This window comes from Fundulus heteroclitus, chromosome 14, assembly GCF_011125445.2.
Source record: "Fundulus heteroclitus isolate FHET01 chromosome 14, MU-UCD_Fhet_4.1, whole genome shotgun sequence".
Classification (NCBI taxonomy): domain Eukaryota; kingdom Metazoa; phylum Chordata; class Actinopteri; order Cyprinodontiformes; family Fundulidae; genus Fundulus; species Fundulus heteroclitus.
In genome coordinates, this window is record NC_046374.1 from 1,268,736 (window position 1) to 1,329,683 (window position 60,948).

General features: G+C 43.1%; 2 protein-coding genes across 2 annotated transcripts; one reads left to right on the forward strand and one right to left on the reverse strand.

Annotated features, from left to right (window-relative positions):
- The first annotated feature begins 40,432 nt into the window (after positions 1-40,432).
- Positions 40,433-41,782, forward strand: LOC118565901 (C-type mannose receptor 2-like). The gene is made up of 3 exons (XM_036146967.1): positions 40,433-40,697; positions 40,831-41,184; positions 41,436-41,782. The coding sequence occupies exons 1-3, from the start codon at positions 40,433-40,435 to the stop codon at positions 41,780-41,782; spliced, it is 966 nt and encodes a 321-aa protein (XP_036002860.1).
- A 14,402-nt stretch (positions 41,783-56,184) lies between these two features.
- Positions 56,185-60,736, reverse strand: LOC105923199 (E3 ubiquitin-protein ligase TRIM41). The gene is made up of 6 exons (XM_036146922.1): positions 60,158-60,736; positions 59,955-60,050; positions 59,647-59,880; positions 57,509-57,656; positions 57,395-57,421; positions 56,185-57,315 (listed from the first exon to the last, which is right to left on the reverse strand). The coding sequence occupies exons 1-6, from the start codon at positions 60,734-60,736 to the stop codon at positions 56,732-56,734; spliced, it is 1,668 nt and encodes a 555-aa protein (XP_036002815.1). The 3' UTR covers positions 56,185-56,731.
- Between the last annotated feature and the right edge of the window lie 212 nt (positions 60,737-60,948).

Consider the following 60,948-nt stretch of genomic DNA (forward strand, 5'->3'; position numbering starts at 1 on the left):
TCATCATTTGACCATTGGATATTGTAGAAGACCTGATGATGATCAATCACAGAAAGTTTGGTGCCTCTGTGTGTTTCTGTGTAGGAGATATAGCAGTTTTTCCTGTTGTCAGGGGGCGTGGCGTAAGTGACGTCATCATTTGACCATTGGATATTGTAGAAGACCTGATGATGATCAATCACAGAAAGTTTGGTGCCTCTGTGTGTTTCTGTGTAGGAGATATAACAGTTTTTCCTGTTTTCAGGGGGCGTGGCCTAAGTGATGTCATCATTTGACCATTGGATATTGTAGAAGACCTGATGATGATCAATCACAGAAAGTTTGGTGCCTCTGTGTGTTTCTGTGTAGGAGATATAGCAGTTTTTCCTGTTGTCAGGGGGCGTGGCCTAAGTGACGTCATCATTTGACCATTGGATATTGTAGAAGACCCGATGATGATCAATCACAGAAAGTTTGGTGCCTCTGTGTGTTTCTGTGTAGGAGATATAACAGTTTTTCCTGTTGTCAGGGGGCGTGGCCTAAGTGATGTCATCATTTGACCATTGGATATTGTAGAAGACCCGATGATGAACAATCACAGAAAGTTTGGTGCCTCTGTGTGTTTCTGTGTGGGAGATATAACAGTTTTATGTTTTGTGGCGAGTAGGTGAACTTTGACCCATGCTAACGCCCCTTCAAAATGCTCAAAAACTCACCGTTTTGATAACTTTTAATTGGCCATGCCTTATGATCAGACTGACGGAGTTTTAAGCCGCTCGCTCGAAATCCCTAGGACGAGTTCGATCAAATACCAATGCTGTAAACGTCAAAAATGAGGTCAAATTACGACTTTCAATCTAAAATGGCCGACTTCCTGTGATATTTGCACTATGACGTTAATTGTAAATTCTGAGCGTCTTGCTTAGATCTACAACTGTACAAAATTTCATTACTCTACGATGAAGTAAGTGAATAGCAAAGGGTCCTTTGAAAATTTCTAGGTGGCGCCGTTGAGGCATTTTTCTTTTGATTTTTGTGACGACCTTAAAATCCAAAATTTTTAAACAGTCTTCTTGCATCCGCCAAGTTTGGTGAGTTTTTGAAAATGGTAAGGCCCCCAAAAAGGCCCCTCTTTAGGGGGGCAGAATAATAATAATAAGAAACAACACAGATACAATAGGCCTTCGCAGCGCTTAGCTGCTCGGGCCTAATAATAATAATAATAATAATAATAATAATAAAATCTGCAGTTACAATAGGCCTTCGCAGCGCTTAGCTGCTCGGGCCTAATAATAATAAAATCTGCAGTTACAATAGGCCTTCGCAGCGCTTAGCTGCTCGGGCCTAATAACAAGCGGTGATGAGCGGCCCTCGCAGCAAAGCGCCGCTCCGGCCTTGGCCACCGCTGGGATTTGCGCACCGCCGGCCGCCCGCCACCGCAGATGCTGTCACGCATTTTGCCCGCCCGTCCACTGGGCGATTTACACGAACGTGTTCGGCAGCGCTCCCCCACGACTCACAAAAAATCTGGTGCAGATTCACCACAACGGACCGGTATAGCGCCCGCTTCACAGCAGACGCCGCACCAATCCGCCTGTCGATCTCCCGCTCCATCTTCCCCTCATTCGTGAACAAGACCCCAAGATACTTGAACTTCTCCACTAGAAGCTGGCCCTTGGAACTTTCCTTTTTTAAAAAGCTTATAGTTAGAGTGGCTCATGTTACCCTGAGCTACCTCTATAGTTATGCTGCTATAGGTTTAGGCTACTGCAGGACATCAGGGTCTATTGTTCTTCAATTTTGAATGACTGTTGTAATTTCAGCTTTTAACTTTTTGATTTTTCTTTTTTCTTTATAGTAGGCACACCTGGTCTGGCGTTCTGTTAGCTGTGGCTTCATCCAGGGAAGACAGATCACCCGCTACTACCATCTAATGTAGAACTTCTGTGCTTTTTTGTCTGTCTTGTTGTGTCTCTGCTCTGTCTTCTGTTACCCCCAGTCTGTCGAGGCAGATGACCGTTCATACTGAGCCCGGTTCTGCTGGAGGTTTTTCCTTCCCGTTAATGGGGAGTTTTTTTTCCTGCTGTCGCTTCATGCTTGCTCAGTATGAGGGATTGCTGCAAAGCCATGTACAATGCAGACGACTCTCCCTGTGGCTCTACGCTTCTTCAAGAGAGAATGCTACTTGTCAAGACTTTGATGCAATGAACTGGTTCCCTTATATAGGAATTTTTTGACCAATGTGTATAATCTGACCCAATCTGTATAATCTGATTGATTTTGACGTTGTAAAGTGCCTTGAGATGACATATTTCATGAATTGTCGCTATATAAATAACATTGAATTGCATCATCTCTTCAGACCAAATAAACTATCACATTTTTTGAGACAGTTATCTCATTTTAAAGATATAATCATCTAACGTTATTACTCTTAGCAGGTTAAAGCTCCATAATAATTTTAGACCAGGTTTTAGTTCCACTCTTTTATTATGCACATCTAGGCTACCTATAAATATAAAGTATGGCATGCCAAAAAACATTTTCAACAAAAGGCAATTTTAGTAATGGCCTTGCGATTTTATATCTAAGCATTAAAAATGATAATATTTCACCAATTTTCACAGCAAGATGGAAATAACGACTATCCAACATTTTAAGATTTTGTAAAAACTTTTTTCCTTTTTTACCTACCTTTTGAAATTAATACTTGTTTCTACTTCTCCAAAATTAAACTTCAAGAAAACTATTGTGCTGTCCTGGGGCCATATGCAGCTAGACAGCTAGGACAAAAGTTCCCCACACAAAGCTTCCTTTTCTTGCATTCTCTGAATAACCTTTGTTCCCAAATCTGGCTTTAAACATTCTTTTTGTAAAAAGACGAATATTTTTCCAAGGCAGAAGTGTGTAGAACAAATTCAACTTCAACATTAGCAGTTTCCCTAGCTTCATCGCTGAAAAGCAGCTTTTAACCGGAGCAAAATACGTCAAAGATCTTTTTTTAAGGTGAGAGCACTCACTATCTCACGTAATTCACATAGAGATCTAACAAAGTTGTGATGTCTCACTCTGATTAAATATGAACCCAAAACTTTTCTAACTGTTTTTGCCTTGGATTTCCTCTGACTAAGAATTATTATCTTATTTATGTAATGTATTCACGACATGAATTCCTTGCTGTCTTAACAAAAGGCAGAACAACTATAATGTTACTTTCTATAATTATTACAGGCTCTGCTGAGATGTCAAATTCTGGAGAATGCTTAGACACCCTGACACACAAATATGGATTAACTTCATTTCATGTGCGCTCGTGAACTTGTTTTAGTTGATTTAGTTTTCTTGATGTACTGTAGAGCGTGATGAGGTCTGTTGTGGTATTGTGTGCACTGGATTGAGGGGACAGTTGGTGTTGTTTGTCAAACCCAATCTTCTTAAGCTGCAAATTCAGTAAAGTTACCATATATATATATATATATATATATATATATATATATATATATATATATATATATATATATATATATAACGGTATATATATAAATCTGAGTCTGACGCACAATTTCAAATACAAACACGAAGCAGTTTGATTTTTGTCCGATGACGAGCGAGCGAGCGAGAGAGAGAGAACTGGTAAAGCAGCACATAGTAACAATAAAGATGAGCGCCATAAAGATGTTATTAATCAGGGAAATCTTTCTGATTGTTTCACAGCGGTTACCTGCAGCGGGTAAACACGCCCACGACAACACACTTAGGCTCCCCGCAGCCCGTTTCTATCGGAATATGCGCCAAAACTGCCTCTTTAAAATGAACTGCACGGTTCAGTCTGCGCCTGTCTGAATTGCAATGTGAAGTTTTACACATCTATGCGTGAGCATAATCAAAAATTCCCCCCAGGAGCAGCGTTTTTTTTTCCCCAGGACCCGCGGTAACGACAGCGGTGTTCTTACGATGGAGTATTAGTGCCACACATGAAGAGAAAAAATAATTTTGCCATGACGAGATTAAACTGGTGCAGATCAGTTGATGCAGCGATGCATTTGGCCACCGGAGGCAGTGGCGACCCACCAGCTTAAAATCTATGTATTGACATCTTAAAAATGGTCTTATAGCTTAAAAGCTCATCCTGTTTTGGTTGGTTTTGTAGCCGAATAGAAGAGATGTTCTCAAAGCATTAAATAAGCCTTTTGACTTTTAAAAATGTTGTCCTTTTAAGGTAATTTTAAGTTACTTTTTATTAAATTTATCAATATCCTATGGAAGTCTGGACATATGGCAGCGGCGTTTCAGGTGACTTTGCCACGCCACTACGCCGCCCTGCTCCATCGAATCCAGTTGATTTTGTAGCCGAATAGAAGAGATGTTCTCAAAGCATCAAATAAGCCTTTTGACTTTTAAAAATGTTGTCCTTTTAAGGTAATTTTAAGTTACTTTTTAATAAATTTGTCAATACCCTATGGAAGTCTGGACATATGGCAGCGGCGTTTCAGGTGACTTCGCCACGCCACCATGCTACATGGAATCCAGTTGGGCCTGGAATCCACAACACAGCTACATGTCTGTGGACACAGTTTCATGTTGATTAGCTCAGAGGGGTAACATAGCGACTGCTAACAATAAAACATGACACTTCCTGTTGTTAGGGGGCGTGGCCTAAGTGATGTCATCATTTGACCATTGGATATTGTAGAAGACCCGATGATGATCAATCACATAAAGTTTGGTGCCTCTGTGTGTTTCTGTGTAGGAGATATAGCAGTTTTTCCTGTTGTCAGGGGGCGTGGCCTAAGTGATGTCATCATTTGACCATTGGATATTGTAGAAGACCCGATGATGATCAATCACAGAAAGTTTGGTGCCTCTGTGTGTTTCTGTGTAGGAGATATAGCAGTTTTTCCTGTTGTCAGGGGGCGTGGCCTAAGTGATGTCATCATTTGTCCATTGGATATTGTAGAAGACTCGATGATGATCAATCACAGAAAGTTTGGTGCCTCTGTGTGTTTCTCTGTAGGAGATATAACAGTTTTTCCTGTTGTCAGGGGGCGTGGCCTAAGTGATGTCATCATTTGACCATTGGATACTGTAGAAGACCCGATGATGATCAATCACAGAAAGTTTGGTGCCTCTGTGTGTTTCTGTGTAGGAGATAAAACAGTTTTTCCTGTTGTCAGGGGGCGTGGCCTAAGTGATGTCATCATTTGACTATTGGATATTGTAGAAGACCCGATGATGATCAATCACAGAAAGTTTGGTGCCTCTGTGTGTTTGTGTGTAGGAGATATAACAGTTTTATTTTTTGTGGCGAGTAGGTGAACTTTGACCCCTGCTAATGCCCCTTCAGCATGCTCAAAAACTCACCGTTTTGATAACTTTTAATTGGCCATGCCTTATGATCAGACTGACCGAGTTTCAAGCCGCTCGCTCAAAATCTCTAGGAGGAGTTCGATCAAATACCAATGCTGTAAACGTCAAAAATCGGGTCAAAATCAGACCTTCAATCTAAAATGGCCGACTTCCTGTGATATTTGCACTATGACATTAATTGTAAATTCTGAGCGTCTTGGTGAGCTCTACCACTGTACCAAATCTCATGTCTCTACGATGAAGTAAGTGAATAGCAAAGGGTCCTTTGAAAATTGCTAGGTGGCGCCGTTGAGGCATTTTTCTTTTGATTTTTGTGACGACCTTAAAATACAAAATTTTTAAACAGTCTTAATGCATCCGCCAAGTTTGGTGAGTTTTTGAATATGATAAAGCCCTCAAAAAGGCCCCTCTTTGGGGTGGCAGATTAATAATAATAATAATTAAAGCCGCAAGCGGCATCGAGCGGCCCTCGCAGCCAAGCGCCGCTCCGGCCTTGGCCACCGCTGGGATTTGCGCACCGCTGGCCGCCCGCCAGGATCTCGTTCATGTTGATTAGCTCAGAGGGGTAACATAGCGACTGCTAACAATAAAACATGACACTTCCTGTTGTCAGGGGGCGTGGTCTAAGTGATGTCATCATTTGACCATTGGATATTGTAGAAGACCCGATGATGATCAATCAGAAAGTTTGGTGCCTCTGTGTGTTTCTGTGTAGGAGATATAGCAGTTTTTCCTGTTGTCAGGGGGCGTGGCCTAAGTGATGTCATCATTTGACCATTGGATATTGTAGAAGACCCGATGATGATCAATCACAGAAAGTTTGGTGCCTCTGTGTGTTTCTGTGTAGGAGATATAACAGTTTTTCCTGTTTTCAGGGGGCGTGGCCTAAGTGATGTCATCATTTGACCATTGGATATTGTAGAAGACCTGATGATGATCAATCACAGAACGTTTGGTGCCTCTGTGTGTTTCTGTGTATGAGATATAGCAGTTTTTCCTGTTGTCAGGGGGCGTGGCCTAAGTGACGTCATCATTTGACCATTGGATATTGTAGAAGACCCGATGATGATCAATCACAGAAAGTTTGGTGCCTCTGTGTGTTTCTGTGTAGGAGATATAACAGTTTTTCCTGTTGTCAGGGGGCGTGGCCTAAGTGATGTCATCATTTGACCATTGGATATTGTAGAAGACCCGATGATGATCAATCACAGAAAGTTTGGTGCCTCTGTGTGTTTCTGTGTAGGAGATATAACAGTTTTTCCTGTTGTCAGGGGGCGTGGCCTAAGTGATGTCATCATTTGACCATTGGATATTGTAGAAGACCCGATGATGAACAATCACAGAAAGTTTGGTGCCTCTGTGTGTTTCTGTGTGGGAGATATAACAGTTTTATGTTTTGTGGCGAGTAGGTGAACTTTGACCCCTGCTAACGCCCCTTCAAAATGCTCAAAAACTCACCGTTTTGATAACTTTTAATTGGCCATGCCTTATGATCAGACTGACGGAGTTTTAAGCCGCTCGCTCGAAATCCCTAGGACGAGTTCGATCAAATACCAATGCTGTAAACGTCAAAAATGAGGTCAAATTACGACTTTCAATCTAAAATGGCCGACTTCCTGTGATATTTGCACTATGACGTTAATTGTAAATTCTGAGCGTCTTGCTTAGATCTACAACTGTACAAAATTTCATTACTCTACGATGAAGTAAGTGAATAGCAAAGGGTCCTTTGAAAATTTCTAGGTGGCGCCGTTGAGGCATTTTTCTTTTGATTTTTGTGACGACCTTAAAATCCAAAATTTTTAAACAGTCTTCTTGCATCCGCCAAGTTTGGTGAGTTTTTGAAAATGGTAAGGCCCCCAAAAAGGCCCCTCTTTAGGGGGGCAGAATAATAATAATAAGAAACAACACAGATACAATAGGCCTTCGCAGCGCTTAGCTGCTCGGGCCTAATTAAACACTACAGATACAATAGGCCTTCGCAGCGCTTAGCTGCTCGGGCCTAATTAAAGCCGCAAGCGGCGATGAGCGGCCCTCGCAGCCAAGCACCGCTGGGGTACGCGCACCGCCTGCCGCCAGCCACCGCAGAAAATGTCACACATTTTACGCGCACGTCCACCGGGCAATTCACACGAACCCGTTCGGCAGTGAAATCAGGTGCAGATCGATTGATGCAGCAAGGAGATACAGCCGTTGAATAATGATATTGCATTTGGCCACCGGGCCGGACCAAATCGTTTGGCGGGCCGTACGTTTGACACCCCTGGTTTAAACATTACTTTACTGGTTGAAATGCAGTTCAAAGTCTTCAGCTGATCCAAAATGCTGCAGCAAGAGTTATGGAGATAGTTTCCTGCCAAAAGGTTGTAAACAGAAAAGGTGTTGCACACAAATAAAACTTGTTTTGCACACAAAAAGATGTGTTTCACACAAAAGAAATTGTTTTGCAAACTGTCCGCCAACCTTGCACTCAAAATATCATTTATAAGTTTTCCTCCAGTACAAAATGGTCTCTGCACACACAAAACAGCCTCTGCTCGACTAAGAAACAATCCCACCCACGCTGCGGTAAATTTGTGCCAAAAGTCACGTGATGCATTAAGAGTTGTTGTTCAGACTTCCCGACATTGAGAAGAATTCAGTTATCTCTAAACTATTGGGCTAATTTACTAAATGATTGCATTATTAGGTGCTGTAGAATGGATTGAGGAGGTGAGACCATTAAGAGCTGTCATATGTTCAGATTCAAGTTCATCATTGATCAGTTTAAAAAGAAATCATTCAGAAAGCCGTCCAGATATCTTATTAGTAATTCAACAAATATTATATCATATTCAGATGATGGGGTTATCAGCTGTGTTACTTTGGGTTCCTGCACATATAGGAGTGAAAGGTAATTAAATGGCTGATAAGAAAGCTAAAGAGTCGATAAATAAAAGTAAGAGTGATTAAGAATAGACATGGGTAAATCAGAGGTTCAAAGTATTATGCTGCCATCTTGTGGTCAAAAATAATACCCGTTTTTATGACAAAATGACATCTTTGATGAAAATTAATTGACTTTTACATTCCTGCAGTGAAAAAGAAGGTTCATAATAAGTCATTTGGTTGGACAATTATTCAGAAAGCAAGAGAATTAGGATTAAATCATTGAAATATTAGTCCAACAGTACCATTATCAATAACACCACCATGGATCTTACCTGAATCAATAGTAGATTTAACAATATTGGAAAAGAAAAATAGAGATAAAATGTATATATGTAATTCTTTAATAGTGGAGGAATATATAGAACAGTTTTATAATTATGTAAAAATGTATACGGATGAATCAAAAAAATCAATTAGGACAAACTGGAGTAGGTGTAATAATTCCAGAGTTTAAACTGCATATAGGGAAGAAATTAAATGAAGGAATATCTGTTTACACGGCAGAAATGATTGCATTATTAGGTGCTGTAGAATGGATTGAGGAAGTGAGACCATTAAGAGCTGTCATATGTTCAGATTCAAGTTCATCATTGATCAGTTTAAAAAGAAATCATTCAGAAAGCCGTCCAGATATCTTATTAGTAATTCAACAAATATTATATCATATTCAGATGATGGGGTTATCAGCTGTGTTTCTTTGGGTTCCTGCACATATAGGAATGAAAGGTAATTAAATGGCTGATAAGAAAGCTAAAGAGTCGATAAATAAAAGTAAGAGTGATTAAGAATAGACATGGGTAAATCAGAGGTTCAAAGTATTATGCTGCCATCTTGTGGTCAAAAATATTACCCGTTTTTATGACAAAATGACATCTTTGATGAAAATTAATTGGCTTTCTTTAGGGTTTACACAATTGGTCCAAGAGACTTTTTTGTAGGGACTGAGAAGTTACATCTGCTTACCAAGTTTCATAATTCTCAGACAAAGCATGGCTTGGGGCTTACTGATTTAATGTGTTTTTAATGGTTTTCCACAAACCTGATTTTTGCAATGTGACAGCTCAGGCAAATATGCATATTTCATAAAACCTTTGATAACTTTTAACCCTCAAGGTCTCATCTCCACGCTGAAAAAATTTGAAAGTGATAGCTTAAAATGCCTAGGACTAGTTCGTTAAAGTTTGAGGCAAAAACCGTCAATATTTTACCCTTTGACCCAAAATGGCAGGCTTCCTGTGGGTTTTAGAGCATACCCACAATAGACTTTTTTTCATAACTTTAAGAAAGCTACCTAGGTAAAAAATTTCAGCTTTCTACGTGTTACGGTTTGGCCCAACTCACTCTAGTTGGCGCTGTTGAGCGGGTTTGCCACGCCCGCTTTCAATTACACTAAAATCATGCGATTTCTCACGGGGGACAATTTTGGGCAAAGTTTGGTGAGTTTTCATGCATGTTTAGGCCTCCAAAAAGCCGTTTCAAAAGTCCCAAGAATAAATAATAATAATAATTAAAGCCGCAAGCGGCGATGAGCGGCCCTCGCAGCCAAGCACCGCTGGGGTACGCGCACCGCCTGCCGCCAGCCACCGCAGAAAATGTCACGCATTTTACGCGCACGTCCACCGGGCAATTCACACGAACCCGTTCGGCAGTGAAATCAGGTGCAGATCGGTTGATGCAGCAAGGAGATACAGCCGTTGAATAATGATATTGCATTTGGCCACCGGGCCGGACCAAATCGTTTGGCGGGCCGTACGTTTGACACCCCTGGTTTAAACATTACTTTACTGGTTGAAATGCAGTTCAAAGTCTTCAGCTGATCCAAAATGCTGCAGCAAGAGTTATGGAGATAGCTTCCTGCCAAAAGGTTGTAAACAGAAAAGGTGTTGCACACAAATAAAACTTGTTTTGCACACAAAAAGATGTGTTTCACACAAAAGAAATTGTTTTGCAAACTGTCCGCCAACCTTGCACTCAAAATATCATTTATAAGTTTTCCTCCAGTACAAAATGGTCTCTGCACACACAAAACAGCCTCTGCTCGACTAAGAAACAATCCCACCCACGCTGCGGTAAATTTGTGCCAAAAGTCACGTGATGCATTAAGAGTTGTTGTTCAGACTTCCCGACATTGAGAAGAATTCAGTTATCTCTAAACTATTAGGCTAATTTACTAAATGATTGCATTATTAGGTGCTGTAGAATGGATTGAGGAGGTGAGACCATTAAGAGCTGTCATATGTTCAGATTCAAGTTCATCATTGATCAGTTTAAAAAGAAATCATTCAGAAAGCCGTCCAGATATCTTATTAGTAATTCAACAAATATTATATCATATTCAGATGATGGGGTTATCAGCTGTGTTTCTTTGGGTTCCTGCACATATAGGAGTGAAAGGTAATTAAATGGCTGATAAGAAAGCTAAAGAGTCGATAAATAAAAGTAAGAGTGATTAAGAATAGACATGGGTAAATCAGAGGTTCAAAGTATTATGCTGCCATCTTGTGGTCAAAAATAATACCCGTTTTTATGACAAAATGACATCTTTGATGAAAATTAATTGACTTTTACATTCCTGCAGTGAAAAAGAAGGTTCATAATAAGTCATTTGGTTGGACAATTATTCAGAAAGCAAGAGAATTAGGATTAAATCATTGAAATATTAGTCCAACAGTACCATTATCAATAACACCACCATGGATCTTACCTGAATCAATAGTAGATTTAACAATATTGGAAAAGAAAAATAGAGATAAAATGTATATATGTAATTCTTTAATAGTGGAGGAATATATAGAACAGTTTTATAATTATGTAAAAATGTATACGGATGAATCAAAAAAATCAATTAGGACAAACTGGAGTAGGTGTAATAATTCCAGAGTTTAAACTGCATATAGGGAAGAAATTAAATGAAGGAATATCTGTTTATACGGCAGAAATGATTGCATTATTAGGTGCTGTAGAATGGATTGAGGAAGTGAGACCATTAAGAGCTGTCATATGTTCAGATTCAAGTTCATCATTGATCAGTTTAAAAAGAAATCATTTAGAAAGCCGTCCAGATATCTTATTAGTAATTCAACAAATATTATATCATATTCAGATGATGGGGTTATCAGCTGTGTTTCTTTGGGTTCCTGCACATATAGGAATGAAAGGTAATTAAATGGCTGACAAGAAAGCTAAAGAGTCGATAAATAAAAGTAAGAGTGATTAAGAATAGACATGGGTAAATCAGAGGTTCAAAGTATTATGCTGCCATCTTGTGGTCAAAAATAATACCCGTTTTTATGACAAAATGACATCTTTGATGAAAATTAATTGACTTTTACATTCCTGCAGTGAAAAAGAAGGTTCATAATAAGTCATTTGGTTGGACAATTATTCAGAAAGCAAGAGAATTAGGATTAAATCATTGAAATATTAGTCCAACAGTACCATTATCAATAACACCACCATGGATCTTACCTGAATCAATAGTAGATTTAACAATATTGGAAAAGAAAAATAGAGATAAAATGTATATATGTAATTCTTTAATAGTGGAGGAATATATATAAAACGGTTTTATAATTATGTAAAAATGTATACGGATGAATCAAAAAAATCAATTAGGACAAACTGGAGTAGGTGTAATAATTCCAGAGTTTAAACTGCATATAGGGAAGAAATTAAATGAAGGAATATCTGTTTATACGGCAGAAATGATTGCATTATTAGGTGCTGTAGAATGGATTGAGGAAGTGAGACCATTAAGAGCTGTCATATGTTCAGATTCAAGTTCATCATTGATCAGTTTAAAAAGAAATCATTCAGAAAGCCGTCCAGATATCTTATTAGTAATTCAACAAATATTATATCATATTCAGATGATGGGGTTATCAGCTGTGTTTCTTTGGGTTCCTGCACATATAGGAATGAAAGGTAATTAAATGGCTGATAAGAAAGCTAAAGAGTCGATAAATAAAAGTAAGAGTGATTAAGAATAGACATGGGTAAATCAGAGGTTCAAAGTATTATGCTGCCATCTTGTGGTCAAAAATAATACCCGTTTTTATGACAAAATGACATCTTTGATGAAAATTAATTGACTTTCTTTAGGGTTTACACAATTGGTCCAAGAGACTTTTTTGTAGGGACTGAGAAGTTACATCTGCTTACCAAGTTTCATAATTCTCAGACAAAGCATGGCTTGGGGCTTACTGATTTAATGCGTTTTTAATGGTTTTCCACAAACCTGATTTTTGCAATGTGACAGCTCAGGCAAATATGCATATTTCATAAAACCTTTGATAACTTTTAACCCTCAAGGTCTCATCTCCACGCTGAAAAAATTTGAAAGTGATAGCTTAAAATGCCTAGGACTAGTTTGTTAAAGTTTGAGGCAAAAACCGTCAATATTTTACCCTTTGACCCAAAATGGCAGGCTTCCTGTGGGTTTTAGAGCATACCCACAATAGACTTTTTTTCATAACTTTAAGAAAGCTACCTAGGTAAAAAATTTCAGCTTTCTACGTGTTACGGTTTGGCCCAACTCACTCTAGTTGGCGCTGTTGAGCGGGTTTGCCACGCCCGCTTTCAATTACACTAAAATCATGCGATTTCTCACGGGGGACAATTTTGGGCAAAGTTTGGTGAGTTTTCATGCATGTTTAGGCCTCCAAAAAGCCGTTTCAAAAGTCCCAAGAATAAATAATAATAATAATAATAATAATAATAATAAAATCTGCAGTTACAATAGGCCTTCGCAGCGCTTAGCTGCTCGGGCCTAATAATAATAATAATAATAATAATAAAATCTGCAGTTACAATAGGCCTTCGCAGCGCTTAGCTGCTCGGGCCTAATAATAAAATCTGCAGTTACAATAGGCCTTCGCAGCGCTTAGCTGCTCGGGCCTAATTAAACAACACAGATACAATAGGCCTTCGCAGCGCTTCGCTGCTCGGGCCTAATAATCAGATTTACACCCAAGCAATGTCAGTTGTGACTATGGCTTAGTTTCATCAAGCCTCCCTGTGCTCACACATTTTCCCCTCAGCTGCACCTAGGACCTTTGTGGAACACAGGGGTTGTTACGCTGCATCAATACTTTGTCCATGGGCTCCAAATGGAGTTTGGAGACCCGTCACTTCTACGGTCAGTCTTCTGCGTAGTCAGATGCCAGAGTAAGGAACCAGCTTCTACTGAAACCAGCGTTTGTGAATATTCTCAGCTGTTGAAGGAAAACTGAGCCGAAACTGTATGAAGCGATTTCCTGGGCTAGACCTCCTTGAACAGTTTTCCCATCCAAGAAGCTTTCACTATTCAAAATGTCTGGAGTAGTGTGGAGTTTCAAGCTTTATAGACCTGCTGGCAGGCCTTTTTAGAGCTTAGATTTACATTTACGTTTTGCTTCTTGGATGGGCAGCGAAACGTCTTCAGCTTCAGAATAGAAGTCCAGTTGTTGTTGTTTTTTTTTAACCTTTTTTTGGTTGATCATGACCTGGATGACTGAGAATCTTCCCCAACATCACGGCAGCACACAAGAAGGAAAGAACAGAACCTACAGACTTATAGATAACACTAAAAGGTTAAAAACACTGACAAGAATCCCCAGGAACCTAAAAATAGTCAAACACTTGGGAATTTTGACAGATGGGGATAAATTAGAGGTAAGGATGAAATAACACACCGTGTGTAAAGCTTAATTCTCACTGGTAACATGTAAAACAGAGTAAAGTCCGTCACAGTTTTTTAAGGAAAATGCTGAAACAGATTACACTTTATTCCAGCGCATAGAGGTTGCTTTATCTCATCATTCTACTTCCTCTGGGTGGATAATAAAGTAATTGTGTTCAAGTCATTCGTGACATCCTTGATTTGAATATTCAAATACTAAAATTCAGATTTAGCTGCTGTTCAAGATCTGAGCAGGAAACACATCAACTCTTGACTGAGGACAGTGTTCAGAACAAACCTGTTCAGTGGTGATTCTGATATATGTTTCAGCTCACTGCCTGCTCTGTGATTATTAATATTAACTTACATGTTTTACTTTTGAAATGTATAGATTTTTATAGTACCCATGTGGAAAATGTTCAATCAATACTTGACTAACGCAAGTGCTAGTTTATGGTCACTCAAAGGGGTTTTGCTGTTCAATGAAAGAAAAAGGTTACATGTGGTCATTCATATTGAGTGTTTGCATGTTTGCGGGGGCACTAGGATGGTAATGTGACTGTGTACGTGGTTTTCTATTGGTTTATTTATCAAGTTGGATTGCCTCTCCTGGGACATCTCAGGTTTCCACTAAGTGTGGAGCCCTGCTCTCCTCCGTCGGCTGGCACCTTGGCCCACTGGTGCAGTGGTGGTCATCGATGTCCGGGGCTTGTATTGCTCTCTCCACTTTCACTTTTTCTCTCTTTAAGCATTTTGTCTCATCTGTTTCTCCTCTTCTTTTCTCTTCTTCTACCTTCCAATTTCAGTATCCATTGAATGAGAAATAGTCCCAGCATACAATCTAATAAAGCTTCTTGCATATATAAATCAAGCAGAGCACCATGGCGAAAGCAGTAAGGCTCCACATGTGAAAGTAATACATTTTATTATTACATTAAACTGTTTTCTCACATTATTTGGTAGAAATCTGTCTGGTAGCTATCAAATAACTCCTGGCCTGTTCTCCCTCCACTGGCTTTCTGTCTGTTTTAGAATACATTTTAAACTTTATTGTTTGTTTTTAAAGTTTTCAAAGGTCTGGCTCCGTCCTACATTTCTGATTCACTGAGTTTATGTGTGCCTGGTGGATCCCTGAGGTCATCAACTCAGTTCTTCTCACAAACACTGGAGGATCGGGCCTCCTCAGTCATGTCACCTGGACTCTAGAACCAGCTCCCTCTGGATCTCCAATCGGTTTCTGACTTGAGCCTTTTAAAACCAAAACTAAGTATGATTTTACTTCAGGTCCTCAGATGCACTGTTCTTTTTTATGTCAATTCTACTCATAGAAGTCATCAAGTCATTCAAAGACAATCACATTTACATTTCTGTAACTGTAAGGGCATCTAATTGTACTATTAAAAATGGAGCTAAAGCAGAAATTCAGACTAAAGAAACTCATTGCTTACCTCCATCCATCAGCGACTAATTCGCCTCCGACGCAAGCCAATCAGCTTTGAACTGCGCCTCCTCGAAGCCAATCAGCGTCCTGGATCTGTCTTAAAAGAACTTTAAATCCAGCTCAGCCTTCTACCCAGCAAGCAAGCAGTTGCTGCGCGATGTCTGATCTGGACTCTGATGACTGGATTCAATCCACCTCCATCCCCTTCTCCACCATCATAGCAGCTCCATCTGGCTTTCCTATGTGCTCCTACAACCTTGTTCCTATTAGAGTGTAATTCCTCCTGGACTCTACAGAATTCGCTGTCATATCTCAATCGGTCCGGCAGAAGACCGCCATGTTGAGCCTGGTTCTGCCAGAGGTTTCTTCCCAAAGGGGAGTTTTTCCTATCCACAGTCGCTTCATGCTTGCTCATCATGGACAGTTCATGCAAACATGTGTTTATCCAAGTTGGACATCTAGCTCAAACAGATCATCATATGGACTGAACAAACTTCTTCTATCTCCACTCCACCACCAGTTTCAGGCCTGGGGGGAAATATCCCTATTCTCATACGCCTGCTTATACATATTGAAGTATAATTCAGCGTGAATTTTTCCTGCTGAGGTCTGAGCGCCAAAGTCTTAAAATATTGTATCAATAAATTCTTCTAATTGTCTCTCCTTTCCGTGTGAGTTTTTCAGATTGAAATGCGGTTGCAATTCGAATTATAGGCTGTTTACTTTGTTACTGGTGAAAATATGAAATTTGTGGAAAAATTATTTTAACAGTTTGAAGCTTTATTTATTATCTATCAAATATATGTAATATGTTTTATTGTTAGTTACAGTTATGGTATGTGTTTTTCTTACTATTCTGGCATGAAAGTGTAATTTTTTTACAGAGTTCACCATTGTTAGATGTGGCCTTAAATGTCATCCAAACACACACTTTCACAGTTACTATTGTCCAGCAACATTGGTCAGACAAGACCAAATCATAAAAAATCTTTCTGATCAAAATGCACTGAACAGTGCACCTGAAACAGCCCAACAAGACCAATTCAAGATGGAGATATTGCACTGATCAGTCCATCAGCTCAGGCCCTTGGAGAATGCAAGAAGCAGTCACTGCTGGAACTTGGTGTTTCTCCACAGCATGCGGCGCAACAGCAAGCAAACAAAGAAATACAAGCCACAGAGTTTGCTGCCAACCAACCCCTCATCTGCTTGAAAGAAATTCCACAGACATTCAAAACAAAAGAGACACGGTGACTTGTGACGAATGTAATTTGCAAACGAGGAAGAATTAAAAAAACTAAATCACATACAAAGAAAAAAACAGACGTTTTTGACCAAATTTCTGGAGACCATTATCTTAGATCACAATATGTGAATGCCAAAAGAGGAATCTTTGCTGTGGTGAAAACCTTCTTTGGCCACACCGCACCGATCCATGTTATCAACAATACGTGGTCACAAACAGAAGTCAGCTTGTAAAGTCAACCAGTGCAGCTTAAATGCAGATTTTGTATTCCATAGTGGTATTCTACCAATTCTGCCATCATATTTTTTCTTTGTCCTTCTGTCCTCCTTTCAATGAGCCAACTGTTGTTTTGACTCAAGAGGAACTGGATGTAATGGTCCAAAATCATTGGTTTGAAGAAAACTGCAAAAAATAACTTTTGAAGGAACAAGAAGATGCAAAAAAGGACTGTGCACCCCTCTCAGTTCATCTTCACATTGGAGGGAGCCCACAGATACAGCTGTATGTCTCAGTTTATGAACCATCAGTGTCATATTGCACCAGGCTTAGTAGAGTAATTGTGGCATATGACAGTATAAGACACACGGAACTGCCCTTGTACGGTATCCAAAAAAGAATGCATTCACAAGTCTGTAGCCAAATGGCATTTCTTTGCACAAACAAAAGGGTTTGTTCAGCAGAGTTAAAAATACTGAAGATAACCCTTTTCCAGATCAAAACCAAAGTAAAGTAATGCAAACAACAAGGAGCCAGTCAATGACAAAGTTATTGAAAGGATGTTGAAATATTTCATGTCCCACAAAAAATGCCATCTGAACTCCCCAAAACATTGGTTGCACACTGCAAAAGTACAAAGGATTCATTTGGGTTTCCAAAAGCATCCAGTTCCTTCTGAGTTGACTTGCAAGTGTGGGGAAGAGAGTGACTTGCCGCTCGGCCAATGAGAGAAGACGTCAGGTTTGGAGGGAAAACAGGGAGGCGGGGAATGAGGAGAAGAAAAGAGAGAATGAAAAACATGGCAGCGGGTACCGGCAACCAGAGGAGTTTGGCGCAGTAAAGTTCCATGTTTGACAGGCAACCTTGTCCTAAGCAAGTTCGGATGTTGAAACCGTGCGAGTGGTGACAGCTGGCGAGTCTCGGCGAGAAGACGGCGCCGGGGTCCATGAACATTGGTCTGCTCCGATCCGAACAGGTCGAACATTTCCTCCTCCCTCCTCCCCTCTCCCCTCTTCACCGGACTGTGAGTATACCCTGCCACCTGACTTCACGGAAGGCAGCATTGCGTTAAGGAGTTTTTTAACACCTTAAAGACAGAACTTTTGTGCGCCTACTGAGCAGAGCCTCACAGAACGGAGGAAGGATATTTGATTTAAAGGAACTGTGCTTACTGTTGCGTTAATGGACAGTCGGGACACCGTGACGTTATTGCCTGTATTGTTTTATTGTATGGTGGTGATGCATGTGTATGCCTAGACTAATGGTAACATTCATGTTATTTCATTTATGTGGTGGGTAGTTTCCTCTTTGGTAGTTCTAGTGAGTAAATTGGGGTTGGCTTACCAAGGTTTACACATTTCCAACCGGGGTGAACTGTTAAATGATTCATCATTTCAGTTAGTACGGTTGCAGGACATATTTGATGGCTTGGAGTTTCTAATGTTGATTTCAAAATAAGAGTTTGGTTCACCCGGAACAGGGTGTGTTCAGGTGCCTCTGAACGCTATTTGGTAACATAATTTTATGTTAATTACTGGAGACAATTTTCTTTATTTTTATTTTTTTTACTGTCCTATTGTTTCAATGAAAACAAACTATTTTATTATTTCATTTACATTTACCAGTCTCTGAGCTTAGAGCTCTAATAAAACATAATTGTTTATTTAAACTGTTTTTTTTATTCTAAGTCGTGGGGTGGGAACATACACATCACACTACCACACACACTCCCATAATCACATACCTCGATTAACTCCTTCTCCCCTTGGCAGTATTAAGTAATACAAGATAGTGATTCTCATGTAAGTTCAGGCTCTTACACAAGGAATGTAATGACCAAAGTGTGCTTGGTGCAACCCGACTTATCATGAGTAAAGTGAGGATTTTAACATGCTCTAGAATAGTTGCAGGTAGTGATGCTGTGTGAAAGCTATTGCTTACATGAATTCTATCATTAAAAAAAAATGTTGTTTTTTATATCACTGTAACACTATTTACGTGATGCATTTGTTTATAAAGTTTCACAATTGCATTTAGGGATATCAACATACCAAAATACATGCTTCAGTTGCTGTATGGTGTACCGCTATCAGGAGTGGTAAGATGGTACCCACAATTTTGACAACCATATCCTGCTTTCACTACATCTGTGCCCAACTTTAAGAAAAGCAATACATTTTAGTTTTAACTGGAATGTACTGTAAATGGATAATTCAAAAATATATATTCTGTTTGGTCAAAGCAAAAAAGAAATTTGAGGTTCATCTGCAGAATTCATCTTTAACCCCTTCATTTTTGAATTAATTTATTGTTGTATAAGGAATTTTATTTTATTTTTACTGTCAATCAGATGCTAAATTAATTACAAATTATTAATTTGAACATTGCACCTACTCCTTTAGTTTACATTTCAACCACTAGAACTTAAAACAGCATCTTTAGTATGAGAGATACATGTATCAACCAGCATCTGTAGTATTCATACACCACCTTGACTGTATTCACAATGAAACAGTTATAACACTAATTATCTTCACTAAGGGTTTCATGACTTTGCACATTATTGCAATCCGCTGCTCCATCAAAGCTGCTCTGCTTGCTGGCCTCGCCTCGCTCCCCAGCCTCGCCTCTGTCCGCATGCTGTTGAGTGGGCTGACGTCTTCGCAGAGGGGGATAGGAATCCAGATCCGGGTCAACCACCTGGAGGGCCTGCAGCACCACCTGTAGTGGAGCATACAGACAGGAGGGTGAAGCACCTCTAGATCTGTATGTAGTTGAAAACATGAGCAGCACAACTAGCATTGTCACACCTGTTAACCATGTCCCCAGATAAATATTTACCCCCAGCCATCTGTTTCAGTTGAGACTTCCTTGTAGCTTCTGTAAGCCATTAATTCCAAAACTTTACCCATATTTCCCTCTGATCTAAATCCTCTTTGTTAATCTTTCTTCTACTTTTCTTTTTCTCCCAGTCTCCATCCATCAACTCTTTCACCTTCTTTAACTGATTTATACTCAAAGTTCCACCCGTGGAAAACCAAACTTATCTTACCAAATTAAAGTACATTCAACACAATCATCTCCACCTTTCCCTCTCATAATTTTATAAATTGTAGAGTCTGGAGGAGGGGGAGGCACCCCCGAGGCCTTTGAGGTGTCAGAACCCATTTTTTCTCTACAGGCGTCACGTCTGTGGAGGACCAGTTCTACCATATTTAAAAATAAATACAGAAATAAATAAATGCTCAATAAATAAATATGCATACAATTAATTGTCACCAAAATACAATAAACAAATAAATGTAGATAGAAATTAAATAATACAGCGAGACATAAATGTATATATCTCTTTTAAATAGCTACTTTATTTATTAATTGCTTATTTTTTAAGTATTTATTTATGTGCATGTTGTAATATTTTTGTCTGTTCTATTCTTTCTTTGTATTTTTTTTGCCCTGTTTATTTCTTCAATGATATTTATTTCTGCCTGTCCTTTTTACATTTCTGTCTGTTGTTTTCACATTTCTGTCTCTAAGCAACAGTTAAACCTTGTAGTGTGTAAATGGAGAGTACAAAGGCAACGCAAACCTGTTTTCACCGTGTAAACAGAGCCACAGACGGTACTACAGTGATGCAAGTGTATCCAGAGCATATTGTTAACTATAAATAATAACTGCCGAATTTAACAAATTTCAAGTAGGGGATTTGCTGTATATGCATGACTTACCTTGTCACTCCTCAGAGCAGAAATACATTCCTCTGACAAATGATGACTTCTTAAAAAGAAAGAAAGGGTGTCCCTCTGTCTTCATCTTCTCCATGATACTCAAATATCCCGCGAGCTGATGCCGGATTATGTTGCGTTGTTAGGAGGAGAATATTATCTAGTTTTAACAAAATAAGTCTCTCATTAAAACGAAAACCTTTGCCACTAAAAGGAGAAAGTTATCTAGTTATAACAAGTTGCCTTGTCAGCCTTCTGTTAGCAAAACGCTTTGGTAAGATCCTTGAAAGTCATGTGACCTCCAGCAGCCGGAAGAGGCAGCCTGTGAGCCTGTGCTCAGGGCCGGCTCAAGAAATTACACATACAAATCCTTTTACGCATCTGTGCATCTCACGCGGCAGAAGTGTATCAAAAATCCCGTGTGTAAAGAGAGCCAACCGTCAAACCGCTTGACTTGTAACCAATGATTTTTCTGTATTTCTGAGTCTTGAAGCAAAAATACTTCAGACACAAGTGTCTCTGTGTGTGCTTACAGATTGATCTACACATTTGCAAATCTTAGTACACATTTGTAGATCTGTATACAGATTAGTGGATTTTTTACACATTTGCAAAACGGATTACACACAAGAAGTTGTTTTACACATTTGCAGATTGTTGTACAGACACATAAATCTCCCCACACATTTACAGATTTATTTACACATTTTCAAATCCCACTGCATAAACACAAATCAAGATACAGACACACAACTCTCCACACACATTTGCAAATGATAAAGCAACAATAATAGCCCCATAATTATAAATGAAACAGCTAAACTTACATTTAGAGCAGGTGAAGACAAGGACCAGGAATAAAACAAGGAGCTGACCTTTTCAAGATGGCGCTGCGCGGACAGCTGCCAGTCACCTCGGCAGCGTCTTCTATTTCCCTACTTTCTCTTCTTTATAGTGTTTTTTGGAGTGTTTTAATATTAGTGAATGCCGTATCTGTCATTCCGGGATTATGTGCACCGAAGAGGCATACTTTTGGGACTCTAGTGCTGAGTTTTTTGCTACTTTTGACACTCTTTGAAGCGGTAAAGGGAGACCCCTTTGTCTGCGACTGCGAGCCCATTGTTTACACGCGGACTCAGCTACTTAGTCTACGTGACTCTACGCGCTGCGGCCCTGCTCATCAACATACTGAGAAACCTGTGATACCTACTGAAATACGGAGGAAACGCAGAGGCTGCAGGGGCGGCAGGACATAGCGGAGGAAGAGTTATCTACCATCGGCTATCACAGGGAAGGTAAGATCTCTCCGTCCCAAGACCGAGGAGTTTGCAGCACTAACCCATTTCCAAAGGAGGTACAGAGACGTTAGTATTTTCTGTTTCAGGGGAATGTGGCTAAATGAAACTGTAACGGACTCGGCGATCTCACAAGACGGCTTTAAACTCATCTGCACAGACAGAACTTTGGCGGAGAGCGGAAAAAAGAGAGGAGGGGGGCTGGCGGTATTTGTGAACGAGAGATGGTGTAACGCAGCTCATGCTCACGTGAAACAGCAGATATGCTGCTCGGATGTTGAAATTCTCGCAGTGATTTTGAGACCTTATTACTTGCCTTAGTTTGGCCACATGATCGTGTTCTGTGTTTATATACCTCCCTCCGCGAACGCTGTCGCTGCGTGTGAGCGGATTCACGGCGCAGGAAAACAAACTGCACCCCCATGCTCTCCTGCTGATCACGGGGGATTTCAACCATGCCTCCCTCTGTTCCACCCTCCCCACGCTCACCCAGTACGTCACGTGTACTACAAGGGACAATAAAACGCTGGACCTCTTCTATGCAAATGTTAAAGACGCCTACATCTCCGCCCCCCACTCGGACGCTCAGATCACAACCTCGTCTACCTGCTCCCCCATTACATTCCACTGGTGAGGAGGAAAATTGCACATAAGAAGTCAGTGAAAGTTTGGTCAGATGAGGCCACTGAAAGAATGAGAGATTGTTTCAGATCCACAAACTGGAGCATGTTCTAAAGCTGTCATGGTGATGACATCAACAGCCTGACTGAATGCATCACTGGCTACATGAACTTCTGTGTGGAGAGCATTGTGCCTATACGACGGCTACGATGCTTTGCAAACAACCACCCCTGGGTGACCCCTGAGCTGAACGTCCTCCTGAACCAGAAGAAGAGGGCTTTCTACTCAGGGGACAGAGAGGAGCAGCGTGGAGTTCAGCGGGAGCTCCAGTGGAAGATCAGGGCGGCAAAGAAGGACTATAGGAAGAAGATGGAGGAGCAGCTGGCGCAGAACAACGTCAGGGATGTGTGGAGAGGTCTGAAGAACATGTCCAGCTTCGGGCAGAGGACCAGCAGGGCTGCAGACGGTGACACCAAGTTTGCAGATGAGCTCAACAGGTTCTTCACCCGGTTTGACTCCCCCCACACTGGCCCCCTCCCTGCCGTCAACGCCTCCAACCACCAGCCCTCCAGAGACCTATTATCCCCCCTGCCGCCACTCTCATCAACCCCCGACCCATCCACACCTTCGGCTCTACCTTCCTCCCTCCTCACAGTCACACCAATGCAGGTGAGAGGGCAGCTGATGAAGATGAAACAGAGGAAAGCCTCAGGACTGGACAGCATCCCCCCCAGGCTGCTGAGGAGCTGTGCAGATGAGCTCTGTGAGGTCCTCAGCTACATCTACAGCCTGAGCCTCAGCCTGGGGGTGGTGCCCACCCTGTGGAAGACCTCCTGTGTGGTACCGGTTCCCAAAACACCGCACGCCAGGAAAGCGGCCCACTTCAGACCAGTCACCTTGATGAAGACCATGAAGTGCCTCATCCTAGCCCACCTGCACACCGTGGTGAGCCCCAATCTGGGCCCGTTGCAGTTTGCCTACCGGCTCAACATTGGAGTAGAGGATGCCATCATCTACCTGCCGCAGCGGGCGCTCACCCACCTGGAGACCACCGGGAGCTCTGTGAGAGTCATATTCTTTGACTTCTCCAGCGCTTTCAACACCATCAGACCGGTGCTCCTGAGGGATCAGCTGGAGGATGCTGGGGTGGACAAACATCTAGCTGACTGGACAATCGACCACCTCACTGACCGCCCTCAGCACGTGCGGCTGCACGGCTGTCAGTCAGAGGTGGCACTCTGCAGCACCGGGGCCCCCCAGGGCACCGTTCTGTCTTCGTTTCTTATCACCCTCTACACCTCGGACTTTACTTACAACATGGACAGCTGCCACCTTCAGAAGTTCTCTGATGACTCGGTCCACTCTCCTGGATTTTCTTAAAGCAAAGTCATCTACAACATCATCATATGACAACTGATTTGAGACCAATTCAATTCAATTCAATTCAATTTTATTTATATAGCGCCAAATCATGAAACATGTCATCTCAAGGCACTTTACAAAATCAAGTTCAATCATATTATACAGATTGGGTCAGATTATACAGATTGTCAAAAATGTCCTATATAAGGAAACCAGTTGATTGCATCAAAGTCCCGACAAGCAGCATTCACTCCTGGGGAACCGTAGAGCCACAGGGAGAGTCGTCTGCATTGTACATGGCTTTGCTGCAATCCCTCATACTGAGCAAGCATGAAGCGACAGTGGGAAGAAAAACCACCCATTAGCGGGAAGGAACCGGGCTCAGTATGAACGGTCATCTGCCTCGACCGACTGGGGTTACAGAAGACAGAGCAGAGACACAACAACAGAGACAAAAAAGCACAGAAGCACACATTGATCTAGTAATCTGTTCTACATTAGATGGTAGTAGCGGGTGAGCCGTCTTCCCTGGATGATGTCACAGTTAACAGAACACCAGACCAGGTGTACCTACTATGAAGAAAAAGAGAGAGAGCAAAAAGTTAAAAGCTGAAATGACGACAGTCATTTCAATGTAATACAATGCAAAACTGGAGAACAGTAGACTGAAGAACAGTAGAAATCAGTAGAGTGAGAAAATTAGACCCTGATGTCCTCCAGCAGCCTAGGCCTATCACAGCACAACTATAGAGATAGCTCAGGGTATGAGCCACTCTAACTATAAGCTTTGTCAAAAAGGAAAGTTTTAACATTAGTCTTAAAAATAGATAGGGTGTCTGCCTCACGGACCAAAACTGGGAGTTGGTTCCACAGGAGAGGAGCCTGATAGCTAAAGGATCTGCCTCCCATTCTACTTTTAGAGACTCTAGGAACCACCAGCAGACCTGCAGTCTGAGAGCGAAGTGCTCTGTTAGGAACATACGGGGTAATCAGAGCTCTGATATATGATGGAGCTTGATTATTAAGGGCTTTATACGTTAGAAGGAGAATTTTAAATTCTATTCTTGATTTAACAGGAAGCCAATGAAGGGAAGCTAAAATTGGAGAAATATCATCCCTCTTGTTGATTTTCATCAGAACTCTTGCCGCAGCATTTTGAATCAGCTGAAGACTTCAAACTGCATTTTGTGGACTTCCTGATAGTAAAGAATTACAATAGTCCAGCCTTGAAGTAACAAATGCATGGACTAGTTTTTCAGCATCACTCCTGGACAGAATGTTTCTAATTTTGGCGATATTCCGGAGGTGAAAAAAGGAAACTCTGGAAACCTGTTTAATATGGGATTTAAATGACATGTCTTGGTCGAAAACAACACCAAGATTTTTAACTTTATTACCAGAGGCCAAGTTAATGCCATCCAGATTAAGGGATTGATTAAGAACTTTATTTTTTGAAGACTCTGGCCCAAAGATTACAACTTCTGTCTTGTCAGAATTTAAATGCAGGAAATTTAAAGTCATCCACCTTTTGATGTCATCAAGACATGACTGCAGTCGAAGTAACTGATTGGATTCATCAGGATTTATGGATAAATATAGCTGAGTGTCATCAGCATAACAGTGGAAGTTAATCCCATGCTGTCTGATAATTTTGCCAATCGGAAGCATATATATAGTAAATAGAATTGGTCCAAGGACTGAACCCTGTGGTACTCCACAAGTGACCCTAGAGTTTGAGGAAGATTTATTATTAACATGAACAAACTGGAATCTATCCAACAGATAAGATTTAAACCAGCCTAATGCTTTTCCCTTAATCCCTACAGTATGCTCAAGTCTTTGTAGGAGAATATTGTGATCAACTGTATCAAATGCAGCACTGAGATCTAACAGGACAAGTATAGACACAAGTCCATTATCTGAGGCCATGAGAATATCATTGGTGACCTTCACCAGAGCTGTTTCAGTGCTATGATGAGCTCTGAAGCCTGACTGAAACTCCTCAAGTAGGTCATTACTTTGTAAATGTTCACATAGTTGATTAGCAACTACTTTCTCAAGAATTTTAGATAAGAAAAGAAGATTAGATATAGGTCTGTAATTTACTAACTCATCTTGATCAAGAGATGGTTTCTTAAGTAAAGGTTTAATAACAGCTACTTTAAAAGCCTGTGGTACATATCCATTTACCAAGGATAGATTAATCATGTCTAAAATAGGACCACTGATCAGAGGGAATATCTCCTTAAACAACTTGGTTGGGATTGGGTCTAACATACAGGTAGAAGGTTTAGATGAAGCTAAAATTTTAGATAGCTCAGATAAGCTCTACTGCTTTTAAACAGTTCAGACACTGCGCAGGTTCTAAGGATTCCTCCAAAGCTGCCTCACTTACTGAGGACGAGGTAATCATGTTTGGGAGGATGCCAATTATTTTATTTTTAATGGAATCAATTTTATTTATGAAGAATCCCATAAAATCATTACTGCTAAGAGCTAAGGGAATGGATGGATCAACAGAGCTGTGGCTCTGGGTAAGTCTGGCAACTGTACTGAAGAGAAATCTAGGATTATTCTTATTCTCCTCAATTAATGATGAAAAATATGCTGCTCTAACTCTGCGAAGGGTCTTGTTATACAACAATAGACTGTTCTTCCAGATTAGGTAGGATTCCTCTTGGTGTGTAGAGCGGCATTTTCTCTCCAATTTCCTAACATTGTGCTTCAAGGAACGCAGCTCTGAATTAAACCAAGGAGCTAGCTTCCTGTGAATAATCACCTTCTTTTTCAAGGGAGCTACATTGTCTAATGCAGAACGCAATGACGAAGTCATACCGTTTACAAAGACATCTATTTGTGAATTGTAAGAAACAACATTGCTGCCATCTACAGGGCATTTCTGCAATACGGAGGATATTAAAAAGGGGACAGACTCTTTAAGTTTTGATACAGCATTATCCGATAAAGATCTACTATAATGGAACCCTCTTTTGGGGGTGGAGAACTCAGTTAGATTAAACTCAAATGTTATTAAAAAATGATCAGATAGGACAGGGTTGTGAGGAAATACTGTTAATTCTTCACAATCAATGCCATATGTCAGCACAAGGTCTAAAGTATGGAGCCAAGAGTGCGTCGGTTTATGCACATTTTGAGCAAAACCAATTGAATCTAGGATAGTTTTAAAGGCTACACTAAGGTTATCACATTCTGTGTCAACATGGATGTTAAAATCACCCACTATAATAGCCTTATCAGTATTTAACACCAAATCAGATAAGAAATCTGACAACTCATCCAAAAACTGAGTGTAAGGGCCTGGTGGACGATACAAAACAACAAACAGAAGAGGTTTTATTGCTTTGCAGTTTGGATGAGGGAAACTGAGGGTTAAATGTTCAAAAGAACTGTAGTTATTAATTGGCCTGGGACTAATTAATAAATCAGACTGAAAGATGGTTGCCACTCCTCCTCCTCTTCCCACAGATCTGGGAATGTGGAAATTTGAATAATTGGAGGGAGTTGACTCATTCAAACTAACGTAGTCCTCTTGTAGCCAGGTTTCTGTGAGACAAAACAAATCAATCTGTTTATCAGAAATCAATTCGTTAACTAACAAAGTCTTTGGAGGGAGAGACCTTATATTTAATAGACCACATTTAATTGTTTTATTTTTAGGTTCAAGGTGAACCGTATTTATTTTTATTAGGTTTTTATGATTTGTTCCTTTTAGATAAGTTTTTGATCTGTTAAGTTTTGGCCGTGGGAAAGACACCGTCTCAATAGGATAATGGATGGGTAACAGTACAGAAGCTGCAGAGAGGTGTGTTAAACTACGGCTCTGCTTCCTGGTCTGGACCCTGGGTTGTCAGCATTTAGGAGGACTAATAAATCCGGCCAGATTTCTAGAAAGAAGAGCTGCACCATCCAAAGTAGGATGGATGCCGTCTCTCCGGATCAGACCAGGTTTTCCCCAGAAAGTTCTCCAGTTATCAATGTAGCCCACGTCGTTTTCAGGACACCACCTAGACAACCAGCGGTTGAATGATGACATGCGGCTAAACATGTCATCACTGGTCAAATCAGGCAGGGGACCAGAGAAAATTACGGAGTCCGACATTGCTTTAGCAAACTCACACACCGAAGCAACACCAACTTTAGTGACCTCCGATCGGCGTGATCGGGTGTCATTACCGCCAGCATGAATAACAATCTTACTGTATTTACGCTTATCCTTAGCCAGCAGTTTTAGGTAAGATTCTATGTCGCCCGTTCTGGCCCCTGGCAGGCATTTAACTATGGTCCCTGGTGTCTCTAGTGCCACGTTTCTGACTATTGAGCTCCCAATAACCAGAATCGGCTTCTCAGCGGGTTGTGTCGCTGAGTGGGGAAAATTTGTTTGAAACGCAGACGGGTTGGTGGTGAACTGGGGGCTGAAATCTAGAGCTATGCTTCCTACGAACTGTCACCCAGCCGGCCTGCTTACCCGGCTGCTCGGGTGCTTCTGGAGGACCACTAAGTGAACTAACGCTAGGTCTATGTGGCTCCGCGCTAGCAGAGGGGCGGCTATCAGCTGGTCTTTCCATAGCACGGAGCCGGAACTCTAATTCTGACACCCTCGCCTCCAAAGCTACAAAAACACTACATTTATTACAAGTACCATTATCACTAAAGGAGGCAGAGGAATAGCTAAACATCTGACACAGAGAGCAGGAGATAAGGGGAGACTTAGTCAGAGACGGAGAAGCTGAAGTAATAGTAGGAGAGGAAGCCATTGTGGAGCTAAAGCTAGGCTAGGCTAAAGCTAGGCTAGCGCCCTTCTACCACGCCAAGAGAGCAAACCGTGAAACACGAGGAGTTCCCAAGCGTGATGTGCAGCAACAGAAAATGTTTTAAAAGTGCTTATGTGTTAGAAACAGATGTTACAGCAAAGAGATTAAAGATAAAAGCGAGAGAATCTGGAGCAACAAACCGTTGCTCACGCAGTGAAAACAGGAAGTGATACAATACGCCTTACCGCAAACAGGAAGTGACGTCAGCCAAACGGAGTCACCACATGATTAATGCTTATGATGGAAAGTCGACTGAGACGTTCTTGCATCATAGTAGATCTCAGGTAAGTTTTAATCAGTTTAAGCTTGGAGAAGCTTCCACCGTAACAGGAAGAGTGGCAGAGATTCTTAAAACAACCCACATGTTGGGGTAAATTTCTGCTAGCTTCTTCTCATGCAGGAAGGCTAAAAGTTCTAAGTTTGTCATAATGGTGGGAAATTTTGCATTTCCCTTGTAAGTTCTGCGCCATCAATGTCCTGCTGGCTGTCCTGGGTCAGAGCAGTACTTAGGGTTTGACACTTCTGTAGCAGCTCTTTTCTTCTAAGTTGGGGAAAATCGAGGAGCACACCAAACATGTTATTCACGTCTCCAAGATTGGGCTCATCTGGAGACTCATAGCCAAAGTGAGTTTTTGGGGTTCTCAATCGCTTTTTTGTAGTTCAGCCTCCACATTCATGTCTTCACACATCTCCTTGGCTATTGTCTGTGCATCAGAAAATCCAGTGTTTCTGTAACTGGTGAGGGAATCTCTTGTTTTCTTCAGCAAGTGGACAGCTACATCAAGCTGCATGGAGGGTGATTGCATCATTTTACTGACATGCTGGATTCTGCAGAGAACATCATACCATACCATTTAAAGAAAATGCTGGAAAATAACTCTCTTACTGTCTCACGAAAAGAAAAGGTTCGAATCTGATCCCGCGCCGACGCTCCAGAGCCGCCCCGAGACCAGGAGCCTCTCCTCGTCCCTTGAAAATCCGTTTGGGGTAACAGAGGCCAGATAACCTTCTCCGGGCTGGCCAAAGCTGCTCCTGGCCCCGGACCCCCCTGGTCCGCCGGTCGGAGATCTTGTTCGTTGACACCAAAATGTTATGGGAATTCTGAACAGATAATTGACTTCCCTGAGTTGCTAAAGAAGGAGACGGTGGAGTGATAAACTTCCAGCACTTTATTGAGAAACAGAGCAGAGATTATATGAATGGAGTATTCGCACCCCGCGGCTGCAGCCTAGCGTCTGCCCCTGTCTCTGCCCGACCTCGCTTTCGGCTCTCCCTAATACTGCACAGTGGCCTTGGCAGGAGACAAAACAAAGACAGTCTATCCTAGAAAATCATCATCCGTACAGTATTTACGCAGCCTTCGGCCTTGCACTCAGTAATAGTGGATTACATACACGACATGCCGGTTGCCTCTCTGGCCCTGCGGCCGAGAGGCAACCGGCCACTTTGACATCGGCATCGATATTGTGGGAAGCTGGAAAAGCAGTGATGAGAGGTAAAATAATTTCTTTCTCATCTCATAAAAAGAAAAAAGAAAACAAAAAGATTCAGCAATTAGAAGAAAAACTTAAGTTACTAGAATCCTCTCAAGAAGAAGGAAAGTTAGGTAAAATCCGTGAAGTAAAATTAGAACTAAACCACTATATTGAAAAGCAAAATAGATTTCTAATACAAAGACTTCGAATAGAAATTTTTGAACATGGCAATACGTCAGGAAGCTTCCTAGCTAATCAGCTTAAAATAAATAAGGAGAAAACTACTATATTTGCAGTTACAGATTCAACTGGTAATACAGTAAGTGAACCGGAGTGTATAAATAATACCTTCCGCGATTTCTACAAATCTTTATACATGCCACAGATAAATCCATCAGAGAATGATATCAAGCAATTTCTGGATAAAATTACACTTCCTAAATTATCAGATAACCTTCCCCGCTGACAACAGTTGAAACCCAGGAAGCTCTTAAAAGTATGCCTAATAAAAAAGCTCCAGGTCCAGATGGATTCCCTACTGAGTTTTACAAAGAGTTCTGAAATATTCTAGCCCCAACGTTCCACAGAATGTTGCAGGAAATACAGGAAAAAGGCAGATTTCCAGCTAATATGAATTCTGCCACCATCAGCCTTCTGCTCAAGCCAGACAAAGATCCTATGTTGCCCACCAGTTATCGTCCCATATCCTTAATTATTGTGGATATTAAGATAATCTGTAAAGCTTTTGCAAAAAGATTAGACAAAGTAACTCCTCGGTTATTTAATTGATTATTACTACAGTAAAAACATTAAAACCAATATATTGTCTTTAGACGCAGAAAAAGCATTTGATAGAGTAAACTGAAAATTTTTATTCGCTACTCTACATAAATTCGGTTTTGGCAATTTTTTCATAAATTGGTTACAAATTTTATACAGTTCTCCAACAGCCTGTGTCAGGACAAATAATCAAACATCTTCCAGTTTTTGTCTACAGAGGGGCACCAGGCAAGGATGCCCTCTTTCTCCATCACTTTTTGCCATCTTTATAGAACCTCTAGCAGCAACAATCAGACAAACAAAAGCTGTAAAAGGTATAAAATGCATGAAAATAGAGCATAAGATTAGTCTATACGCGGATGATGTATTACTTTATCTCCAGCATGCAAATAATTCTCTTTCACAAGTAATTAGAATACTAGAATCTTTCTCTAAAGTATCAGATTACTCTTTAAACTACTTTAATACTACGGTACTGTCAATTAATTGCTCTCTCGAAAACTCCCTAGATTTACAAATGCAATCAGGAAATATTGAATATTTAGGTATTACTGTGTCGTTAAATGAACAGATTTACTTAAACTTAACCACGCCCCACTTTATACAGGATAGAAGAGGACCTTAAAAGATGGAAATCGCTTCCAATTTCACTTATGGGTAGGGTAGCTTCAATAAAAATTATGGTCCTACCTAGAATTAATTATTTATTTTCAATGATCCCCAATACACCATCATCCAACTGGTTTAAATCTCTAGACTCTGCCATTTCTAAATTTCTTTGGAAAGATAAACCCCCACGTATTAGCTTAAAGACAATACAGAAGACTAAAGACAGAGGAGGATTAGATTTGCCTAACTTCCATAATTATTACTTAGCAAATAGGCTACAATACATCTCTAAATGGATAAAAATAGTCATCTAGATGAGCCTTGGTTAGATATAGAAAAGGAAATGTGCAATAATATCATGATTTCAGATTTGCCGTTTATTAGCTCAAATATAAAACGGCATACATGCTTCAAAAAATATCAACATTAGTTTTACTCTGACAGCATGGTGGGAGTTCCTTAAAATGACAAAGTCATCCCTTATCCGATGCAGTCGTACACCTATGTGGAATAACCCTGATATCCTACAAAATAATAAAATGATAAATAAAACTTTACATACTGGTAGAATAAAGGTATTAAATATCTGCAACATCTACTTGACGGAACCGAGTTCATCAATTTTGCTAAACTAAATATGCAATATGGCTTTAGTAAAAATTAATTCTTAGAATATCAACAACTTAAATCTATAATTAGAAATAAATATAAGCATATTAATGGTGGTTTACAAATCCCAACTAATATATTAGAGTTCCTAGATTTAACCCCCCCCCCCCCCCCCCAAACTACTGTCTAAATCATACAGGACACTGACTAAAATAGATGATTCAATATCTCTTCCTATTATGAAATGGGAAAAGGATTTATCAGTCACCTTTGAACAAAACTTCTGGGCTCAAATATGTCTAAGAACTTTCAAATTGACTAGAAACACCAACTTACAACTAATACAATACAAAATCCTCCACAGAGTACACTACACAGGACAAAGATTATTCAAGGTGGGTTTGGCACAATCTAATATCTGTCCACACTGCATAGGCAATCATCCTGATAATTATATTCATGCGTTATGGTTATGCACACCAGTCCAGAGGTTCTGGACACAGATATGTAAGGACTTATCAAAGTGCCTGAGCTGTAAAATTACACCTTCCCCATCAGTTTGCTTGCTTGGTAATTTTGAGGAAAGTCCTCTGGAAAAAGAAATAGTTTACATGGTTTTCACTGCATTATGTATCGCAAAGAAAACTATCCTCATGAATTGGAAAAGTAAAGAAAATCTCAGTATCAATCAGTATAGAGATCTTTTGTTGGATTATATTAATCTTGAGACAGCATCTGCATCCACATCTGATTGGTCTCTTTGGTCTCCTCTGATCAACACCATCACTTAGTGGAATAGGGGGCGGTGGGTTGCTTCCTGCAGGGCGCAGTGGCTGTATGGAGGGGTTCCTGGGGCTCTGGGGGCACTCGGAGTGGGGCGCCTGGTGGATCTGACTCCAGGGTCTGTTGCCCCCATCTGGGAAGGGCTTGGGAGGCCTACGGGCGGCCTATGGGCGGCCTACAGCAACCGCTTGCGGCGCTCTTGGGGAGCTGCGTGGTGACGGACGTGCGTTACTGACCTGGTAGCTGTGCTGCCGCTGGGTGGGGCCGGGGTGGGTCTGGGGGCGTGGGGTCCCTGGGGCGCAGTGCCCTCGGGGGGCGGCGGGGCCTCGGGGGTTCCGGTTCCGGGGGGTGGGCCGCTTTTGGTGTGGGCCGGCGCGTGCCCGGGTGTCCGCCCCTGCACGGGGCCTCTGGTGCACTGGGGGGCCTCGGGGCCTGTTGAGCTGGTAGGGGGGCATGGTCATTAACATGTCAGGGCAGATGCTCTTCTCCTTCATTGGATAGGCACTCTGCTAGTGGGGGGAGGGGGAAGGAGGGGGAGTAGGGACTTACCCAGCCTGGATGTCTACTGTCGAATGTATGGTGAGTTGTTTGAATGTTAGTGTTGGGGAGGGATTAAATCTACGGGTGGGGGGGGGTTGACGTTCTGGTGGGCTTGTGTCCGGCCCCCTGTCCTGGTCCGTGTCTCCTGGTGCGGGTTTCGCTTGGGGGGTGGGTTTTGGGATGGCTCGTGAAGGGCTGGCTGGCCAGGGTCCCCCCCTCTTATTTATTAACTTTTTTTTGGGGGGGGGGGGAGTAAAGCCAGTAGGCTTGGTGGGTGGGCTGGGGGGGTTGAGGTGTTGGTCCTGGTGGGTGGTTGGCTGGCGGGCCCTGTGGCCTCTCCCTGGCCCCCGGGCTACAGCGGTGCCGCTGGCAAGGCCCCCTTCTCTGGGTGGGGCTTTCGGGGAGCGGGGGTGCCTGTTGGAGTCAGTAGGGGAGCTGGCTCCCTGGGATGGCTTCCCAGTCCTTTGCTCCCCATCCCCGGACTCCTCCCTCTGCCTGCTCCATCACACCGCCACACATGTAGGTCCTTGGGGAGGGGGCGTTACTGGAGGTTGCCACTTTCTGGTGACGTCCCTCTCCCCAATTTTATCATGCATCTTAGACACTTTCACTCCAAACAATTTCACAACCCACACTCATGTAGGCCATGGTATGGGGGGGTGGGGGGAAGACGTCTGGGGGGGGCGCTTATGTTGTATGAGCCTCACCTCGGACGACGCCCTTCACCACCTCTCGCACTTAGACATTGAGGGTTCTGGGCAGTTGCCTGGAGAGGGTGCGCTGACACCAGCTTCCTTCCGGAGGGGGGGTGGGCTGTGCCGTGCACCCCCTTCGGCGCTCCCAGTTTTTAAACACACTTGAGAACAACATGCAACAACACAACATCTGAGCGGGCGTAGGGAGGATCGGGGTCTTCTGCACACACCCGTTCTCCGATGGCGGCAAGGAGTCTGGGGCCTGGAGGAGGTGCGGGCCACTGTGTCCGGAGTTTTGGCGGGGGGCTGCAATGGGTAGTCAGCGGCTTGCCAGGTCTGGGGCTGACGCCTCCGCTCCCCCCAAGAGGGGTGGGGGGCAGGGGTGGCTAGGGTAAGGTGGGGGAGGGAGTGGGTTTATTAGGTATTTAGGGGGTGAGGGGGGCTCTGGCTGGGTGGCTCGTATGGGTCGTGTTGGCCCCCCCTCTTTGGGGGGCCCGGTCCGGGGGGCGTCGGGCAGGGAGGGCGGGGCCGGGGGTCGGGCACAAGCAGTCGTATAGTCGATTTGGGGTGACCCCCCCTCTGGTCAGTGTTGGATGTGAGTGTTATGTGGGAATGTGTGTACAGCATCTTTTTTTTTATTATTATCTGTGTGTGAGTGGGGCACAAGGGAGGGATGGTGTGAATGAGTTTTCCTTTTTTTTTTCCCAGGTATGGGTGTGGTCCGCTCCCTCTCCCAAGAACATCTCAAGTCTCCGCTAGGTGCGGATCCCATCCCCCCACGTCCTGGCCTCCTTTGCTGCGCTGTCGGGCGCCTTGGCCCTCTGGCGCATTGGTGGGCCTCGGGTTTGGGGCGTGTTCCCGGGCGTGCGCCGGCCCACTCCCGGCGGCTGCTTTGCGAGGCCTGGCCCCCCGCCGCGGGGGTGGGTCGCCCATGGGGTCTCTGGCCCCCGGGGCCCATGGCCGGGACCACTTTAGCGGGGCTGGCTGCCGGCAGAGCCCACGGGCTCGTCCCCGCGGCTCTTGGGGGCGTCGGCATTGCGGTCGTCTCTCCTCTTTCCTTGGGGGAGGGGGGTTGCAGATATCCTGTGTCGGCTCCTCCTGTGCGCCCTGCTTTAGGGGCCCCTTTGGGAGTCCGGGGTTATGGGTCCCCTGACTCCTGCCTCTGTGCTCGGGGAAGGCGGGCCTTTGGTTCTCCACAACCACTATCAAGCTATTTCCTTCTGGATATAGCTTGATAGCTATATCAAGCTATATCCACAGGTGCTGGATCCCAGGTATTAAATTTTCACTTATATACAGTAAGCTTATAATTTATTTATAATTTATTTATTTATTTATGTTCTTTCACTTTCTTTTTTCAGGTATCACATTACACGTGTCAGCTTAAATAATAATACATATGATTTAGCAATGGCATCTAGGTGTTATTCGATTGTATCTGTTGCTTTATGTCTGTTGATTGTGCTGTTCTTTTTTGCATCTCTCTTTCCAGGTGATGGAGCAGACGGAGAAGGTTTTATCACTCTCTCCCTTTTATCTCTTCTTTCTTTCACTTCTACTCTTTTTTTCTCTCTCACTTCTTGTTCTTCCTTTACTCTCCCATTGTAGTGTCCATATAATTTGAAATTCTCCCTGCAGGAATCACAATAAAGCTATTTACAAGCATAAATCAAGCAGAGCACTATGGCGAAAGCTGTTCGCTCCACTTGTAAAAGCAAAATCTGTCGAGCTCTATCTGGCATTGAGACATCAATTCCTATTGCCACATTGCTAGACAGGACACTGGGGGGGGGGGGGAATGGCAGATGAAAAAGCTTCTGGAATAAAACAAAAAGGCAAATAATAATAATAATCTTCAATGCTCACACAACAGCTAATGTGTGCATATTATTGGGACAATGAGGGGGAACCATGAACAGAGCATGAGTGCCTAACAAGCCTCCAGCTTCTCCAGAACCTGGCTTAAGATTAGCTTTTGTTCACACAAACATTAGCTCACTGGCGACAATGACTAATTACATAAGAGATTATTTTAAAATTAAAATAAAGATTTACCGTCATTCAGGAACCCCACCACACAGTGGCTGAGTCGGGTGAATCTCCCTGCCATCTCCCTGCCATTGCTCATCGGTTGGCTCCTGTATTTTGAATCCATTTCGTCAAACCACTTCAATATTTTTCGGGTTGTGTCGCTCCTATCCATTCATCTAAATTTTCTCTTCCACCAAACGTGTACACCTCCATGGTGAGCCATGAATAAGAATAGGGTCACTCAAGCCTCTATTCTTGCCCCCCTCCTCTACTCTCTTTAGCCCCTCCCGTTGGAGTCAGTTTAGCCTTACATTTTTATGCAAAACGACAGTCGAATTTTTATGGTACTAAAAAACAAAATAGTTACAAATAAACTACAAGAATTCATTGCATGGGGGCGTGCTCTGATGACTCAGGGGTAGTGTGCAAGACCCGTATACGGAGGCCCTAGTCCTTGACGTGGCTGACCCGGGTTTGATTCTGTTCTGAGGTCCTTTGCCACGTCTCCCCCGTCTCTCTCAAACCACCTTTCCTGCCAGTCTACTGTGTGAAAAACGAGTCACTAAGTGCTGGAAAAACCCAGAAAAAAAAGACTTCATTGCATTAATCAAGTCATGGATGTCTAATTTCTTACACCTGAACAATAAAAAGACTGAGGTCATGTTATTTGGTGTTTGATGTCTCTAACATCAGTGTTAACCTTGAACACTTATTGAGCCACATTATTGATTTGAGAGATTCCATCTCCATTCAGCATCTATTAATTTACTTGGTAACTGCTGTGGCTGTTTGTCTTTTTTAAATCTTCTAGTTGTGGGGTTGTTGTTGTCACTCAAACAGCGACTCCACCCCTTAGGCAATCAGAAACAGAAAGCCTTCTGAAGACACGCCTCCAAGTCGACTCGCTGTCGTTGAAACCCCAAAGAAGCAGGTACTAGAAAGTGTGGCAGTTCTGTTGAGCCATCAAGCCATCAGGAAAAAAAACTGAACGGGTTGTAAGCAAAGGAATTTCACTACACCAACAACTGCTCTCCTCAGCAAGGTGCCCTGCTAAGAAGCCAGGCTACACCTCACTTCTCTTCTTCTTGCCTTTGGACTCTTGAGGTTAGAGTCCACGCTGGGAAGACCAGCCACCCATGGGGGCTGCATGGGGCTCAAAGACTCACAAGCATCTGTCAGCTGGATTCAAGCTAAGTCTGCAGTCTGACTTCTGCGTAACCAGACGCTCAAGTGAAAGAATGCCAAAACAGCAAATGTTGTGCAGTTGTACACTGTTTAAAGTTATTTAATGTTTATTAAATAACTCTCGGTCTGTTAGGTATTGTCCGGTGAATATCAGCCCAAGAGCTGATATCAGGACAAAGGTTGAAGGGGATGATTCGAGCACTGGCGTTCTTTTAACAGCAAACTCTGCACACATGGAGAATAAATGAGTGACAACTTCTCTTCAAGTTCAAAAATGTATTAACTGAAGTCAAATGAACATCCAGGGAACATCAAGACCCCCTGGTCGGCCACCTGAACACCCCTTAGTTTAGTTAGCCATCCTGAGCCTCTCTCCGCCCACCCTGAGTGGGTTGTTTTGATTTTGTAGACTTCTTCTGGTCGTCTGGAATCCAACCTTGAGGGGGAGGGGTGATGTCAGGGAACTGTTTTTGCTTGTTTCACCATGGACAGTTCTAGCACCTTCCACCTCACATGCAGCCCAGTCTCTACACTTCATGCCTGATCATCTACACCTGTTGTACCTATAATCAAAGCCCAGACTCAGTACACCTGCCCAGACTCCTACTTAAACCCTACTCAGACTGCTCACCCTTGCCAGAACATCTTTCAGTCCACCTTTGACCTTTGTCCTTCGTCTTCCTGCCTGCCATCGTCGTTGCCTTGCCTCACGCCTGCCTGCCTTTGCTCCTCACGTCCCGTTAACCTGTGTTATCTTCATCTGCCGGCTCCAGACATCATCATCATCATCATCCATCCGCTGCTGTCTGATACATCCTGTGGTTTCCTTCTCCATTTCTCATCCTGCTTCCAATAAATTCAGTAAAGCGTGGCTCTGTGTTTGTGGCTGAATTCGGTTTCAAACTCCAGTAATCCCTGACACTGTAGAGTCTCTTTTGATAGTTAAATGTCCACAGTTGGAGCGTCTATCAATCACAAAACCAGACCCCTCCTTTCTTCTTACCACTCTCCTTTGTTCTGTCAGCCCAGAGTAAATAAAACAGGCCATGTTTGTATGTGTGTCAAGGGTTAGCTGGGTTAGCCACATGACCAAAGTGTTCGTGCCACTTCATCCACTTTAATGGGAAGTGATCTCAAATTTCCCATGATGACTGATAGGATGACAGGTCTGTACCTTCTTAGATTGTGGGGAAAAGGTGGGAGGGGAGCACAGCAAATCTACAGAGAGCTAACAGCTGTTCTATGGTGTAAACAATGGGAGCATTCCCACTCATGAGCCTCTGAACACAATTTAAAAAGAAAAGAAAAAAGAAGCTGTCCACAAAACAGTCAGCTCCATAATGTGAACAAGTAAAACAGAATAAAACAGAAATACACCACACATAAAAATACATTTAAGAAAAGAGTAACCCAGGGTTGAGCTGAAGCTACTGGTAAAGACTACCTCCCCCACCGGGGCCTGATGGAGAGCTCTGTCATAACCAACACTGCAGCTGAGAAGACTGCTTATGTGACAGTTGTCCATAAGACGGTCATTGACAGTGTATGCCAAAAAGGCTAATTGCTCAGGAAGCTGGCTAATCACACATCACTGTATGACAGCCTTTTAAGGGGAAGTAGAGAGGTTGAAAAAGAGTGGTAGAGAAATAAGGACATGAAGAAAAAGATTGTTCCCCTCTTTACTGATACAATAGACAAGATTTGATGAAGTTGATAAAAACCTTTCTTAACTCTTCTGGTGATGACTCTTAAACATCAACACCTAGACATAGTTTTTGGGAACGGTAATTCTGGCCAGAGAGGCCTGCTCCAGTGGACCACCAGAAGCGTCCCTCGCTCCCACAAAAAGAAATGAAATAGTCCCCTAGAAGTCAGTCAGGCTGGACAGCAGTCAGTATTTTTATTGGGAGATGTTTTTAGCCTCGTACATTGTATTCTGTGAGGATGCTGTCACTTTTAATAAAACTATAACCATCTATCCTGACAATCAAAATATTTATTAAAAAAGACATGAAACTCTGCCTCATCTAGAAAAAAGCATGCTTTCAGTTTTCTGACCCTGTGATACATTGATCTGTATAAAGTGCATACATGTATACCCATAATACCCCATGTTGTTAAGATGCATCCTGACGCGTGACGTGCACAGTTGCGTAATGAAACAGTTTTCTTAAGCATGTGTTTAAATAGGATTAAATTAATTATTATCTCAATATGTAGATGTTTTGTACATAACTTTTCCTTCCTCTTTGTTATTTATAAATTATGTTCCTAAGAAACATGGACCTGTCTGGTTTGAATATTCAAATACTAAAATATTTAAATGTAGCTGCTATTCAGTGATCTCTGTTAGAAAGAAGTCAACGTTTGACCAAGGACAGTTTCCAGCAGAGCATCAAGAAGGAATATCAAATTCAACAAGGTAAAAATTTACTTTTATGTCTACTTTGATTGCATATATTTGGGTTTGCATATTACCTATAAACACATACTGTTTATGTTAGATTTCTATTATTTAAAATGTTTTTATTATTTAAATAACGTTTGGCTTCAGCTCCCCTTCTCTCTCATTATTGTTTTTCTGTAGAGTGGAGGGAGAGCTGGAGGTTTCCAAAATGTGATATAAAGTGTTTAAATGTGTTCTTCCTCCATCAGAGACAAACTGTTGGAGTAATCCATTTGACAACAAAGATGCAGTGGAGTCTGGTTCTGCTCTTTCTGATGGGTAAGTTGATCTAAAGTACAACTAAAATCACTGGATTCTGTTACACTACAGACTCAGCTGGTTTCAGTTGAGTTATTGCTGCTTTTTGTTTTATCACAGAGATAGTAAGATGAGAATACTCCAAAACACTTAAAAATATATTAGAATGAAGACATTTAAATGTTTGGTATTAATAAGTAAATATTTCAAAATGTTTTTTAACAGCTCAATGTTGTTTCATCGACTGTCATCTCTATCGGTATCACTACATTAATTTTACTAAGACCTGGACTGAAGCTCAGCAGTACTGCAGAGAGAATCACACTGACCTGGCCACAGTGTCTAACATGACAGACATGAAGAGACTCCTCAATATCTCAGCAGGAGATATGAGGGAAGCTTGGATTGGTCTGCATGATCCAAACGAAGGCATCAGAACATGGTACTGGTCTCTGCCTGGAGAGGAGTTCAATGAGAGTGAGACAAACTGGAAAGATGGAGAACCGTCTGATAGAGGAAGTGGAGGAACTGAGAACTGTGGGCGTTTGCAAAATACTCCTAAATGGCAAGATACTGGTTGCCAATGGCCGGAATATTTCCTCTGTTATGATGGTGAGAATTTTTAATTTACTTTTTTTGATTTTTTTTATGTATACTCCAACTTCACCCTTTAGATGGTCTATGGTTTGTTTTTCTTTAAACGACAAAATGTCATGTGATCTTAGTTTATCTGTTTTCTCTGCAGAAACTGACACAACCCAGAAATACCACTTGATTAAAGAGAAGAAGACCTGGCAGAAAGCTCAGAGTTACTGCAGAGAGAAACACACAGACCTGGTCAGTGGACTGAAGCATCTACAGGATGGAGAGCTGAAGAAGGTGATGAAGTCAGTGGACCCAACAACAGAAATATTCTTTGGTCTGTTCAGAGACTCCTGGAGGTGGTCAGATGGAAGCAGTTTCTCTTTCAGACACTGGAACAATGAGTTGATCAATACACAATACAACAGTGGTCTATGTGCCATGACTGTGTTTGATGATGAAGGCAGATGGAAGAATGACAGCTGTGGTGTTAAAAAACCCTTCATCTGTTATGATGGTGAGTTGTTCTCATAAACAAATACTCCAAGTTTATGTAAATATTTGAACTGTGGATTGTTTTACATTATTATGTATTTTTACGTTATTTACGTTATTACGTTATTTTTATGTATTTTTAAAGTATGAACAATTTTATTTTGCCTTGAATAGAAAATAAGTTGTTGTGTCATAGAAAGCCAGACTGAAAATGTTTTGTTGTTAAAATAAGAGTGAACGAGGATTTGTTTATGCACATAACTTCCATAACAGATAAAGTGATCCTGATCAAAGAAAATAAAACCTGGGAGGAAGCCTTGTACTACTGCAGAGATCACCACCATGACCTGGTCACCATCACCAACCTGGATGAGCAGAGATGGGTCCAGGAGAAAGCCAAGAACGCCTCCACTGATTACGTCTGGACGGGACTGCACTACGCCTGTACTCTGGATTTCTGGTTCTGGGTCAGTGGCAAAGTGGTCAGTTATCAGAACTGGTATCCAGATGGACTGATGGATGACTGTGACATGTCTGGAGCCATGAAGGCAGGAGGAGAACATCAGTGGTTTAAAAGAAATGACAGCGAGGAGTTTAATTTCATCTGTTCTAAGCATTAAAGCTTACACTTGCACAAAAGCACACACACACACACACACACACACACACACACACACACACATTATATATATATATATATATATATATATATATATATATATATATATATATATATATATTTTATTTAACATGCAGTGTGATCCACTACAGCTGAAAATAAGGCTTATTGTCATTATTTTTGCCTGTTCCAAAAGGCAGGCGATATATAGAGTGACCAGTGGCAGCCTGTCGAAGTTATCATCCATCCAGACACCCAGGTCACACCAAACCATTGTTTTGTTTAAACAGAGAATTTATTTTTTATTTTATTTTGTTACAGAGTCCCACTCATAGGGAGTGGCTCAAGCCTCTATTCTTGCCCCCCTCCTCTACTCTCTTTAGCCCCTCCCGTTGGAGTCAGTTTAGCCTTACATTTTTATGCAAAACGACAGTCGAATTTTTATGGTACTAAAAAACAAAATAGTTACAAATAAACTACAAGAATTCATTGCATGGGGGCATGCTCCGATGGTTCAGGGGTAGTGTGCAAGACCAGACCCGTATACGGAGGCCTTAGTCCTTGACGTGGCTGACCCAGGTTTGATTCCGGTCTGAGGTCCTTTGCCACGTCCCCCCCGCCTCTACCAAACCCCCTTTCCTGCCAGTCTACTGTGTGAAAAACGAGTCACTAAGTGCTGGAAAAACCCAGAAAAAAAAGACTTAATTGCATTAATCAAGTCATGGATGTCTAATTTCTTACACCTGAACAATAAAAAGACTGAGGTCATGTTATTTGGTGTTTGATGTTTCTAACATCAGTGTTGACGTTGAACCTTTAGGTCAGTTTCTGACACATACTGCTACAGACCTAGGTGTAAGACTTGAGAGTAATTTTAACTTTGATGGTCAGTTTAATTCTGTGGTCATGTTCATCTTTTGCCACTCCTGTCACAACATCATTTTGGGATTTTAATTTATGCTTTTATTACAACTTGCTAAGATTACTGCTATGCACTTTACTCTGGGCATAACAAAACTTTAGTAGCTTGACTACAGCTGGCCGAAAATGCTACTGTTCATCTTTTAACTGGTAATACTAGAATAAAAAGCACTTTTCTCCAGTTTTAACAGCTATTCATTGGTATTGGTTCGTTTTCTGGTTGATTTTAAAACTATTTTATTTGTTTTTAAATGTCTTTAAGGCCTTGCTTTCCGGTATCTGTCAGAACTGCTTCATCTACAGTCTCCCTCTCACTCAGACTGACAGATCAGTTTTTATCATTCCAAAGACAAACAGTGCAAAGACGTAACAGCGCTTTCTGTGTCATTGCATTAAATCTCTGGAAATAATTACCTTTAAATATTAGGCAGGCAGACTCACTTCCAGTTTTTAATTCTTCTCTTGAAACACATTTTTTGTTTTTGGCTTTTAACTCAGTTTGAGATGTTGGCTTTTGACATTTTTATTGTGTGTTTTTGTGTAACTGTGTCTTATTTTGTATTTTATTGTATTTGCTTTCTTTAACTGTTTATCCTGCTTTGAATTATTGTTTTTTTAGAATGCGTAAAGCACTTCAGCCCATTGAGTTGTATTAAAATATTCTAAATAAATAAATAAAGCTGAGTTGAGAATATTTGTTATTAGGTTTTAAAAGGGGGAACCAGCCAGAGTAAGGACCCAGCTTCTACTGAAACCAGATTTTATGATTTTTCTCAGCTGAAACTGCATGAAGCGATTTCCTGGGCTAGACCTCCTTGAACAGTTTTCCCATCCAGGAAGCTTTCTCTATTCAAAATGTCTGGAGTAGTGTGGAGCTCCAAGCTTTATAGACCTGCTGGCAGGCCTTTTTAGAGCTTAGATTCACATGTACATTTCGCTTCTTGGAAGGGAAGCATTTTTTTTTGGTTGATCATGACTTGGATGACTGAGAATCTTCTCCAACATCATGACAGGACACAAGAAGAAAAGAACAAAACCTACAGACTTATAGACAACACTAAAAGGTTAAAAACACCGACAGACCACACAATCCCGAAGAAACCTAAAAATAGTCAAACTCCTGGGAATTATGACAGACAGGGAGAAATTAGAAATAAGCATGAAATAACACACAATGTCTAAAGCTTAATCCTCACTGGCAACATGTAAAGCAGAGTAAAGTCCATCACAGTTTTCTCAGGAAAATGATTTAACAGATTACGCTTTCATCCACCGTATAGAGGTTGCTTTATCTCATCATTCTACTTCCTCTGGGTGGATAATAAAGTAATTGTGTTCAAGTCATTCATTACATCCTTGATTTGGATATTCAAATAATAAAATTCAGATTTAGCTGCTGTTCAAGATCTCAGCTAGACACACATCAACTCTGTACTGAGGACAGTGTTCAGCAGAACAGCAACCAGACAAACCTGTTCACCGCTGATTCAGATATATGTTTCAGCTCACTTCCTGTTCTGTAATTATTCTTGCTAACTAATGTTTTACTTTTGATATGTAAAATGCTGATACCCATGTAGAAAAACCTATCAATATTTGAATAAGGCAAGTACTAGTTTATGGTCATTCAAGGTTTTGCTGTTCTGTGCAGGGAAAATGTTCCATGTTGCCTGGCTGTACGTGTAAATCAAGTTCATTGGAATGGAAGTTGACTTACTGTGTTCTCCATAATTGTTTTCTTGGTTTTTTTTTCCGCAGACAGCTCTGCAACAGGAAAACTTCTGATTCCAACAAGGAGACAGTTTCCTGGCATCTCCTCCTTTTTAACTTTGTTCTCTGCCGTTCTCAACGTCTCTGCTTCCTTCTCTCTCCTAGAGTTTGGAATTTATATTAGCACTCGTTAATATGTTGTTTTTGTAGTGAAGCTACTATCTGCCTCTACCACCCTGCTGAATGTTATTTTAGATATTTTAACACATCTCATTCTTACAATAAACCTGTTTCTCACATTGTCTTGTAGAAATCTGTCTGGTAGAGATCAAATGACTCCTGGCCTGTTCTCCCTCCACTGGCTGCCTGTCAGTTTTAGAAAAGATATTAAACTGGTATTGTTTGTTTCTTATTCATTGAGCTTCTGTGTGTAGTGGACCACTGAGGTCATGGACCCAGTTCTTCTTACAAACATTGAAGTGATTGGGCTTTCTCAGTCGTGGCACCTGGACTCTGGAACCAGCTCCCTCTGGATCTCCACTCTCTAACATCAGCCTTTTAAAATACAAAGTAAAGACAATTTTATTCAGAAAGGTTTTAATACTTTAATTACTTGTAGTTGGATAGAAAATATCTACAAGTCACACAGCTTTTACAACTATTCATGGTCAAAGCAGATCAAGGGTTGTTTGACAGTCAATCTACAGTATATTTCTTTCATTGTAGTCCTGATTAAGTAAAGCCTTTAAGCTAGTTTAAAGCGACATATCGCCACCCACCATATAGAATCAAGAATCTTTGTTGTCATTGTTGTAGCCGTAATTCATACATAACAGACACAAAACATGACATAACTTTCAAGTTGAATGCACTGACAACAGTTCCTGAGAAGTTAGGAGTATGCAAATAGTCCTTAGCATCTTATAAGATTTAAATATTTGAGCATAGAAATACAGCAGCTACTATACAGATGACGTAAATTTCTGAGTGATTGCATGAATGTATCAGACAAAACATTGTCCGGGAAGGTGAAACGTGGACAAATAGTCATTAGCAAAACTTTTTATGTTAAATTTAATTGTTGCTGAAGTCAAGACAGGTAGAAATCCGCAGCATCTTGGTGTCAGCCTACAGCACTGTGATTCCAGCCTGCAGCTTTGAGGGTTTCTGCCCCGATGGCCTCCAGACCACCACCAAACCTTAATGAGAATTGTAGAAAATCATGCACCAATTAAAAAGTTTACTGTTCGAAATGTTAACACCCCATGGTTGGATCAAGAATTAAAAGATCTTATGAAAGAGAGAGAGCTAGCCAAAAAAGCAGCAATTATATCTAAATTTAAATCGGACTGGCAAGTGTATTGTAAACTTAGAAATTTTGTAACTAAGGTAAATAAAAAGAAAAAGAAATTGTACAATATTAAAAACATTCTAGCAATAAAACATGATAGTAAACAATTATGGAATACACTGAATAATATATTAAGAGGAAATAGTAAATCAATTCCAGCTTATTTAGAACATGAAGGTGAATTTTTTACTAGACCAAGTGATATAGCAAATCTTCTTAATAATTATTTCATGAACAAAATAAACAAACTAAAAGATACCACACAGCCATACAAGACAGAGTTATCAAATACACTAATAAATAAGATGATGAAAGACAAAACCTGTAGCTTTAAATTCAAGAGTGTAAGTGTTTCTAAAGTGGAATTACTTCTGATGAATTGTAAAAAAAAAAAAAACACCTGGTGTAGACTACCTTGATCATACATTGCTTAAACCAATAGTTGCTATTATTGCTCCTATTATTGCTCATATAATTAATTTGTGTTTCATGCACAATATATGTTTGCAAGAATGGAAAATATGTAAAGTAGTGCCAATCCCTAAAAATAAGAAAATGCCCTTTTCTGGATCAAACAGTAGACCAATAAGTTTATTACCAATTCTTGGTAAAATAAAGGAAAGAATTGTTTATGAACAGATTCAATCTTATTTTAAGAATAATGATTTGATTACAAAGTTTCAGCATGCATATAGAGAAAAACACTCAACAGCCACTGCCCTGACTCAGATGGTTGATGACTGGTTCAAGGATATGGAGGAGAGAAAAATAATAGGTGTTGTAATGCTTGATTTCACTGCAGCATTTGATATCATTGACCACAAATTACTGTTAAAAAAACTGGAGTATTATGGCTTTTCACAAACTGCATTATTATGGATGAAAAGTTATTTGTCGGATAGAAGACAACTAATTTATTTTAATGGCAGTTTTTCAAATGTAAGGGCTGTGGAACACGGGGTGCCTCAAGGAAGTTGTCTTGGGCCGCTCCTGTACACAATCTTTACAAATGATCTTCCATCTGTTTTAGAAAAGGCAAGCATCTCAATGTTTTTGATGATTCCACTATATATTTAGCAGAAACTAATATTAGTGAGTTAAATACAAAACTACAAAGAGAGCTACAGTTAGTGGTGGACTGGATAAGGAGTAACAAATTGGTTCTCAATGTATCTAAAACTACCTGTTTAGTGGTTGGAACTCCTTTTTCTTTACTTTCCAAACCGAAACTTGAACTCACCATAGAGCAAAATTCTGTGGATCAAAAACAAGAAGCTAAACTGTTGGGAGTGATAATTGATAATAGATTGTGTTGGGATAGACATGTTCAGAACTTGTTAACTAAAATGGGTAATAGTTTATCGGTCATTAAAAGGTGTTCAAAATACTTTACACCGCAGGTTGTTACACAAGTACTTGATGCTTTGTTTTTTTCACATCTTGATTATTGCTCAGTGGTTTGGTCAAATACTTCATCAATTAATATAAAAAAACTACAAGTAATTCAGAATAAAGCTGCACGTGTTGCCCTTTCATGTGGGTTTAGATCAAATGTGGACAAAATGCATGATAGTCTTTTATGGTTAAAAATTAAAAACAGATTGGTGTATTCAGTAATGGTATTTCTATATAATGTTATAACAAATAAAACGCCTTTCATTTTATATACAAAACTATCCTTTAGTACTGATACACATTATTATCCAACAAGACATGCAGTAGGAGGTAGTTTTATTTTACCTAGAGTTAAAACAAAATCAATTCAACGTTCAGTTAGGTACAGGGCAATGTGTGAATGGAATTCACTCCCAAAGACTATTGTACAACAAAACACTCTCTATGGTTTCAAAACTGCACTTAAGAAATATTACCTTCAAAGAAATTTGGATAGTTAATGTAAATTTTATTAAGGAGATATTGTGTAGGGTTCTTGTTAGCTAGTTCTTTGATATAGATCTATCTGGAGTAGCAAAATTTTATGTTAATTATGTTTATTTATTTATGTTACTTTTTAATGATAAAAGCTGTTAAATGTAAATATGTATTACATTTTGTGTAAATGTCTTGTATGTGTAGTGTGTAATGTGATGTAATACATTGTATTGTCACGTGGAAGACTGAAGGACCCCAGGAAGAATAGCTTTTAGCTGATGCTGAAGCTAATGGGGATCCTAATAAAACAAACAAACAAACCACACAGATGCCCTCCTGTACTCCTTGCTTCATTGGGATGACCTCAAGGTTGCCTTCTTGGACGCCTTGACTCGTTGGGACGACCTCACCCCACCCTCCTGAAATCTCTACCTTTCATCTGTCTGCTTGATTAGCAACTGACTCAGCTTATTTCTCCAATTGTGCGACAATAAAGAATAATCTATTAAGGCATTTCTTTTTTAGATATGTATCCTTATATCAGCTCACAGTTCTCCCAGGAGGAAAAAGTGAAAAGTAATCTGCCATGAGTCACTGCTAAATGCAGACTGTCCTTTTAGAAACAACAGAACCACCTGCTAACATTTTTCCACTTCACTGGATATGTATCACAGTTCAGTTCAAAGCACATACTGTATTAGGGTCTTTAGGCTTTTTTTTTTTACTAAGCACAGGTGGGTAGTCCAGCTTCACACTGCTTGGTGGCAAAGCATGGGGTGTGAATGCAGGTTATATGGCGTGCAATTTAACTATAAAAACGAAATAGCAGTGAAAGAGCAGTTTTCATACTCTATGTAGAATCAAACTGTAATGATCAGAAAGGAGGACCCAGAAGACAACGAGACAGGTCAGTGGCGTTCGAAGGCAGATTTATTTAGAGAGCGGGAGGGAGCGGCTCAGGTGGTTCGGCAGGCAACGTCAAACCCGGAACTCCTGGTTGTGAGGACAGCAGGTTAGCGGATTCGGGGCAAACTGAGAGTCCAAATGGAGCGAAGTAATGAGGGGCACTAACCTGCAAGACCTTGGGTCGGAGAGGCGCCGTCCGCAGAGCCGAGGGGGGAAACGTCCGGCTGAAGCGATGTGGTCCTGGGGGCTTTCAGGGGCGTGATCCGGGAAACGGTCCGAGGTCAGAATCCAGAGAGCAATCCTTGGGGGTTATCCTTACGAGAGGTCGGGGGCCGGTCCAAATCTGTGCAGCAGTAAGGGCTCAGGCGTTACAGTGTTAGTCTGGTGCAGTACTCACAAGAGGAGCGGGGTCCGGTTCACAGGTAGTCCATCCAATAGATCAGTCCAAAAGGGTCAGGCGGGGCTCGGAGTCGGGAGACAGATCGGGTCGATTTCTCAGGAAGACAGGCAGAGGCAGAAAAAGGGACAGGCAGGGTCGGGAACAGATAACAGACAGGTCGGATACGGGCAAATAGTCAGGTTAACGCTGGAATACTCTTACCGTAAGGGCTCAAGATACTCTGGCACTGGCATTAGGTCCCAATGAGAGTAAATTGAGGGGTGGGTCTTGAAGGAGCAGGCGTGCAGATCAGGTAGTCAGAGCCGAGATCATTACACAAACAAGATAAATGGTTACATTTTCCTGTCAACAACAGTGGTGAGATCTGTAATACCTTTACAATTTTATAAATGATACAATAAAAGATAATGCTGATTTACAGGTCACTTAAATCAGATGATTGTGTAAAATTATCTAGAACGTTGTTGCTTGCTAAGGATGTAATGATCCCATTGGTGTCAGGTGAGTTTGTCCAAGAAGGCATTTAAAAGTTAGGACACTGGCCCTAGAGACCTGAGTATGGAGTTTGAGACTCCTGGTTGCTCTCACTGTTACGAACGTGAATCAGGCAAACCCAGTATTCAAACCAAACAAGTAAGGTGAAGGCAAAAAACAGGATTTAATAATAAAACAGGGACAGGCAAGGCTCAATGGTCAAAATGGCAGTCCAAAATCCGGTACACAAAAGGCAGTCCAAAATAGGCAGAGGTACAAACAGGGCAAAGCAAGCTCGGATAACCATGGGACAGAATCAGGTCGGTAAACCGGTAAATCAGTCAGACAGGGCAGGAAAAACAGATCAGGGAACAGGCTGGCTCAGAATCAAAAAGGCTCTCAGGTTAGCATCAACAGGTCAATCAAGAAAGGAACGCTGGAAACAAAACTCACCGTGGGCTCGTTAATGATCTGGCGGAGAACTAAAGACTGAGGCAGAACTATATAGTGAAGTGCACAGGTGAAATGGAGTGAAAACTAATTACCGGGAAACAGTAAATGTCAAAATACAAACTAAAACAAAGCAAGACGAATCAAGTTCTCAGGCGGGCGTCCAGGAGGACGGCCCCGACGAGTCAGGTTCTCCGGCGGACGTCCCGAAGGACGACCCAGGCGTGTCAGGTTCTCCGGCGGGCGTCCAGGAGGACGACCCAGGCGTGTCAGGTTCTCCGGCGGGCGTCCAGGAGAACGACCCAGGCGTGTCAGGTTCTCCGGCGGGCGTCCAGGAGGAGAGCCTCGGCGTGTCAGGTTCTCCGGCGGGCGTCCCGAAGGACGGCCTCGGCGTGTCAGGTTCTCCGGCGGGCGTCCCGAAGGACGTCCTAGGCGTGTCAGGTTCTCCGGCGGACGTCCTAGGCGTGTCAGGTTCTCCGGCGGACGTCCTAGGCGTGTCAGGTTCTCCGGCGGACGTCCTAGGCGTGTCAGGTTCTCCGGCGGACGTCCTAGGCGTGTCAGGTTCTCCGGCGGACGACCTAGGCGTGTCAGGTTCTCCGGCGGACGACCTAGGCGTGTCAGGTTCTCCGGCGGACGTCCCGGCGGACGACCCCTGTGAGACAGGTAATCCGGCGGGTGTCCTGTAGGACGGCCCCGGTTAGCAAAGATGTCCGGCGGCCGGTGGCAGAGCAGGTCTCTCATAGGCCGGCGGCGGAGCAGGTCTCTCGGAGACCGGCGGCAGAGCAGCAACCTCGGGGACCGTCGGCAGAACAGGACCCTCAGGAACCGACGCCTGGAGAGAGAGAGAACAGAACCTGGCGCCGGACTAAAGGCTGGAGACAGCGCCGGACTAAGAGCTAGAAGAGACGCCTGGCTAAAGAGTTCAGGAGGCGCCTGGCCAAAGAGTTCAGGAGGCGCCTGGCTACAGAGTTCAGGAGGCGCCTGGCTACAGAGTTCAGGAGGCGCCTGGCTACAGAGTTCAGGAGGAGCCTGGCTACAGGCTTCAGGTTCAGACGTCCCCTGGCTACAGGCTTCAGGTTCAGACGTCCCCTGGCTACAGGCTTCAGGTTCAGACGGCCCCTGGCTACAGGCTTCAGGTTCAGACGGCCCCTGGCTACAGGCTTCAGGTTCAGACGGCCCCTGGCTACAGGCTTCAGGTTCAGACGGCCCCTGGCTACAGGCTTCAGGTTCAGACGGCCCCTGGCTACAGGCTTCAGCTTCAGGAGGCCCAGGGCTACAGACTTCAGATGCTCCCAGACCCTTTAACACCCAGAACCTCAGCAGTAACCCCTCCAGAGCATCCGACAAAGAGAGCCTGGTCAGCCACTTGGGAAATTGGCTGTCTAGCCAAAGGTGAGGGGGTAAGAGCTTCAGAAGAGGTCCAGGGACCTCTAAGTCTCCATGGGGCTCTGGGTGCTTGTCTTCTCGACGAGACCCCCGACGCTTGTCGTCTGGACGAGACCCCCGACGGAGCTTGTCGTTTGGACGAGGGCCACGATGCCGCTTGTCGTCTGGGCGAGGACCAAGACGCCGCTTGTCGTCTGGGCGAGGACCACGACGCCGCTTGTCGTCTGGGCGAGGACCACGACGCCCAGTGTCCCGATGAGCCCCAGAGTTGCGGCCTGAAAGAGGGCTCGTCTGAACCCCCTCTTCGTGGACCAGTGGTAGACCCTCCTGGGTTCCCACGTCGCAGACTGGCGGCAGACCCTCCTGGGTTCCCACGTCGCAGACTGGCGGCGGGCCCTCCTGGGTTCCCACGTCGCAGACTGGCGGCGGACCCTCCTGGGTTCCCACGTCGCAAACTGGGGGCGGAACCTCCTGGGTTGCAGCGTCTTGGGCCGACTGCGGACCCTCCTGGGTTGCAGCGTCTTGGGCCGGCTGCGGACCCTCCTGGGTTGCAGCGTCTTGGGCCGGCTGCGGACCCTCCTGGGTTGCAGCGTCTTGGGCCGGCTGCGGACCCTCCTGGGTTGCAGCGTCTTGGGCCGACTGCGGACCCTCCTGGGTTGCAGCGTCTTGGGCCGGCTGCGGACCCTCCTGGGTTGCAGCGTCTTGGGTTCAAATGTCAAAATACAAACTAAAACAAAGCAAGACGAATCAAGTTCTCAGGCGGGCGTCCAGGAGGACGGCCCCGACGAGTCAGGTTCTCCGGCGGACGTCCCGAAGGACGACCCAGGCGTGTCAGGTTCTCCGGCGGGCGTCCAGGAGGACGACCCAGGCGTGTCAGGTTCTCCGGCGGGCGTCCAGGAGGACGACCCAGGCGTGTCAGGTTCTCCGGCGGGCGTCCAGGAGAACGACCCAGGCGTGTCAGGTTCTCCGGCGGGCGTCCAGGAGGAGAGCCTCGGCGTGTCAGGTTCTCCGGCGGGCGTCCCGAAGGACGGCCTCGGCGTGTCAGGTTCTCCGGCGGACGTCCTAGGCGTGTCAGGTTCTCCGGCGGACGTCCTAGGCGTGTCAGGTTCTCCGGCGGACGTCCTAGGCGTGTCAGGTTCTCCGGCGGACGTCCTAGGCGTGTCAGGTTCTCCGGCGGACGACCTAGGCGTGTCAGGTTCTCCGGCGGACGACCTAGGCGTGTCAGGTTCTCCGGCGGACGTCCCGGCGGACGACCCCTGTGAGACAGGTAATCCGGCGGGTGTCCTGTAGGACGGCCCCGGTTAGCAAAGATGTCCGGCGGCCGGTGGCAGAGCAGGTCTCTCATAGGCCGGCGGCGGAGCAGGTCTCTCATAGGCCGGCGGCGGAGCAGGTCTCTCGGAGACCGGCGGCAGAGCAGCAACCTCGGGGACCGTCGGCAGAACAGGACCCTCAGGAACCGACGCCTGGAGAGAGAGAGAACAGAACCTGGCGCCGGACTAAAGGCTGGAGACAGCGCCGGACTAAGAGCTAGAAGAGACGCCTGGCTAAAGAGTTCAGGAGGCGCCTGGCCAAAGAGTTCAGGAGGCGCCTGGCTACAGAGTTCAGGAGGCACCTGGCTACAGAGTTCAGGAGGAGCCTGGCTACAGGCTTCAGGTTCAGACGTCCCCTGGCTAGACGTCCCCTCCAGAGCATCCGACAAAGAGAGCCTGGTCAGCCACTTGGGAAATTGGCTGTCTAGCCAAAGGTGAGGGGGTAAGAGCTTCAGAAGAGGTCCAGGGACCTCTAAGTCTCCATGGGGCTCTGGGTGCTTGTCTTCTCGACGAGACCCCCGACGCTTGTCGTCTGGACGAGACCCCCGACGGAGCTTGTCGTTTGGACGAGGGCCACGATGCCGCTTGTCGTCTGGGCGAGGACCACGACGCCGCTTGTCGTCTGGGCGAGGACCACGACGCCGCTTGTCGTCTGGGCGAGGACCACGACGCCCAGTGTCCCGATGAGCCCCAGAGTTGCGGCCTGAAAGAGGGCTCGTCTGAACCCCCTCTTCGTGGACCAGTGGTAGACCCTCCTGGGTTCCCACGTCGCAGACTGGCGGCAGACCCTCCTGGGTTCCCACGTCGCAGACTGGCGGCGGGCCCTCCTGGGTTCCCACGTCGCAGACTGGCGGCGGACCCTCCTGGGTTCCCACGTCGCAAACTGGGGGCGGAACCTCCTGGGTTGCAGCGTCTTGGGCCGACTGCGGACCCTCCTGGGTTGCAGCGTCTTGGGCCGGCTGCGGACCCTCCTGGGTTGCAGCGTCTTGGGCCGGCTGCGGACCCTCCTGGGTTGCAGCGTCTTGGGCCGGCTGCGGACCCTCCTGGGTTGCAGCGTCTTGGGCCGACTGCGGACCCTCCTGGGTTGCAGCGTCTTGGGCCGGCTGCGGACCCTCCTGGGTTGCAGCGTCTTGGGCCGGCTGCGGACCCTCCTGGGTTGCAGCGTCTTGGGCCGGCTGCGCAGACAGTGCTGCTTTATAGCTGCCGGAAGCCGGCACTGGAGCTGAGGTAGGGGGCGGGTCCTCTGGGACAGGTGCAGGTGCCGAGGCGTCGGCTGGACCCTTGGGGACAGGATTGAGTCCACTATAGAAACCCTGGAGAGCCGCTCTATAGTGCCCCTCGACCTCCTTTAATTTAGCCTCCAGCTCCTCTGAATACTGGCTGAAAAGAGCCTCCCTAAGGTCTTTAATAATAGGGGCAAAAGCTCTTATCTGGTCCTCCAGAGCCAGATCCTCAGCATCACGGGCGCCACCAGGAGGCGCTGTGGGCTGCTCAGCTCTGGGGAGCACCGGACTCCGATCCACTGGGCAGGAAGTGGTAACGGACGGGCGCGGTACTGACTCGCCTGTCGGCCGAACAGAACGGGTGAGGGAGCGACCCACAGGTTTCCGTCCCCTCCTCCGACGGCGGGACGGCAGGACTTGCTGGAGGTTTAATTCTATCGGTAGAGCCGGGATCGGCGGAGCCCACAGCGTTCCCTGCATCTCCTCCTCTGGAGGGAGAGAGAGAAAAAGATCCGGGCGAAGATCCCGCACCACCTCTGCTTCGACCTCCATAAACAAAGTTGGGTCTGGATAAAACCCATGGGCAGAGCCGACAGCGGTGTCGCTGGGTGAGTGATCCCTTCTATTCTGAGCAGAACCTGAATTTGTTAAAAACAGCCCTCCCAATCGTAAGCTCCGAGCAGGCAGCGAGTTACTGCTGCTGCGGCTACTGGAGAGATGGCGTCTGGGACCGACACCAGGGGGACAGAACGCCAATCTGGAACCCTCCAAAGCCATAGTTGTGGAGGGGGAAAAAAAAAAGGGCAAAAAAAAAAATTTAAGGGGAGAAAAAAAAACCTCTACAAGCTTGTTTGGCGATAGGTTTTAGGGTGGCCAGATCATTCTGTTACGAACGTGAATCAGGCAAACCCAGTATTCAAACCAAACAAGTGAGGTGAAGGCAAAAAACAGGATTTAATAATAAAACAGGGACAGGCAAGGCTCAATGGTCAAAATGGCAGTCCAAAATCCGGTACACAAAAGGCAGTCCAAAATAGGCAGAGGTACAAACAGGGCAAAGCAAGCTCGGATAACCATGGGACAGAATCAGGTCGGTAAACCGGTAAATCAGTCAGACAGGGCAGGAAAAACTGATCAGGGAACAGGCTGGCTCAGAATCAAAAAGGCTCTCAGGTTAGCATCAACAGGTCAATCAAGAAAGGAACGCTGGAAACAAAACTCACCGTGGGCTCGTTAATGATCTGGCGGAGAACTAAAGACTGAGGCAGAACTATATAGTGAAGTGCACAGGTGAAATGGAGTGAAAACTAATTACCGGGAAACAGCTGGAACTAATCAGAGGCAGGGAAGTGACTGACAGTGAACTGAACTGATAGGTTGGTGACTGCTGACAGGGGAGTGAGCTGGCAGGTGAACAGAAAAAGCTTACAGAACCCTAACAGATAGTATAACACAAAGAACAAAATCAAACCACAACAAAACTCAAACTATTCCATGATTCAAAACTAAGACAGAACCTAAAATCATGACACTCACAGAAGAGCTCCAGCAGATGTGTGTCCTACAGACACATCCTATCCTCCTATCATCCACCTGTCCTGTCCATTTGGCTCCATCATCTTGTGTTTGGTAAAACCTCCCCTCAGGATGGAGATGGGGGATAAAATGGCAGAGATGCCAGGTAGTTTTGAGGATTTAAAGGGGATGCAGTTCAAAGCAATAGTGAAGGTGGAGCTGTGGTGCTTCAAATGAAATGTGGGATGGTGATGAATGAAAGGTTTTGGGTTCCGTCTAACCTCCATGAGCATCTGCATCTGAGCTCTTCCCCCAGCACCTATTTCAGCAATACATGTTTTCAATCGGTTTGTACAAGAAAACAACAATCTCCTCTTGGAGACAAAAAATCATGGTGGCAAAAAAAAAAAAAAAAGAATATTAGCCTGGGGAATTCCAGGGAATATCAATATGCAAGGCACTGCATTGTCTTCTTGGGGTTATGGTTAAGGTGCTGCAGCCTCCGGATCCCCGTAAAATGCACTTTATTAGTTTAAAAATGACTGCAAAAAAATATTTCCAACAAGCACTGGTTCGCTTTAAAACAACAACCATTAATTATGAAGAAAGATACATTGCCTTAGAAAGCTGTGTATCAAACTTGAGTGAGCTGTAACGTATTTATGCCATCAATGCACAGCTGGACCCAACACAGACAAGAGAAGAGCTTGTAATGGGAAGCCACATCGTTTATTTCTTACAAAAACATCACTACAGTAGACAAAAGACTGCAAACGGATCCATTGTTTGATCAACACTGTTGAAGCGCACAGTTAGGTTCAGAGAAAAGGAAATATTAAGATGAATAAAAATGTTTGCTCTGTGTGTCCTTGCACATGCTCAGAGAAGTCAAAGTGTCCATTTTTTTCTTTATTTTGGCTATTCCCTTTAAATCATGCAATATTCACAGAATTACTATGAAATACAACAATAAATATCCCACCAAAAATACGATAAAAGAAGAAAAAAGCAAGAACAAGAATGAATTCCCTTTTCGGAAGTTATTCTGTTTACACATGTGCAGAAGAGCCGACATTACGGATCCTGCTTCCGGTACAGATCGGGTACTGACAGACCCTCCGATACAGGGTTGATGTCATTCGCTGACCATCCTCTGTTTTGCAGATTCCACCTTCAGTATATTCAGCCCCTCATCTCCCGCTGTGTGAAGCCTGCTGTGAATGCAGTCTGTCTCCTGCTAACCCTGGACTCTATCCTGCCTGTACCATGTTTTTGTTTGTTTATTTCAATCTTTTCAACAAAAAGTCCAACACCAACACCTGAATTACAGAAATTTACAGGTTGGAATGTAATAAAAACAGGTACAGACCTGTGCGGGACGAATACTTTTGCAAGGTACTGCAATTGGTGTTCAACCCTACGAGAATTTATTCTATTCATTCTTTGTTTTATCTTGATTTAGAGAGTGAATGAGAGTACGGTAGTATTCTGGATCATAAATCGTACGGATAATCAAGGGCTCAGACCTCTTTGCACCACTGTACAGATAAAAATATGGGAAGAGTTTTCCTGAAAAACGCTCTCTTTCAAAAGAATGAATATGCAACTTTTCGGCCACATCAAAGAATGATACTCGGCCTGCCTCGTAGTCTAAATACACTCCCAGATGCCTTGGCCTGGGATTGAGAAGGAGAACTTCTCGGGGTGAATCATTAACTTTGTAATCATAACCAGATTTTACTATAGAAAAGAATCCCCTGTCTTTTTTCACAAAATCATCTGACCTATCAACCGTTTCCAGGGCAACACCGATGTCCCAGTCGTTTCTCAGACCCACCTGGACCTCCCAGTAGTGCCGACCTGAGGTGAAGCCGTTTGTCCCAAAAACCATGGGTAAAACAAATCTTTTGCAAGATGGTGACTGTGACTTTGCAGCCTTCGAATACTTGAGACGTTTTCCAGATTCAGTTATAATGAGGCCGGTCCCAGCGGTGGATTCATCAAAAGTCACAGATTCTACAAAAAAAAATTTTATTTTCCAATAAATAACTATCATCTCTTATGAGTAACTGAAAAGTAACACAACAAAAAGTACCTTTGTAATCTTTCATTCTGGTCAATTCTAAATGGGGAAAAACAAAACAAAGTTAATAACTTTTGTCTCCAAAAGAAAGATTTATGGGTTAAGTCAAAACAACATCAATCTTACCAATGTTTGTCAGTGTTGTTCGTTTCGTTTGAAAACCTCTCAGAAGATTCTCCATGGCCCTCCTCGTTGTATGAATGTACAGGTCTGGGTAAACCTTGGTCCTGGACCAGTCCTTGGTCACTAACATGGTGTTCAGAGCCTGCAAAGTCTGGAAGCATTCATAGGGGCAAGCACAGTACATGTGGTGTGAGTGACTAAAAGACACAACAAGATGGATACAAGGCTGACACACATTCCTTTACTGACAGTTATAGGATAATTTCTCAAGCCCAGTAGACCTTCTTATCAGTGCTCTTTTTATGTTGCCTCGTGACTAAATATAAAATAAAATATGCAGAAGGGAACCTTTTGCCGTTCTTCTTAGCTGCCCATCGTGATGTGTTCTTTAAAGCCTATGTCCTTCATATAGATTACAAACGTGTAGGGTGAGTAGAAAAAAATAAGATGCAACAGAAGACAACCAGCAGTTGTGTGGTTTTAATGACACCTTCAGACTGCATTTGGAATGCGCTATGTTGTTAGGAACCAGCCAGAATTTTGATGGTCTGCCCAAAGTCTTTTAGAGACGTCTTTGAGAAAGTGATTTAAGATTGCAGAGTGATTTAGTGGGCTCCACACTTAGTGGAGACCTGAGATGTCCCGGGAGAGGGGGCAGTACAAACCCAACCTGACAAATAAACAAACAGAAAACTACATACACAGTCACATTCACTCATTCCCACCCTAGTGCCTCTACATGCAAAGACTCCTACAAAAAGAAAAAGGGGGCACTGTTTAACACTCTTTATTAATTCAAAAACAATATTGACACCATCAATTGAAAGTTCTAACTAACAGTCACTAACTCATAACTATCCTGACATCCCGTTGGCCAATAATGAGCATTACTTCCACAAACACAGCAACAGCCGCTGTGTGTTAAAGACTTTCACAGCTGGTCTGACATCATGGTAGCATCCTGGCATCCTCTGGCACTCTCATGGCATGTTCGTGACACCCAGTGTCCACGGACCTCCAAAGTGTGCCAGCCTGTTTTCACGTGATGTTTTTATAGCACCACATTTGTTTTTCTTATCACGAGTCAATCAACTCACACAGTCACCTTGTAAGTTTTTTATTAAATTGTTTAAAAAAATATTAAATGATGTCAATTGAGCACATCATTAATCGAAAGTAAATATAGAACAGGCATTAAATAACTCCAGTGACAAACCGTTTGCCCATAAACAGCAATAGAAATGCGGCCTGCCGGCTTAGTGACACCTTGTGGCAGCAGAATGCCACTGCAGCTGCCACAAGGTGCCACAGGACCTGCCACTAGTGACGGCAGCTGGACTGCCAGCGTTGTGACACCTTGTGGCAAGCGGCTGGTGAAAGTTCCTCAAGCGTTTATTGGAAATAATATAAATAAAACATGTTTATTTGGAAGTAGTTATAGATTTACAGGCATCTATAAGAATTCATTTGCCTAAAAACAGCAACAGGAACGCAGCAACAGCAGTGGCACCTTCTTGGCAGTCGCATGCCAGTACAAGTGCCACCGGAATTGCCGCTATCAGCTGCCGCTGCCACAAGAAGAGCCACTGGCAGCCACCACTGCCGCAAATTGGCTGAGGCAGCGCTAGTCCTTGGGGCGTCTACGTATAATATGTATGTTGCTGCAATGTTAGTGACTTGATGTAAATATCTGTCCACTGTCTGACAGTGTGACACATAATCTCTACTCCTTATTTGCTCAGTTGGCTTGAAATTGGCTGAGCTTTCTAACATAGATAGCTTTTGATTTGACTGACTTGTGTTATATTGAGCAGAAGATCAGGACCTGTTGTTGAATTGGACCTGTTAATATGGTTGTATTCCTTTAAAGTGAGATATATTTATTGAACTGTATCATTAGAAATGAATGCAACCTGTTTTCTTGTAAGGTGTCATGAGAAAACATTTGTTGTGAGTTGGTGCTGTATAAGTAAACTGAATTGAATGGAGAGTTTTGTGGTCTAGAACTGAGCATTTAATGTAAGACCCCTTAATCCCTTTGATCCAGAAGCCTCCCATAAAATCTACAATCATGGTTTAGCAAAATATTCCTTTAGACTGACCTGTTACTAAAATATACGTAGCTTAATTGACTGACTAACCTGTAGAAGTTGAAGGTGGTCTTCTTTTTGAGAAAGCTCCTCTAGCTGTGAGTGTTTCCTCTGTAGAGCTGCAACCTCCTCTTCTAGCTCCTGAATCATCGCCTGGACCTTTTCCTGTGATTTCCTTAGTATTTGATCCATTTTTTCCTTCAGTTTGCTTTGCATCTCTTGTACTCTACCCATCAGATCACCGAACAGCTTCTCAGCGTTCTCTATTTCGTTATTAGCTTTCACCTATTTAAAGATACATTTGTTATTGACATAAATATGTGTCATTTTGCAAAAATAACGTTTAACCAAACACTCACTTTGCTGATTTCTGAGGATTTCTGAAATTCCTCCATCTTTTCTGTTCTATCATCAATCATCAGTTTGATCTTTGCCTGGGTGGACTCAATGTTTACCTAAAATGAGCAGTTACAAGACAATCAATGTGATCAAGCCACATTTCTCTTTTGAAGCTCAGTATTTTGACAGCATAGTGTCATCCGAGCGCACAAGATAGCCTCACTTTCTGCAGAGCCCCCTCCTCTTCCACAGGCACCGTCTCATGTTCTCTATGTTCTCCTTCGCAGCACAGCAGACAGATGCACACCTGTTCCCGCCTGCAGAAAAACTCCAGGATCCTTGCGTGCTTCTCACAAACCTTCTCCTCCAGGTTCTCCACGGGCTCCACCAGCTTGTGTCTCATCAGGGCAGGAACCCGCTGGTGGGGCTCCAGGTGTCCGTCGCAGTACGACGCCAGACACACCAGGCACGACTTGGACGCCTTGAATCTAACGTCTGTGCACACGTCACACTTCACCTGCCACGGAGCGTTGGTGCTTTCAAGTGCCTCGGTTTTCCTTCTCTTTATTTGGACTGACATTTCAGCTATGACTTCATTTGTGGAGACCTCTGGCTTCATGAGGAACCTTTTGTTACACTTTGGACACTGACAAAACTTGCTGTCGCTCCACTGCTGGCTGAGGCAGGACCCACAGAAGGTATGACCACAAGGTGTGGTGACCGGTTCAGTGAAGAGGTCCAGACAGATCAAACATCGGAAATGTTCCTCTGGTAATGGAGTGAGGACGCTGTAAGTTGACATTATGCAATCTCTGTTGAAGAGGAAAAAATTATTTATAGCCCACTTTGTCAGGGGTTGTGCATAATCTGTTGCATGATGACTAATAATATCTAACTGTAAGATATGTGGGAAAAAATGGACCATTCTAATTTAGAGCTCCTAAGTATTTCACAAAAAAATAAAACGTAAAACACAACAAGTAAATCAAAACATTGTGCTTACAATTGGTCTAG

What these genes read in the sequence shown, in the direction of transcription:
- LOC105923199 (XM_036146922.1), bottom strand. Translation starts at nt 60,736, where the DNA reads ATGTCAACTTACAGCGTCCTCACTCCATTACCAGAGGAACATTTCCGA. An exon ending in AGGAGGGGGCTCTGCAGAAA is followed by an intron (nt 60,051 to 60,157) that starts GTGAGGCTATCT and finishes TGCTCATTTTAG; the next exon opens with GTAAACATTGAGTCCACCCA. An exon ending in AACAACACTGACAAACATTG is followed by an intron (nt 57,422 to 57,508) that starts GTAAGATTGATG and finishes TTCCCCATTTAG; the next exon opens with AATTGACCAGAATGAAAGAT.
- LOC118565901 (XM_036146967.1), top strand. Translation starts at nt 40,433, where the DNA reads ATGACAGACATGAAGAGACTCCTCAATATCTCAGCAGGAGATATGAGG. An exon ending in ATATTTCCTCTGTTATGATG is followed by an intron (nt 40,698 to 40,830) that starts GTGAGAATTTTT and finishes TTTTCTCTGCAG; the next exon opens with AAACTGACACAACCCAGAAA. An exon ending in ACCCTTCATCTGTTATGATG is followed by an intron (nt 41,185 to 41,435) that starts GTGAGTTGTTCT and finishes CTTCCATAACAG; the next exon opens with ATAAAGTGATCCTGATCAAA.